At 39.3% G+C, this 72089-nt stretch overlaps 1 protein-coding gene and 1 long non-coding RNA gene across 3 annotated transcripts; both read right to left on the bottom strand.

Annotated features, from left to right (window-relative positions):
* Positions 1-13633: 13633 nt before the first annotated feature.
* Positions 13634-46037, bottom strand: COPS8 (COP9 signalosome subunit 8). 2 transcript variants are annotated; one of them, XM_087716593.1, is made up of 9 exons: positions 45820-46037; positions 44987-45031; positions 43545-43615; positions 33641-33689; positions 30122-30254; positions 26614-26721; positions 25565-25627; positions 17097-17138; positions 13634-14810 (listed from the first exon to the last, which is right to left on the bottom strand). In XM_087716593.1, exons 1-9 carry the CDS (start codon positions 46033-46035, stop codon positions 14731-14733), a joined length of 807 nt encoding a protein of 268 aa, XP_087572719.1. In that variant the 5' UTR covers positions 46036-46037; the 3' UTR covers positions 13634-14730. The 2 variants fall into 2 exon arrangements, with proteins under 2 accessions (XP_087572719.1, XP_087572720.1); XM_087716594.1 differs by lacking the exon at positions 44987-45031.
* On the bottom strand, positions 40479-41954 carry LOC148045561 (uncharacterized). The gene is made up of 2 exons (XR_015696790.1): positions 41365-41954; positions 40479-41255 (listed from the first exon to the last, which is right to left on the bottom strand). It is a non-coding gene; the product is annotated as an uncharacterized LOC148045561 (long non-coding RNA).
* Positions 46038-72089: the final 26052 nt, after the last annotated feature.

The following is a 72089-nucleotide window of genomic DNA, read 5'->3' as shown; positions in this document are numbered from 1 at the left end:
TCTCCATGTATATGATTGTATATTTCTATATATAAACCACTATTAATTGTATAAAGGATTTGTGTGCTGTGTGCTGTATTTTATTCCTGGGTTTTTCTCATAATAATAGTCAAGCTGCCAAAACTATGACAGTGAGCTCCACAATGCCAATGCTCCTGAGTTGATCGGTTTATGATGGCTATCCGCTGCCAGTTCGACAACCGCCTGGTGGACCAAAAAGCCAGCGACTACATCAGAACCGTGAAACAGGACCGCCAGTCAAATACACTGAGGAATTCTGAAATCTCACCTGCAGGGTGGCTGTAGGAACTGTATTGCTACAAGAGAACTCCCAGGGAATCTTTCAACCCTGTGCCTACACCTCCAAAAATCTAACTGATACAGAACAGAGGTGGGCGGTGTGGGAGAAGGAAGGTTATGCAGTTCGATGGGCATTGCTAATATGGCAGCATTTCTCAGAAGGGTCTAAACACCTATTTGAAGTGTGGATAGTTCACAATAATTTGGAAGCCTTAAAAACCCTGTGGAAGCAAGCCTGCTGGGCACAGTATTTTAATTGCTTTAATTTTACCCTGTGCTACATCCTTGTGGGGGGGGGGACTTTCTAGCAGATGCCCTATCCAAACTACCACAATACAGCACTGCCTCACCCAAAATTATCCAACTGGTCATTCCATCAAACCAATTGGCAGCAACAGTGATCACAAGGGGTCAGGGGAAAGCCGAACCAGACATTACCTGGTAAGTGGTAGACAAACTTAAAATTGCCTTAAAAGATTATGAATAGCTAATAGCTGACAAAGAACAGGCCACCCTCAAGGATGGACTGGCCTGGGTAGGGGTAAAATTATATGCCCTTGCCCACCCACGTTGTGGGCTGTGGTTTTACAGACTTGCCATGACTCGGAGACAGTGAGGCATTTTGGCTTTGTAAAAATTCTGTTTAGTCCAACAGCAATTTTGGTGGCAGTCCCTCAAAAAAGAGCTATGTGGCTAGCTGCCCAGTGTATGGTTTGGCAAAAAGATGACCAAGGAAACCTATGGGACTACTACAAAAAGTGGCAAACCCCATACACCTCAGAAAGGGATCTCTATAGAGTTTATAGTAGAACTGCCTGAGAGTGCAGGGAACACCATGATTTAGGTGGCTGAAGACTTATGCTCAAAACAAGTCCATTTCATTCTATGCCCAAAGATTCCATCAGCCCACACACTAGCCAACTGTTTTTGCAACATGTTTATAGGCTTCATTGCATCCCTGATCGCATCATCTCAGACTGGGGAGTACAATTCACTTGCAGTTTTGGCACAAATTTTTGAAATTGATGGGACCCACACAGGGCTTAAGCTCTTCCCATCATCCACAAATGAATGGAGGGTACAAGACAGCTAAGACAGTACTGGAACAATACCTCAGATGATATATTAATTATCAACAATTGGACTGATCTCTTGCCATTTAATAATTCAGTGCATAGCTGCACTAGGTTTACTTCCCTTTAATGTAGCCTTGGATCAGGACTTTGTAGTAATCCCCGAGCTGCCCCCGGAAATCCCCCAAACCCCTCATTAGTAGAGTAGATACAACAAAGCAAAATATGTGGCCAATAGCCCACAAGGGCTACTGGCCCTTTAGAAGAAGTGCAACAAGCGGCAGACTGGAAAAAAATGCACCAAGCCAAAGGAGTTTAAAGTGGGCAACAGAATACAACTAATCCCTGGATTATGAGTGCTCATTTAGCACCATTCGAAGTTACAAGATAAGAGCCCCCTTGTATTCACAAGCAAGTCCCAAAATTACAAATGTTGCAGCACCACAATAGTTGTCCGCCCTTACAAACAACTGCAGGTCTGCAACATTCATCCTATTCCCCCCACCCCTGATCCCCACAACTGCTTCCCCCTCTCATCCTGCCGCTTCAGGCTCACTTACCTTACAAGATCAGTCTCCGCTCTGCCACGGTTTCTTTGCTTTTGAGGCAGAGGAGAGTTGATGGAAGCTCCTGGGTGCTGTAATGTCATCCTCTTTTACAGAGAGTGAGTGCCTGAATTCTCATGAGATCATGGACCCCAGAAACTTTCATTCTCAGTGTAAAAAGTATTTGTGGTGCCTGTCTCCTGCTCCTCCCACCCAATTCCTTTCCACCACTGGGACACTTTTTGCCAAGACAGAGACCTGACAGAGACTGGAATCTTCACAGAGCGATTTACTCTATTTTGAAATGCCCCATAGACGAATGAAACCTTTGAAAATGGAACAAATTCCTCTGTTTCAAAGGCTCCATAGGTGTCTATGGGGCATTTCAAAACAAAGCAAATCCCTCCATTTTCAAAGGGTTCATAGGTGCCTATGGAGCATTTCAAAACCGAGCAAATCCCTCTGTTTTCAAAGGCCCCATCTGCATGCGGATGAAGTGTCCAGTCTCCATCATATCTCCATCTGGCTGAAAAGATGGTGGCGGAAAGGGATTGGGGGAGGGGGAAGAGTAAGAGACAGATGCCACAAACACTTTTCACACCCAGGAGGTTCCATCAACTCTTCTCTCCCTCAAAACGACAGAGACCACGGTAGAGAGGAGACAGATCTTTGCAAGCAGCAAGAAGGCAATTCCGAGGCTGTGTCTGGAGCAGGCTTCGCTGCTGGATGAGACAGGCTGGGAAGTGCAAGAATCGCAGGAGGCCGCAGGCGCACACAGGCCTGGCCCACTCCATCCCAGTATGCATGCATGTGTACAGGCTGGGAAGGTGGCAGTCCAGCATAGCCTCATTCATGGCTTGCCCATTGGCTGCCACAACTACCTTCTACTCTTCCTTGTGGATCAGGGGATGCAATCATTGCTGCTGCTGTTGTCAGCAGCCCACTCCCCCTCTCCAGCTGCATGCACACTGGCCAACTGCTCATGTTGGAGCGCCGGAAACCTGAAAATCAGGTGGCCAGCGCACATGTGCATACTGGCCACATGGTGTTTGGGTTTCTGGTGCACACATGCACACAAAGACCAGCTGGCTGTTGTGCATATGTGCACCAGAAACCAGAAGAGCAGCTGGCCAGTGTGCATAGGGCTGGAGAAGGGGAGCGGGCTGCTGATGACAGTGGCACACAGAAGTGTTCAGTGAGAAATAATGTGACATGCTAATGTAAATGTGAAGCTCCCTAAACCAAAAATGTAGCCCATGATCCCAAAGGAAATGAGTACATCGACAAAAACCTAGCAAGAGGCTTCACCCAGCTACCAAAATCCCGTGCGGCCACTCCCATGCTGTTCAAAGAGGAAAAAGACAGGATGATGAGTCTGTGCATGGACTTTAGGGGGATAAATGGCATTTGTGTAGGAAACATGTACCCTCACCCTCTAATGAAAGACATGCTGGCTTATCTAGCAAAAGGGAAGATCTTCATTAAGCTAGACCTGAGCGAGGCATACAAGATGAGGATCAAAAAGTGGGATGAATGGAAGACTGCTTTTAACTGCCCACTGGGCAGCTTCCAATTCAATGTATTGCCATTCGGGCTCTAATGGCCCCCTGCGGTCTTCATGCAACTCATAAATGAAGTGCTGCATGAGCACCTATTCAAGGGGGTCCTAGTGTACTTAGTGACATTCTTAATCAAAACAATGGAGGAGCACATCAGACTGGTCCACCAGGCACTAAAGAAACTCCTGGTTGCAAATCTATATGCCAAGCTACCCAAATGTGAGTTCCATAAGACCCACTTCAATTACCTAAGCTATCGAGTGTCGAGTGAAGGGGTAGAAATGGACTCAGGAAAAGTAAAAGGCATCCTGAATTGGCAGCTCCCTCACACCCGTAAGCAACGGCAGAGCTTTTGGGGGTTTGTAAACTTCTACTGACAGTTCATCCCCTCTTACACCAAAACAGCCCTGCCCATCACCAAACTGCTAAAAACAGAGAAAGGGGGGAACCACAATCCAGCCATCCACTAGAGTCGACACTGGAGTGGACTGTGGACTGCCGGGGAACATTTGATAAACTCAAATGGCTATTCGTGGAGGAACCAGTCCTAAAGCACCCAAACCCCAAGGAGCCATACATCATTCAGGCAGGATGTAGCCATAGGTGCAGTCCTCCAGAAGAATAAGGAGGTGAGTCTCTAACCATGTGCCTCCACCTCCATAAAACTCACTGACACTGAACAAAGATGGGTGGTGTAGGAGAAAGAGGCTTTTGTGGTCCGTTGGACACTATTAATCTGGTGGCACATCCTAGAAGGGGGCCAAGTGCTGTTTGAAATATGGACTGATCAGAAAAAGATGGAGACCCTTAGGATCCCTTGGAAACCCTCTCCCAAACAAGTTTGATTGGCACAGTATTTTAACCTATTAAACTTCATGCTGAAATACATCCCATAAGGGGAAAATTGCCTAGCAGATGCCTTGTCCTGAATGCCCCAGTACAAGAGTAAGTGTGAAGAGGTGTTCAACACCATAATTCCCATCCCCCAGAAGGCAGCACAAGTCACTACAAGGAAACAGACTCAGAAGCGATTGAGCGAGCAGGGGAAGAACTAATTCAAAAGCTCAGAGCTGAGCTGCAAACCAACCCAATTCCGGGGCAACGAACAACTCCTGATCTTCCAAGATGCATTGGAATGGAAAGATCCCAAATTGTATGTCCCCAGCACCCTCTGGATTTTGGACACCCTCCGGGTCCAAGTTCTGCAAAGAAGCCACGACTCCAAGCAAGCCGGCCATTTTGGATTCCTAAAGACATGGCATCTCGTGTGAAGACAATTTTGGTGGCCAGCAATGAAAAAGAACATTGAAAGCTATGTAAAAAGCTGTGCTACATGCACAGCAATTTTAAAAAGACCTGGAAAATCCTCAGGTTTGTTACAAGTGGCTGAACCATCATGACCCTGGGAGGAAATAGCAATGGACTTTATTGTGGAACTCCCAGAAAGTGGGGGGGGGGGACATTGTATTTTGGACAGTTATCGATCTTTTTTCCAAACAGGCTTGCTTCATCACCTGCTGTGGCCTCCTTTCAGACCATAAACTGCCTAAGCTGCTCCTGAAGCACAATTACTGACTGCATGGAGTCCCAAAGAGGATCATATCTGACCCGGGGTCCACTTCATGGCCAAATTCTGGAGTGAGTTTGTAAAGTCAATTGGGTCTTCCCAGGGGCTTAGTTCAGCTTTTCACCCAAGTACTAATGGGGTGGCGAAACGTACAAACCCAATGATAGAGCAGTACTTGAGATACTATGTAAACTATTAACAAACCAATTGGGCTGATCTGCTACCATTTGCTGAGGTGGCATACAACAGCATTGTACATAGCAGCATGGGCTTCAATCCTTTCAAGGTGACCACAGGAGTGAATTTGTACCAATGCCTGAGTTTCCTTAGAAGCCCCCTTCCTCAGTAAGCCTGACTGAATGGGTAGACTCCCTACAGGAGGCTTGGGGGAATGTGAAACTCGCCAAAGCCACCAAGATAGGAAAAGAGTAGGTAGACAAAAGCCAATCCTCCTAGAAGCCATTTCACATAGGGAAGAAAGTTTATCTCTCCAGCAAATACCTGAAACTAAAGCTGCCATCTAGAAAACTGGGTCCTAATTTTATAGGACCTCTTCCCATCATAAAAATCATTAACGGTGGAGCTGAAGCTCCCATGCCTATTGGGAAAAATACAGCCAGTTTTCCACAGTAGTTTTTTGAAGCTGATAATAGGATCAGAGCAAAGGCCAGTAGCTTGGGAAGCCCCAGGTCCCACCGCAGTGCAGGGGGAGACCTATTACAAAGTAAAAGAATCCTGAATTCTAGACTGCACAATAGCAAAACATTTTAGCATAGAACTTTCATAAGTACTTATGACATATTATCAATATATAACAAATTTACAACAGTATCAGCCACTTTTATGCTCAGAATGTCTATTATTGGATAAAACAGACCAATGAATTCAGTATTGAATAAAATATTAAAGAAAATAAAGGAAATGTTATGAGTTTCATGAGATATCCTAAACATAAGGAAATTATTAGTAAAAGCTAGAGAATGGAAATATTACATTTTAATTTACTTAATTAAAAATATTTATTTGGCTACAATGCTCCTAAGTTTTTCAGGATTGCTGCAAACCCTGAAAATTCCAGGATTTCTTTTTTTAAAGTTTTTTTTATTTAACACACAAAACATTGGACACAGTGTAACCATACTGGCAATGTCTTTGCCATACATACTAAAATATAAAGTTAAATATAACCACCTTGCTTATTTACATTTGGTCTGCTCAGTATTCACAAATATAAAGACATCTTACTTCCATCTTACTTTGATCTTTGATCTTGTCTTATACGTTTTCACTGTTATAGCTACATACATAATTCTAATTTTCCATTCTATAGATCCTAGTCATTTCTTATTTTGGGTCCCTTTTCTATTCCAACCATCAATAAAATTTATCCCAGATCTGTTTCGTTTTTATTCTTCAATTCCCACGTCAGTCTATCTATTTCAGCGTAAGTCAGAATTTTTCTAATCATTTCCTTTTCTTGTAGAATTTCCCTGTTTTTTCCAGTTTTGGGCAAAGACCATTCTTGCTGCCATTATAATACATATTGTTAAGTAGATTACCCCCTTGTTATATTTGTTGTTTATAATTCCCCCCAAAACATAATTCTGGTTTAAATTCTATTTCCTCTTTGGTTAGCTCTATCAGCCACATTTGAATTTTTTGCCAATATTCTTTTGCTTTTTTTACACAACCACCACATATAGCAGTACATGCCTGATTCATGATCACATTTCCAACAATTTGGTGATAAATTTCTAAACATTTTGCTAATCTCACCGGCAGAAGATGCTACCTTTAAACATTTTATATAAATTTTCTTTATACGATATTGCCAATGTTATTTTTCTATTTCTTTCCCATAATTCTTGCTATTTTTCCAGTTGTATATTGTAACCAAAGTTTATCACCCAGGCTATCACTGTTTCCTTAACCTGCTCTTCTTCCATCATATAGTCCAATCAAAATTTATAAACCTTCTTTACCAATTTATCATTTGTCCCCAAAAAGATCTTATCTATTGTCATCAACTCCCTATTAATGATTCACTTTTTTATATCTTTCAAGTAATGTGATTGGATTTGTAAATAGGACCACTATTCCAATTCTACCCCCCGCTTTTTTAATTCTTGCCTCAATTTCAATCTCCCTTCTTTGTTTATTATATCCTTATAGGTAACCTATTTTCCCTGATTGATAAGGTGTGGGTGCACTAACGCTTCTAATGTGGATAACCAAATTGGAACCTTTCTATCGTTGTTGTTTTTTTTGCTTACATTTATTCTATATCTCCAATAACTCCTGTCTGATGAAATGTCTTTGAAAATATGCTACTTGTTTCCCGTACCACGAAAATGCATGCCACCCTAGATGTAAATCGTGGCCCTCTAATTTTAGCAATCTTTTGTTTTTTTTAACTCTATCCATTCTTTTACTCAAGTGAGCGTTGTTGCTTGGTGATATAATTCCCACTCTGGTGCACCAAATCCTCCTCTATCTTTTATATCTTTCAAAAGTTTAAATTTAATCCTTTGTTTCTTCCCTTGCCAAATGTATTCCGATGTCATTTTATTCAGTTTTCCAAAATACTTTTTATCCAATTTTATAGGGATATTTTGAAACAAGAAGAGCAATATTCATCTTGATCACCGCTATTCTTCCCATTAAAGAAAGTCTCAAATATTTCCACCTCTCCAAATCATCCTTTATACAATTTCTTAGCTTAACATAATTGTCCTCTTTGATTGATGTGCATTCCTCCTTCTGTTTATCCATCATATTTTTAATGATCATTTTAGTTTTATCTTTGTTAATTTTCAGTTGGGATGCTTCTCCATAATCTTCTAATACCTCCATAAGTCTCAAACCCAAATTTAGTGGTTTTTCAAGAATAAAAGGTGTTGTCTGCAAATGCTTGCAATTTATATACTTCTTTCCTAATTTCCAGACCTTTAATTTGTGCTTCTTTCCATATTATCCTCATTAACACTTCTAAAGTCAATATGAATAGCAATGGGAATAAGGAACACCCTTGCCTGAATTTTGAACTTTTTTTGTTACCTCTCCATTCACTATTACTTTGGCTTCTTGTTTAGAGTAAATCGCCCAGAACATATTTAAAAATTTGTCACCATGACAAATTAAAATTCAAGGAATTTTAATTGCTGTAGCATGAATTACCATTTAATGTTATCGAAAGCTTTTTGGGTGTGTAAAAATAACAATGCCACCTGTGTTCTACTGTGTATTTCTAAGACAGCTAATATTATTCTTATATTGTTCATTTGTCTTTTTGGCAAAAAACCATTTTGATCAGTGTATATAAACTTGTTTAGGAATCTTTTTTAATATTCAGCTATTATAGATGTGAATATCTTATAGTCTGTATTTAGAAGAGATATAGACCTATAGATCTTAGTGTCCTGTCCAAATTATCTTTTGGTATCAGTTCCAGGTGGCCGTGATCGCTGCGCTGCCGCCCAAAAATGCTGTTACCACAGTCTCTGCCACCTGGAATCACCTGAGAAGAGGCAGGTGAAGCGGGCACTGCAGAGATCATGGTAACAGCGTTTTTGGGTAGCTGTGCAGCAATCTCAGGAACCAAAGGCTTTGAATCAAGCTTGATTGTACCTCATTCCAGGTTTTTAACTTTCCAATATAGCATCCTGAGAAAAACATTCATGGAGAGATTTTTCCCCTTTCTCAAACCCACCCAGCATCATCGGGATCTTGGCTAGTGAAAGAAGCGCGAGATGGAAACTTTGGAATTTGGGAGCACCAGGTCAAAAGTCTCCCTGGAACCTGATTTTGCCCCAAGACTAAGGAAGCGAGGTTGCCAAGAGGGCTGTGAACAAGTCCAGTTGTTCAAGGAGGCAGCCTTGCCAGGTCATTTTCTTTGGGCTTCCCTTTTGACTCTCAGGTGCTGCCGCGAGGAACCGTTAATCCAAATAGAAGGGATCTCTTCCACTCTCGGCTGTTGCAAAGCCCAACCCAACATGCAAACTGGAAGTTGGTTCCTGAACTTCCGGTTTGTGTGTTGGGTTGTTTTTTTGCCCTCTGGACGCTTCAGGGAATCCTCTGGAGGGCAAAAAATGGCCAAAAATGAAAGCCGAAGTCAGCTGGCCAGTGCGTGCATGTGCACTGGAGCTGACAGGACAATGCCTTGCATGCCTGACAAATAGCTCCACATTCCACCTGTGGCACACGTGCCATAGGTTCGCCATCATGGCCCTAGGGCCTATATTATTTTAGACAAGTGGTATCCAGACTCTTCTTCAAAACCTCCAGTGATGAAGCATCCACAACTTCTGAAGGCAAGCTGTTCCACTGGTTAATTGTTCTGCCAGGAAGTTTCTCATTAATTTCAGGTTGCTTCTCTCCTTGATTAGTTTCCATCCATTGTTTGTCTTGCCTTCTGGTGCTTTGCAAAATAAGTTGATCCTCTCCTCTTTGTGGTAGCCCCTCAAATACTAGAACACTGCTATCATGTCACCTCTAGTCCTTCTTTCTCTAGACTAGCCACAACCAATTCCTGCAACCGTTCATGTTTTAGTTCCCAGGCCTTTAATCAACTACTTGGTAGTGATTATAGGATGGTGATCTAGAGAGGGCAGAGCTTATTAACTATTTTACTTCATTTTTTCTTTCCTGGACTTATTACAGATTAACAGTTGGTAGGGACTTTGTAGGTCATCTAGTCCTACCCGCAGGCCCAAGCAGGAGACCATACACCATTTTTGACAAATGGCAGTCCAATCTTTTCTTGAAAGAAAGTAGGCTGTGTTCAGATAGACCTAGGTAGAAGAGTTGACAGCAGCAACTCTAGAGGAAGAAAAGGCTGTTTCTTCTTTTTCTGACACTGTCAACATTATTTCTCATACTCTTTAAGGACCATGTTGGTTTTTCATCCACACCTAAACCAGAAGATTAGAATAAACATACTATTGCAATAATTTCAATTTCTTCCAGTTGGTCCATACAATATAACTACTTCTACATGCACTTTTTTCTTATTTCCCCCCCAGCATTTTTTAAGTTTCCTAAAATTATTCCCAATTTTACTTTTTTTAAAGACAGATTCTTTCTACCACCTCTTCTTTCAATAACTGGGCCATCCTAGTCAATTTCTTTTCTATATTGGCTACATTTAGAAAGGGTGCCATTCTTCCATTCTTTTTCTTTCAACCCTTGTCCTTCCAAAATAAACCATATAGGCATTTAGATTAGACAACTGCTATTTTTCTAGCAGAATCACCTACAGTCACAGAAAATTAAAATTAGAAGGAATCTTAGACATCTACTCAAACTCTTGCTCAGGATCCATTAAGCTATCCTGACTGAACCTCTTTTGTTGTAGTTTCAATCCCCTGGCTATGGGGCAATATATAGTAGAATAAGTTCATTCCTTCTTCTATGTGAGAACACACACACACACACACACACACACACACACACAGAGGCCCCATTTGGCAGTTCTCTGAACTCATTTAATTTTTTCATTGTCTTTTCAAACTATGGAACTCACAGCTGAATACCACACACAAAATGCAGTTGTTTCTTTGTAGTCCAGGTTTGGATCAAGTACAAACTTTTTGATTATCAGAGACACTTCATCAGTGTGTTGAATTCCAGGTAGCCCACAATATTTCTTAGAACTAGTAAGCAATTAGTAATTTTATCAGTGGAGGACTCCATTAGTTTGGCATGATTTGTTTATGAAAAACCGATACTGGCTCCCATTAATTTTAGCCTGCCTGTGTTTGAGGATTTTGCCCATACAAAGAGCAAGCTAGCAGGTTTGTAATTTTCTTGTTCTTCTTCCTTCCCTTTTCTGTAGATGGAAATGACATTGATCTTCCCCAGTATTCTGGGACTTCACCAATTCTCAAAGATTACTGCAATAATCTGGGAATTTTGCAATAATCTGTGAATTAGTTCAGTCCTGAATTAACCTCAGTGCTGCAATAATCTCTGCTAATTACTAAATACTGTAGAATATAATCCATTTGGTCAGAGAAACTTGAATTTAATACAATTTGTTAAGTTTTCTGTTATCACCTTGTCTTCCCTAAACAGTAGCTTCCTCATTCTTATATAACAATGCCCAGCTAAATTGATGGTCCTTCGGAGAAAAGATAGATACAAAATCATTATCTATGGTCACTTCACCACCGCTTTCATCACCGACTTAAACTTTGGCTTTCTTTCTATTTCTAATATATCCTAAGAATCTCTTTTTTTGTTATCTTTCGTATGTCTCACAAACCTTGGTTAATTCTGAACTGCTGCAATTTAATTATATTTTATGTAATTATTCTAATTCCTATAGTATATGTTTGGAATTTGCATCAGTTTTAAAGCAGTTGCCTCTGGATTTATAGGGTTTCTGGTGCGTGCACCGAACCAGCAGTAAAACTAGTGGGAACCCACCCCTGCTCTTTGTACTGTACAATATACAACAAATATGACCATCCTCCCCCCCCCACACACACCTAACCAATAATAGTTTTATAACCATTTCCTGAAATAACCTTGAAGTTATTATGTAAAAATAACAATATAATTTCTGTGTTAAATGTACCATATTTTTCGGAGTATAAGATGCACTGGAGTATAAGACGCACCAAGGTTTTGAAGAGGCAATTTTTTAAAAAAAGTAGGTCGGTAGATAGAGGGAGAGAAAGAGAGAGAAATACAGTAGTTAGGTAGGTAGGTAGATACAGAGAGAAATAGAGAGATAGAGAAATAGAGTTGGTAGGTAGGGGGGAGAGAGAAATAGAGAGTTAAATACAGTAGGTAGGGAGAGAGTAGGTAGGTTGGTAGATAGAGGGGGGGAGAAATACAGTAGGTAGGTAGGTAGGTAGATGTTTCCAGGTGTATTTATCCATGTGCTCGAGAAGGAAATCACTGACAAACTGCAGCACCTAAGACTTTGTTTCTGCTGGCACAGTACTTGATCAATCTAATTCTCATCAATCAGTTCAAGAGCTTTCCAAAAGGGGAACATTTTTTTTGCACTCTGCAAGCCTCCCAAAAACGAGCCCGTTCCCCCCCCCAAAGGCATGAATAGGCTTGGGGGGGCTTGCAGACTGCTCCTGGGGGGTGGGGGCCAAAAACGAGCAAAAAACGGCCCGTTATTCACAAAAATGGGCTCATTTTTTGTCAAAGAAATTGCATGCATAGCCTTATGGAGACTTATAGAGTGCTGCTGGGGGGAGGCAAAAAAGGGCTGTTTTTTGCTCATTTCTGCCTTGCTCTCTGAAAGGCTTCACAAGGGTATGCACTGCCTTTTGGTGAAGGGGGGGGGGCTTTGGGAGGCAAAAAAATGCTGTATTCGATGTATAAGACGCACCCACATTTTCAGCCTCTTTTTTGAGGAAAAAAGGTGCGTCTTACACTCCGAAAAATACTGTAAGTTCTTACTATTTATAGTTTTACCTTTTTTTGGCTTCTCCTATTGTGCTTCACGTGGTTAACACAGCACATTCTATTTAATATTGTTTAACTCAAACCACTTACTGTATTTTTCAGAGTATAAGACACACCTTTTTTCCTCAAAAGAGGCTGAAAATCTGGGTGCATCTTACACATCGAATACAGCATTTTTTGCCTCCCGAAGCCCCACCCCCTTCACAAAAATGGCCATGCATACCCTTACCGAGGCTTTCAGAGAGCTCCTGGGGGCTGGGGAGGACAGAAATGAGCAAAAAAAGGACCATTTTTGCCCCCCAGCCCCAACAGCACTTTATAAGCCTTCATAAGGCTATGCATGCAATTTTTTTGACACACAGGCCCATTTTTGCGAAAAATGGGCCATTTTTTGCTTGTTCCCCCCCCCCCCCCACCCGGACAACTCTGCAAACCCCCTCAAGGCTATTCATGCCTTTTTCTTAAAAAAGGGGGCCTGTTTTCACAAAAAACGGGCCGTTTTGGGGAGGTTTGCAGAGTGCAAAAACTTTTTTTTCCTTTTGGAAAGATCTTTAACTGATCGATGAGAATTACATTGATCAAGTGCTGTGCCAGCAGAAAGAAAGTCTTAAGGTGCTGCAGATTGTCAGCGATTTCCTTCTCCAGCACATGGATACACCAGGAAATATCTACCTACTCTCTTTCTCCCTACCTACCTATTGTATTTCTATCTCTTTCTATTTCTCTCTATCTATCCCTCTACCTACCTACCTACCTACACACATATACTCTCTTTACCTACCTACTGTATTTGTCTCTCTTTCTTTCTCTCCCTCTCTCTCACTCTATCTACCTACTTACTTTTTTTAAAAAAATGCCTCTTCAAAACCTTGGTGTGTCTTATACTCTGAAAAATACGGTAAAATCTTTTTGTTCTCAAGGAACAAATGTTCTCTATCTTTTGTAACTTACTGCATCACTCCATACTTACACTGTAGTTAAACAAGTTTACATTTAACATGGTTAGGATCTTACTGTTAAAATATCACCAAGTATTCTTTAATGAACATAGATTTCACACATGCAAATTTGTATACACAAACTCATAGTTAGTCTGAGTGCTAAAGTAATGCTAAACCTATATATATCTCTTGAAGAAAAATTAACTTTAAAAATAGACCAGAATGATGTAAATATATTTTAATAATACCAAAACTAAGCTTCCCATCTATTCTGAGGTTTTCAAATAAATAGCAAAATCAATAGTTAATCCCTTTAGATACTCTTAAAGTAACTGTGCAGAAACTAGGACTCTTGCACTCAAACACATCCAAAACAGTTAAGAACATACAGTAATAATGCACTAGGAAAGAAGTGTCACTACAAAGAACAGATACCAACAATTTCTGAACAGATCATTAAATGATGTCTAATAACAAGGGAGGAAAAAAACTCACAACTCTAGGAACATGCCATATAAAAATGATAAAGCAAAATGTGTACTTTCTTCCCACATTAGCAAGACTCCAACACAGAAACGTTCTACTGAAGTTCAATAATTATTTTATCTACTGGCTTTAGCAACCAGATGTTGTTTCTTGTGAGCACAAGGAACATCCAGAAGTCAATCTAAATATTCTGGTTTAAACAGAAGCAAGTTATCAGTTTGAGAAATCAGCTGATGCTTTTAAAAATCTCAAACCAGAATGCTAACAGGACTGTTATACAAGAACTATTAGCCATGCATATATTCTACCAAGTACATATTTTGGTATCTCTCAGATTTAATGTGTGCTTATATTCAAGAACAGATCTTTTAAGGTATATTAAAATAATAGCCTTCAAAATCTGCCATTAGGTATTCCAATGTGTGACAAGCCAAAGCAGAAACTCATTGTAAATGTATAGCTATATATAATCAAACAAAGACACTGCAATGTTTTCTGATAATTTTAAGAGCATTGCTTGACTGCATTTTGATCTTCCTTATCCTTTTCAATGTTTGGTTTTCAGCTGAGCCATAGTAGTGGTTAATTTTTCCTCCAATTTATGATAAGATTACAAATGGGGAACAGCTACTTCTTCCACAATGAGTTATTTAAGTCTACATACTCAGCCAATTAAATATGGGAATTAAATTGAAAGACTTGCTCCAATAAAATCAATATGGTAAAATGTAAAATTATGTTACACTGTAGCACATACACTGCAACACTGAACACAAACAAATTGCAAATGAATCTCAAAGTACATAGCATATCATGGATGAGTGATCAGAGTTTTCAATTTTCAAGGAAAGCTACATAGTCAGTTAATCTGGCCAATTGCTGTTCATTAGGAATTGGTGGAACTGGAGCAGGTTCTACAAAGAAAGCAGAAAACATGATGAGAACAGAAACTACATTATTATTTCCATCCTACAAAGATGACAAGCTGTACTTCTGGAGGCTGCAGGTGTATCCTTTGCCTCCTTCTGCTGTTTCTGAATGATCTGGATAGATCAAAATTTCATTCATGGCCACAGTAAATGGGTAATTAACAAATCCTTCAATGCCCTTACCCACATTATCATTAGAAAGTCTACAAATACTAAGAATGTAATGCTTACTCTTAGATATTTTATAACTTTTAATACAAGTTCCTGAACAACATCAAGATACTAATATGCCAATATAGGAACGTGAGCGGTATTGAAAATAAAAACAGCTATTGGCTATGTGCTTTGTAGCACAAGGGAAATAATTATTTAAAACTTCAGAAGCTTCCACTTCTGCATAAAGGAAAAAATGAGTAGGCTTCAAATTCCTACATATAATCTTGTGCCATGTTAATTTATTTAAACAGACAAAAATACAATGCTAGAACATTTTTAGACAAGCAAGGTTATAAAATATTAATAGATTTACTGCAGTGGTGGGATTCAATTTTTTTTACTACTGGTTCTGTGGGTGTGGCTTGGTGAGGAGGGCATGTGACTGAGTGGGCATGGCCAACTCATCATCACTCATGGCAAGGTGGGGCGGCACCTTGCTGTGACATTGAGTTGGCCACGCCCAGCCACATGAGCGATCCTACAGGGACAGGGCGATTTCCTATGTACTTCGCCATCCCCTGCCGCCCTTGAGCTGACAAAATAAAAGCCCATCTAGAGATCACGGCTGCCTGCCAAGCCTGCTTGCCAAATGCTGGCAAAAAGAGGCTGGGGGAAAAAAAGACAAGGGCCAATGGAAACTCCCCTTTTTCTGCCTCCATTGGACTGTCTGTGTCGTGCTGGATTGGGATGGAGGGGGGGGAAGCAAAAAGCCTACTCGGCTACTCATCAACATGATGGCTGCCTTTGCACGGGGCTGGACAGCAGGCAGCATCGAAGTGCCATAAAGGGGCCGGCCACAGGAGCTGTTTTTCGAGCAACTCCACTGCAAAGGGAGGCAGAAAAGTTAGTCCAAGTTGTCTCCTTGAGATGTGTGTGTGTGTTTGCTCTGTGTGTATGCCCGAGAAGGAGATGACTTGTCTGAACGTTTCTGCCTCACTTCGCAGTGGAGGACGGCAGCTCCTGCAGCCTGTCCCTTTATGGTTCCCCCCCCCCCAATTGAAATACCTTAAAGAGACAGACTGCAGGGGCTGCCTTCTGAGCAGCTCTGCCGGGCCTGGATGCGGCAGGTTTCCGGGCAGTTCCAAAATTAAATGGAGAAAGAAGCATACCTCAGGAGGGAGACCTGCTGAGGGACCTGCTGTTTGCCCGAAGGGCCACCTTGGGACAACATGACAAGGTTTGGCTTCCTTTTTGGCCCGGCTCTCAGTTGCCGCCTGCTCACCCTCCCCTTCATCTCGGGTTTCGCATACAGGGTGACTTGCTGCTTCTGAGTGTTGAACAAATGACCCTTGGGTCAAGCGTCGTGCTGGATGCCTAGACCAAGTGCTTTCTTTTGGGCCTCTCTCCTGGAGCTGGGCCTGAAACACGGCTGAGTCTCGATGTGTCATCCCTCCCGCCTGCAGTCCTTTGGCTGAGCACAGCAGGCCTCTCCCCCACCGTTACCCTTATCTTCTCAGGCCAGTTGAAGAGTGGCCACATGGGAGGCAGCTGGGCGAGTGAGCAAAGGAAGGCTCACCAGGCAGGAATCAACAGGGCCACGTGGTCAAGGCAAGCATGGGAACCAGTCCAGAAAGCAGCGGTTATACCGCTGGCATGACTCTAGGCATTGCCCAAGGCAGGCAAGGCACGAAAAGGAGTTAATAGGAGAAGGGGCAGTCAGTGATGCGATTTACCAGTTCTCCGAACTGTGCATAATCATTACTATTGGTTCAAAAGAACCGGTCCAAACCAGCTGAATCTCACCTCTGATTTATTTATAAAATGTATACAGCCACCTATTCTATGCACAAAATAATTCTAGGTGGTTTACAGCAGGCAATAAATAGTATTCACAAACCATTTTTAAATATAGAATAATAATTGCTCTACAATGCCCCAACATCTCATCAACTATATGAGTTGCTGGACTGATTTGATTCTTAGCCTTATGCTTGGGGAAAAAGCCAGGTCTCGATGACCTACTGTAAGTTTAAGATGACACAGGCCCTCTAGACTTCCAAATAGCTGTTCCAAAGGACTGGGGCAGCTACAGAGACAAACCTGATATATGCATACCTGATAGTGGATGAAACCTATTAAATGTAGGCTCCTGAGGACCTGAAATACATAACAGCAAAACCCATCTATCAAATAAACACATTGTTAGAGATTTTTGAAATGTAGAATATAAAACTCCCCCACCCACCCACCCAAGGCTCTTCTAGTTTAGAAGAGAACATAAAAAGTAACACAATCTCATACATAATAAAGAAAATAGAAAAAGAAATAGCAAATATAAGCATGTTTACAAAATTACCTCTTACCCTATGATTATAAAAACACTTTTTTCTATTATCCAGTATTTTTCTAAACATCAAAAGTCATGTAGTTTTTTTTTCTGTCTCATGCAAATCTATAAGGAATTTCCACTCATAAATACATTTTCTGTCAATTAATCCCAAATGTTTTCAATTATACATTAGTCTTTAAAATCTACATTAGTGTATTAATTTGTATCCAATTTTTATTGCTTGTTTCCATGTCCATCATTCATAAAAGAAAGTTTCTTCATGCTGTTCAGAATTCCAGCAAAAATTCTAAATACTCCTATATATTCTAAACAATTTACTGCATTTTTCGAAGTATAAGGTGCATTTTCCTCCCTCTAAAAGTCAGTGAAAATTTTGGTGCATCTTATACATCGAATGTTGCATTAGCTGGGGGTTTGACATACCTGGGGAGGAGGGGAAGGGAGTTGGTGTAGCAGCAACAAGCAGCTGATTGGTGGTATTCTGGGAGGCCAATCCAACTGCCAATTGGCTGCAAAGGCTCCAATGTTCCCTGGCTGAGGCAGCAATGCAGAGGTGGGATTCAGCCAATTCAGCCAAACCACTTGTGTGTGCAGTTCAGAGAATCAGCTGATTCCCCCACTAGCTGGCCTAGGCATGCTCTTGCCTACCCGCCCTGCTCGTTGAACAGTTTGCTGAGGACGTCCTGCCTTTCAGTGCTGGAGAGGGTGGGCAAGGGAAGCAGCCGGGTTGCAGCCTTAATTGGGATGAGCGTCAATTTTCCCCAAGCTGGACATGGCATGGCTTTCTGCCCCACACTTACCACAATCATCAATGCAATTTGGGAGTGGCAGACTATGTTTTACTAACACAGGCAGGCATGCTAAAGCCTGCCTGTTTAACTTTGTAAAGATAACATCATTAGAATTTTTTTTTCAGGAGCAAAAGAACCACCAATGTCCTAAAATTCTCAGCTTGCTATTGTTAGTTTAGGGCAGGGGAGGAAGAGTACCCAACTCCCGGACTGACTGACTTCTTCTCAGCACCTCTTTCTCTGCTTTGGTGTCGGCCATCAAAGACAAGGCTATTGTGGGCAGAAGAGCTGTGGTGCAGTAGAGAAGTGGCAAAGGAGCAGCCAGCTTGAGGGAAGGAGGCTGCTTCCTCTTTTCCCTACTCCTTGTCACTGAACCCCAGTGAAAGTAGCTGAGGCACCTCCTCCCAAAATGTCGGGGACTGTCAAATATTACTGGTGCAGTAATGCTTAGCTCTGGACCTGGCCTCCTGCCATGGCCACATAAGCCAGCCAATAAAGGGAAACTCGCCAAGTAGGTTGTGGAGGTTCCACTCCTTCCCAAAGAAGTAAAGGGAACTCCAGCCAGAGAGGCTTCTCCAGTCCCCACAGGAGAGAGCAGCAGAGGCGATGACCCAATGGTAAGTACAGCCATCCACCCCTTTACTATCAAAACCAGAACAGTAGTGCCAGAAACTAAGGGGAAGTAGAAGCCGTGATAGACATGGGCTACTCCTGATGCTTCGAGCAGATTGATGGGATACTAATTGGCAGGGCCCCTGCCATCTTAGTCACTGAGCTCGTGAGACTGGAGATGGACCATCATCGAGAATTCATCCATTTTATCATAGCTCCAAAAATGACTGAATCAATTATAATAGGCCTCTAATGGCTAGACAAATGGGGCCCAACCATCACATAGGAGGACAGCTATAGAAAAATAAACATTGGCATTGGGCCACTGCCAGCCATAAAGCCAGACCGCTACCAGAAGGCCACGAACCCCAATAGCGCCAGTGAACCCAAAGCTCCAGTCCCCGCTACCAACAGACCACCTGGTAGCCCGAAAATGCTAAAAGAATACCGAGACCTGTCGGGGTATTTTAACGAAGAAGAATGCAACTTCCTCCCCCATCACTGCACAACAGATTGAGTGATTGAATTCATGCCAGGAGCTAAACTGCCCAAATCAAAAATGTATTCCATGACTCCTAAAGAAATGGAGCAGTTGAGAGAATACATTGATGCCAACTTAACACAGGACTTTATCCAGCCCACAAAGTCCAAAGTGGCTGCCCCAGTAGTCTTTAAAATAAAATGATAAAAGACTGGGGGAATGAGGTTTTGCGTGGATTTTTGTGGAATTAATGCCTTGGAGAACACCTACCACCTCTGCCTCATGACATGCTAAGCCACTTAGCCGAGGTGAATGGAAAACAGCATTTAACACCCCTCTTGGATGGTATCAATTCAAAGTGCTACCATTTGGGCTACAGGGGGCCCCTGCAATATTTATGCAATTAATAAATGAAGTGTTGCGGGAGCATCTATATAAGGGCTGCATAGTCTATATTGATGACATTTTATTATATTCTGAGACCAGGGCAGAACATGTAAAACTAGTCCAGGCAGTTCTGAACAAACTTCGCTCTGCAAAACTTTATGCTAAACTCTCCAAATGTGAATTCCACCAAGAAAAAATTGATTACTTAGGATACTGCATTTTACACCAGGGCATAGAAATGGATCCTTCGAAAGTGCAATCGGTACTTGACTGGGAACCACCTAGAACACGTAAACAGTTGCAAAGCTTCCTGGGATTCGCCAACTTTTACCGGCAGTTTATCCCTGCTTTCGCCCAAATTGCTCTCCCCCTCACCAAGCTCTTAAAAATGAAGGGGGAGGGAAACCCAAAACTGAAACAGCCATTGAATTGGACAATGGAATGCCAAGCGGCATTTGAAAAACTTAAAAGGCTGTTTTCGGCAGAACTGATCCTAAAGCACCAGACACAGAGAAACCATTCGTCATACAAGCAGATGCTAGCGATGTGGTGATAGGAGCAGTCTTACTTCAGAAAAATGAGCAAGACAAATTACAACTATGCACTTACATATCCAAAAAATTGAATGAATCTGAGCAAAGGTCGGCCATTTGGGAGAAAGTTCGATTAGCTCTTATAACCTGAAGACATTTCCTAGAGGGGAGTAAGATCCCTTCTGAAGTCTGGACGGATCATAAAAATTTAGAAGCCCTAAAGACCCCAAGGAAACTCTCTCCAAAACAAGTACGATGGGCTCAGTACTTTAAAAGGTTTGAATTTATGCTCAGATACCTCCCGGGGGGGGAAATTTCCTGGCAGATGCACTATCCAGGAAACCGCAATACAATAGTATGAAGCCAAACATAATTAAACCTATGATACAAGACAATCAACTAGCCGCTAGAGTAACCACCAGATCCCAGGGAAAACGAGACACTCTGGAGGACAAAGACATCACCCAAACTTTTAAACAAACTTTAACCACCGATGAATGCTTTTTGAGCCACAAAGACAGCTGTCTGATGAAAGATAACCTAGCTTGGATGGGAGGGAAGTTTAGGATTTAGGATTTATTTCATTTATATGCCGCCCTTTTCCCCGAAGGGGACTCAGGGCGGCTCACAATTCGGTCAGGGAAGGGGGTACAGACAGGGGATAAAAAGACGAAACATAACAATACACAATTTAAAAACACACAACAACCATACCATTCGAGGAGGGGGCAAAAGCTCTTTAGCCCCAGGTCTGTCGGAACAGCCAGGTTTTAAGGGCTTTGCAGAAGGCCTGGAGGGTGGTGAGGGTTTGAATCTCCATGGGGAGCTCGTTCCAGAGGGTCGGAGCAGCCACAAAGAAGGCTCTCCTCCGGGTAGTCGCCAGTCGGCATTGGCCGGCGGATGGAATTCGGAGGAGGCCTAATCTGTGGGATCTGATCGGTTTATTGGAGGCAATTGGCAGCAGGCGGTCTCTCAAGTACCCAGGTCCAATACCATGAAGGGCTTTATAAGTGACGACTAGCGCCTTGAAGCGTATCCGAAGACCAATAGGCAGCCAGTGCAGCTCGCGGAGGATAGGTGTTACGTGGGTGAACCGAGGTACACCCACGATTGTTCGCGCGGCTGCATTCTGGACAAGCTGAAGTCTCCGAATGCCCTTCAAGGGCTGCCCCATGTAGAGCACGTTGCAGTAGTCCAGTCTAGAGGTCAAGTTGTATGTTCCAGCCAGAGGTCAAGTTGTATGTTCCAGCCAGCCAAATACTGTACTTAATGGAAGGGTGCCACAACTCCAAACCAGCAGGACACTTTGGTTTTGTAAAAACTTTACATCTAATTAAAAGGCAATTTTGGTGGCCATAACTAAAAAAGGACATAGAGAGCTATGTAGCCAGCTGTCCAATATGTGCGGCAGCCAAAAGACACCAAGGCAAGATGCCAGGACTGTTACAGAAGGTAGCCGAGCCCTCAGCACCCTGGAAGGAGATAGCGATGGATTTTATTGTTGAACTACCAGAAAGCGCAGGGAATACTGTCATTTGGGTCGTAACAGACTTGTTTTCAAAACAGACATATTTTATACCATGCCAAACGATCCCAACTGCCAAAAGTCTAATCAAGTTATTCCTGATACACATTTATTGCCTTCATGGAGCCCCGCAGAGAATCATCTCTGACAGAGGGGTCCAATTCACCTCAAAATTTTGCAGGGCATTCTTAAACTTACTGGGCACCACCCAAGGACTGAGCTCCAGTCACCATCTGTGCACCAATGGTCAAACTGAAAATCGGAACATGGTTCTAGAACAATCCCTTAGATGTTTTATTAATTTTCAACAGGACAACTGGGTTGATCTTTTACCTTTTGCAGAAGTGGCCTTCAATAACGCTGTGCACTCAAGCACTGGGTTCACCCCTTTTAGAGTAGCAACAGGCCAGGATTTCAACCCCATGCCTGAACTACCCACAGAAGAACCCACTATCTCCTCACTAAAAAAAAGGATAGACAACCTACGAAACACATGGATAGTTGTTAGATTAGCGTTACAGGAAGCTAGAGAGGCTTTCAAAACTCAAGCTGACAAAAAAAGAGTAGATCCCAAACCCTTCCATGTTGGAGACAGAGTATACCTGTCGACAAAATTCCTGAAGTCGTTGCAACCATCAAAGAAATTAGGGCTACATTTTATCGGACCTTTCCCGATCACCAAAGTTATCAACCCAGTAACATTAGAATTACTCCTTCCAAAGACACTCAGACAAGTCCATCCAGTGTTTCACATTAGTTTACTCAAATGAGAAGTAATCTCACAACTCAGACCACATGCACCTGCACCTCCTGTTCCTATCATGATAGAAAGCGAACATTTTGAAATTAAGGAAATCCTGGACTCTAGGACCCACTGGGGGAAACCCCAATACTTAGTTGCTTGGAAGCATTTACCTTCAGCCCAAAATGAACGGGTAGAGAAACACCACGTTAGGGCCCCTGCTCTACTGAAAAAATTTCACTCCCAATATCCTGACAAACCTTTTAAAAATACTATGATGCAATTTCTTTTCCTATTTTTTCACAGGTGGATCTCTCTTTTTTCTAAAGAACGGCAGCATGTCAGATCCCTAAAAGTGAACTGCCATTCAATTGGGAGGAGGGGAGCCTCGGAGTTAAAACATTAGCTACATCTGTAACAACTGAGTTTTACAACTCATTACAACTTGATTCTCTGAGAATCAAGGACACCTTGCCCTGCACCTGGAGTGGTGTGACTGGGAGGCTTCTCCAGTTGGGACGGTGCCTGATTGGACCATGTGATGGACATGTGGGTGCTGGGCAGGGACATGAATTTTCATTTGGGTGGGGAAAACCTGGAAGCTTTCAGATTCAGGTTTTCCCAGATGTGCCAACATGACATCTCTAATAAAATGGAACTTTGAGGAAACTCAAGCCTCAGAGTCTTAGGGGTGTTACTTGAAACCCTGACAGTTTGTTTTTCATTATAGTTCCAAATATTCCAGAGTATCTAACACTGTCATTTAGCTATTTTTTAAATAAAAAGCCCAACAATAGAACATAGAATTATAGGCTGAAAGATAACTTGCAGATCTTTTAGTCCAATCCCTGGTCAAGACATAAGACCATATTCCCTCCTGGGCAATGATTGTCCAGTCTATTCTTGAAAAACCCCAATGATGGAACACCCACAACTCCAGGAGGCAAACTATTCCATTGAATCATTTGATCCTCATAACTGATTCACTTGATCCTCATGGGGGGGAAATTCTGATTTTTTTTCCAGTTTTTCAATTAAAACCATTGTAAACAATTATTAATCATTATCAAATAATGATATTGGTCTTTAGTTTCTTGCAAAGTCAAATCTTGTCTTTCTTTCAATATTAATATTATAGCAAGAGTCTTCCCAAGTATGTGACATCTTTCCTCCTTGTAAAATAGAATTCATTATACTTTGAAGCATTATAAGTGTTCAATCCTCAAAACAGACTAATAGAGACTCAATAACCCAACTAGACCTTTCCTAGTTTACTTTTTTTAGTAGCTTCTGAAATTTCTCTTATTGTTATAATCCCATTAATAATTCATTTTTCTGTAATGCTTAGTCATTTTGCTTTCTGAAATATATCTTTATTTTCTCCACTGAAATGTCATGTTCTCTATACAAATTATAATATTGGCAAAATATTTGTGTATAGCCACGCTATCCATGTATACAGTATTTCCTCCTTGTAATTTTAGCATCATTTTCTTTCTCTTAATATTTTATAAGCCATTCACTTCCCTTGGTTTATTCCCAAATTCAAAATTTCTTTCATATAGCTCCATTTTATTTCCATTTTGAAGAGCAGGGGTATTGCAGTGGTTAGAATGCAGTACTGCAGGCTACTTCTGCTGACTGACTGCAATTTGGCAGTTCAATTCTCAGCAGGCTCAAAGTTGACTCAGCCTTCCATCCTTCCAAGGTTGGTAAAATGAATACCCAGATTGTTGGGGCGATATGGTGTCTCTATACACCACTTAGTGAGGGCTGTAAAGCATTGTGAAGCGGTATATAAGTCTAAATGCTATTGCTATTTCTCTTATTGCTAACATGGATACTTGTTGCTATAAGATCTTAATTTGTTCAGAAATACTTATATAGCTTGTGGATTTTTAAAAATCTTTTCTTTTTATCTTATCCAAAATATTTTTTGTATTTTCTCTGAAAAAGTATTTGGTAAGATCTAATATCTCTACCATAGAAATTTTAGTAGCCAAATATCTTGAAAACCAAATCATGTCTATTCTTGAAAGGGATCTGTGTCATTCTGAAAAACAAGTGTACTACCTTGAATTGACGTTCTTCCATCTTCATATATCAACCAACCCTAAATTGTCCATCAAACTAAATAAGACTCGTGGTAATTCACCTTGAGTAATTGTAATATTTTTCTCAAAAGGCCTATCCAATTGGGGGTGAGACTATTCCACTCCAATCCTCCATCAAACACCAAATTTCATAAGCAAAGTCTCTCATTAACCTGTTTGTAAAAAGTCACTTAACTCCTCTCCAAAGCTCTTAAGCAAACCCTACAACCATAAGATAAAAGAAAAGTGAATATTGGGCTGTTAACTAAGTACAGAAATAATAAACTAGAAATAATACACTTATAAATTATGAAAATGTGCAAGTTGGATCTACTGTATGTTCCAGTCTATCCTGGTAGCAGTTCTTTTAAATCTATTTATAAACTTTCTGGATGTGCAAAGAAAGTAGTGAAGGTAATACAATAAAAATACTAGGATTTTACTCCTAATAAAATAAAATAAAGGTTTTGCTAGAAGCAAATGCAATTCAAGATAAGAAATTGCAGAATGATTGTTGTAGCAGACATAGCCCAGAGTCATCTCAGATAGTTTGAAGAACAATTTTCAGCAAAGAAGTAAACCACATTACAAGCCTTTATTATCAATATAGAATATAAATTTAAACTAGAAAAATGACTTAAATTTGACAACTTAAATGGTACTCAAAATTGTAACCACATTTAACTGTAACTACATTTCACTCAATACAGGCATGTCAGTTAAGGCCACTGAAAAATATGCTCAACTGAGTCTTTATTGCCAAGAACCAGACAGAGAAAGCAAGCTGAGGCACTTCCTGTTTATTTCTATTTAAGCTTTACATTCTAGAATATCCATTTAATTAAAACATCCTGCACCCATTCAAATAGATCATTTATTTGACATGACATCTTAGGAGTATCGCACTATTTTAAACATTTCAAAGAGATGTTGGCATGTAAATACTAATTACATTTTCAGTTGTGTGCAGCAAAGGCAGGCAAGCAATGTTAAGTTATCCTGAAGTGTCACCTCCCTTCCATTTCCCTCCCCCTTCCACAAATCCTCATGGAACTAGAGCTCCACCTACCTGGCTTTTTAGGCATAATCATTCGAGTTGACAAATCTGCTTGCCATCCCTGATCAAGAACTCCTAAAATTAAAATATAGTTCATTAGGTATAATTCGATTCATACACATGCTTCAATATGGAAAACATTGGATGGGATTAATTTCCTGATTTCTTTTATTTCTTGTTTTTTATTCCTTGCTATATTTCCATTTCCTATAAAGTGAACTATTGTTAGTTTTCCTTTTATTCAGTCAGTTATCCTTTAACTGTAATATAATAAGTGAACTAAGCGCAAATTTTAGAAAACATACTTTTGTTTTTAAAATTATTTCATACTGGGCCCAGAAACCAGTTTTATAGTCTTTATCAAAGGAATGAAACAATCTAATGAAATATTTCTACATTGCAACATAAATTGATAATCTTCAAAAAATATCAGTGAAGTAAAATTGTAAGCAATTCTAAAAATGTGCATAGGTTTAGAAAAGCTGTGATTCATTTTTGTTTACAAAATATAGTTGTAAGAACTGAAAGTCCTGTAACACAATTCTAATAAAATCCTTGTTTAGTGACTGCCTCAGATACTGTTCACTTTTGCAACAGTGATAAAAAAGTAACTCTGACCAATCTTCCCATATATATGACCTTCACAGATCTGTAAAGCAAAGGAAATCTGAAAATCATAAGCAGTTTCACTTAGTGACTGTTTCACTTAACAACCTTAACTTAGCTGGTCTCAACTGTGATTGCTAAACAAGACTGTACTGATCAAAAACTTAATACTCAATTTCAAAGTTACATAACAGATGATGCATACTAATATTAAGGTAAAGGCATGACTATTATTTGACAATGGATTTTTCAACCTAGGCTGCAAGATGATTAAAGATGTCATAAACTGTGGAGGAAAGTTATGATAACATAAAATCAGCTTCCACCACCACCAAATCATATAGAGCAGCGTTTAGAAAACTGGGCGTCTGAGCTACCAGATGTCTAAATATATTCATACAAGCTCAAAGTTGAGTATCTGCAACATTTATTTGCAACTCAGGTATTTTCAGTACCTTTTACGGCTTCTTCTACAGGAAGTCCAACAAAGGCTGCAAAGTCGTCTGCACTTATAGCAGGATATGCCCGAGAGACTAGTCCAAATGCTCGTCGCCTCGTTGCATCTATTAGAGAGGTAATTAATGCAAAGCTAGTTTACCAAGAATAGGAAAACACTTTGTATTCTTAAATAGGTTTCTCTTAAGACAAATCGGAAATGTGCACATTTATATGGGAGATGACTGGTTAGATGTAACATCTGATTCCTTTAAATACGAAGTATCCTATCAAAATACATTAAAATGTATTTTACTTCAACATTTGCTTTTGATGAACTATAATCAAAAACTTAAAACATTAAATTCTGAATTCCAATTTATAAAGAATGTCAATCTTAATCAAATCTCACATTATTTGTTATGTCAAGTATTATCTCAAATTAAGCAGCAGTGGCAGCAATCACAGCTGAAAATGACATTTCTCCTGCGAACTGATATCAGGGTTTTGGAAATGGAAGAGCCTGTCAAGATATAATTATCAATGAAGGTGAAAATCTGTTAAGCATGGCTCCAAAATGAATAGACTAATGATATCATGGTATTCATGGCAGACAAGTTTCTGTTGGCTTGTTGAAAACTGATAAAGTATAGCTCAAATTTAAATTCTCTAACAAATATTCAATCTAATGCTGCATACATTTCCTTTGGCAAAGTACAAGTTGAAATTTCTGCACAAACCTCAGGTTGCATTAACTAAGATATTGTTATATCTGAGCAGAAATTCTCCTTAAAGGTAGTTGTTCTTGGCAGAGTAGAAGGCATGAATAAAAAGTAATTCATAAACAATACTTGTTCTTGATACAACTTTTTTCCATATTTCATATCCTTAATCTGATAATAACCATCTTCCCAGGAAACCTTCCAACTCAAAGCTACCAATGTAATAACTTTGGAGGAAAACCTATTATTACTATTTTTAAAATTAAACTTATATGCTGCCCATCTCATCAAAGGCAACACTATTACAATATACCGTATTTTTCAGAGTATAAGATGCACCTTTTTTCCCTCAAAAAAGAGGCTGAAAATCTGGGTGCATCTTATACACTAAATACAGCATTTTTTGCCTCCTGAAACCCCGCTCCCTTTGCAAAAATGGCTGCGCATAGCTTGTAGGAGGCTTTCAGAGAGTTCCTGGGGGCTGGGGAGGGCAGAAATGAGCAAAAAGCTGGTTGCTTTTTGCTCAATTTTGCCCCCCCCCTCCAGCAGCACTCTATAGCTGTGATGGCGAACCTATGGCACACATGCCACAAGTGGCACACGGAGCCATTTCTTAGGGCACGCAAAGTGTTGCCCTGTCAGCTCCAGTGCGCATGCACGCGCTGGCCAACTAATTTTGGCCTTTATTTTTGTCCATTTTTTGCCTCAGGAGGCTTTCCTGAAGCCTTCGGAGGGCGAAAAACAACCCAACACACAAACCGGAAGTTTGGGAATGGACTTCCGGTTTGCACATTGGGTCGTTTTTCTCCGGAGGCTTCAGGACGGAATCTAGAACTTGAAAGGACAATAAATATAAATCCAACGAGAGGAGAGAGGTGTAAAAGATTTTGCTGAAATGCCTTCCACCCTCTCTCCCCCCCGCCTCCCCCCCCCATCAATACAGGGCTCTGTGCTCCTTCTTCACAGCCCATAGTTGCAGGTGTCTGCAAAGCCAGGCAAGAAAGGAGAAGAAAAGAGTGGTGGAACTCTCCAAGGATGAGCAAAGCTGAAACATCTACAGCTGCTGTGGCTGTAAAACAGAACTTCTCCGTCTCTTTGCTCCCTGGCACGCTTGGCTGAGGTTCCCCAATCCGTCTCTCTCTCTCTGCGCCCCCCCCCCCAATTGTTCAGCATGAACTGGGAGGAAACTCGCAGAGGAAAAGGGGGAGGAAGGAAAGGGGGAAGAAACAGGGGAGAAAGAGAGGGAGAAAGAGAAACAGAGAGAAAAAGAGAAACGCAACAGAGAAGATACTGGGCCCCAATGGGCTTGCTTTTAAGAAAAGAGTTTGGGGAGTTGGACGTGGTAGTTCAATAGTTCCAAGGGTTAAATAAAATAGCAAAGAGAGTTGGGGAGGGGGAGGTAGAGAACATCAATTCCCTCGGAAAATGAGAAGCTGATTTCAAGAAAATGTTTCATCCTACTGCAGGGCTGTGGGCCACAGTGTTTGCACGTGGAAGGCAAGAAAGCGTCCCGCTTCACTGAGTGATCTGCTACTTTTACTTCTTTATGTTTTTCCTTATGTTTTTCCTACAGCGTATGTCCCCCACCCCCAATCGCCCACCCAACAAAGAGAAGTTCCAAAAGTTCCAGCAAAAGGGGCGAGGAGAGTAAAGGAAGATCCTAAGTTAGAAGATCCCAAACAAAGTTTGAAAGGCTGGGTCTCAAACCGAACTGGCTTAACTGGGATGGGGGGAATAGGGGGTAGAGCTTCATCAAGGACCCTCCTCTCCTTTCCCCTCCTGGTATCGCCCCCTTTACCCCCCAAAAGCAGAGGGAGTCAGTATTTAGAGGGAGCATCTCCCAACTTCCCCCCTTTGTGTGTCACTCTTTCTCTCTCTTTCCCTCTCTCTCTTTCTCCCCCCTTCCCTTCCTCCTTCTTTTCCTCTGCACGGTTCTCCCCAGTTGTTCACGCTGAGCCATTGGGGGAGGGCAGAGGGAGAGAGAGAGGCAGATTGAGGGCAGCAAAGAGACGGAGGCATCCCATTTTGAGAAGCCTCACTTTGCAAAGGATCCCTGAGAGGAGGAAAAGCCTCTCTTCACAAAATATCACTGTTTTGAGAAGCCTATCTTCGCAAAAGATCGCTGAGAGGAGGAAAAGGGAGGTTTCCCCACCCCACTCAGTGCTATTTTCGATGGGAGGCTTCCCCCCCCCTCTCAGAGCTGTTTTGGGATGTCAAAAGGGGGGAATGTTGTGTGTATCCACAGGGCGAGCATGTGGGGGGAGTCATGTGCACATGTGCAGGGGGCGCATGGGAGGAGCATTACATTATGGGTGTGGGCACATAAGTGCGTGCAAGAGCGCGCATCCGTGCGATTTCGGCACCCGAGGAAAAAAAGGTTAGCCATCACTGCTCTATAGGCTTCCTAGTGCCTTGTTTTGACAAAAAAAAGGGTTGTTTTTTCTTGTCCCCCCCCCCCCGAACACTCCACAAGCCTCCTAAAGGCTATTCATATACTCTGAAAAATACAGTACATCTACCCTGAAGCATATACTGAAACCATAACCAACAGTAGCTATTCACAGATTACCCCTTCTTAAACTGTACATGCAACTCTTCTTTCTTCATTCCACCCCACACCTTTCCTCTCCTTTCTATAACCCATTTCCTACATCAACTAGCCTCTTTTTATTAGCTGGTATGTCCAATTCCTGAAGGCAAAGCCCTTAAAAGGTAATAGGGAAGGAAGCATGGGACCACCCAAGCCAGTGTTTTTATTTCCTTTCATGGTTAATAACATGCACAATTTTAACTAAGAAATGTTTACCTTTCAGTGCTTCCATAATTGGCTGAATAGATTCAGACCACTGATATGCATCAATTGTTGTATATATTCCAGGGAAATCTCTTTGCCAGATTCGCTGCCCTACTGCCCAAATGGCACCAAGTTCAAGATTTGCCTGCAAAGAAAGAATTGAGAATAAAGCTGTGGCTGTTTGACAAGACAAAACAAATATGCTTTTAGCTATACAGAATATTTTGGCACCTCTTCTCTAGGCCTGCTGCCATATCTATGAAGCACCCAGTACTTCAGCAGGCAGGATGTTCTACAACCATAATTTGAGAAAGGTGTTTAAGGTATATTAATTTAGAGAAAAGATAAGAAACCTGATATATTTCAGTGTTCTGAACTACAATTCCCATCAGTATTGGCATGCCCAACATATACATAATAAATATTATATTGCATTATTTTTCACATATCTAATATAGTCCTTAGCATCTTATAATAATGTAATAAAAGTTGAGAAAGCAATGTTTAATAACATGGAAGTTCAGGATTCACAATTGAGGCATCATAGATTAAGTTCTACTAACCACAACCGGCACCACCTGTTGAATGGAGATATCAACAAATCTTGTTTTTCAAATTAAGAATCACCTCCATTATGTCATTCATAACATCCATTGCCACATTCTGCAGGTATTCCCTCTTTGTCCACATCAAGATAATTGCAGGATAACCTAAGATTATACTGCAGCTGACTAAATCTAAAAAAAATGGTAACTAAAAATAAATAAATAATTAAGTAAAGAAAAAAAAGTAAAATATATTAAAAACTAACATGAGCTGCTGAAGAGGGCTAAACCTGCTGCTGGCTTTGCTGCCACCTTTTTTTTAAAAAGCCCTTTACTTTTATTTCTCATCAGCTGCTGTTTGGGCTACAGAGAATTTTATTTTGCAATCGGGCTAGTGAAATATCAGGGAAAAGCACATAATGTTGTGCCACTGCAATTATTATTCATTGGTCTGACCCATGACAAGAATAGATCCTGACATACATGCTAGTATGTGAAGGGCTTTGTTTTAACTGTCCTTTGTTTTAAAGTACTTTGATCTGATTTTTCATGGCAACTTTGATCTTATTACAGTGCAAAAAAACCCCACCCTTAATGTGCACATTATGCAACATTCTGATTGCTGTTGTCTACTAAATCATTTCTAAACCTCATTATTATTAAAATTAATGTTAAACATATAAGCTGCCTGACTCTGGACAATAAGTTTTGACAGTTACAAATAAAATGTTAAGAACAAGAAAAAAATACAATAAGACAAAAATGAAGAATAAGGAAAATGAGAATGATTAAAAAACAGGGGCTTCACTCACCCCCACAAAAGACCTGTGCGAAGAACTAGGTTTTCAAATCCCTTCCAAACATCAGCCAAGTCAGAGCTATACAGATCTCAGGAGGAATCTCATTTCAGAGGGCAGGCAACGCTACAGAGAAGGCACATTTTTGGTGTCCTGATAGATGGCATTATTTAATTGAAGGAACCCAAATGATCAAATTGGCCAGCAGATACTGTGTGATCCTATAGTCCCTCAAGTAACCAGGCACCATGCCACATCAGGCTTTATAGGTAATGACCAAAACTTCAAATTGCATCTGAAAGCAAACTAAGAACCAGTCAATTTGCAAAGAGAGGTACAGGGTTATATGTTACCAAAGTATGTCCATCACTGCCTGTGCTACTACATTCTGGACCAACTGAAACTTCTGGGTGGTCTTCAAGGACAACTTCACAAAGCATGTGGCATAGCAATAGCAATAGCAGTTAGACCTATATACCGCTTCATAGGGCTTTCAGCCCTCTCTAAGCGGTTTTACAGAGTCAGCATATTGCCCCCAACAATCCGGGTCCTCATTTTACCCACCTTGGAAGGATGGAAGGCTGAGTCAACCTTGAGCCGGTGAGATTTGAACAGCCGAACTGCAGAACTGCAGTCAGCTGAAGTAGCCTACAGTGCTGCACTCTAACCACTGCACCACCTCGGCTCTTTTAGTAGTTAAGCCATGAGATGACCAGAGCATGAGTGACTATCTAAAGACCTCCCATCTAGGAAACAGCACAACTGGTGTGCCTGTGCAAAGCCTTCTTGGCCATAGCTGACACTTCCTGGACTGTGAGTCTAGGAAGATTCAGGTTGCACAAACCCTTCAGTCAGTAAATGCAAATCCATCAAAGGTCAGAGATGGAATATTCCCAGATCTTAGCATGCCAAACATCCAGTCACTTGGGGTCAGGATTCCAAGTAACACCACCAAGGAAATTAGACTCTGAGCCTTGAAGTTCCTCAAAGTTCCATTTTATTAGAGATGTCATTTTGGCACATCTGGGAAAACCCAACTCTGAGAGTTCTAGGTTTTCCCCAGCCAAAAGAAAGTCAGATCCATCTTCTGCACCCACAAGTCCAACACATGATCCAATCAATTCACTGTCCCAACTAGAGACAACCCCCCAGTCACTCCCATCCAGGTGCAGGCCAAATGCCCTTGACTCCAGAGAAAGAAACATTGTTATGGCTAATCCTCCACTGACTCCTGATAAACCCCCTCCTGTTTTCCCAGGCACTAAATGTGACAGCCCAGAAGCTCCAAAGAAAAAAGATGGCTTCCAGAGTTGACACTTGGTCTTTGTAGTATTGAGTTAGAGACAGTTGCTTCCCATTCAAACTCACATAGTCTCCAGGCCCTTGGCCCATCCATTATCATATATATATCATCCATATGCTGAACCCTAAATCAGCAGATGATCTCACCCAGTGGCTTCATGTAGATGTTGAAAAGGAAGGGAGAGAATAGAATCCTGCAGCACCCCATAAAGGAGGCTTTGGGGAATAACTTTCCCCCAGCAATATCGATTAGAACAGCCCTGAGGAAAAGAAGGCAACCATTGTAAAACTGTGCTCTGATCCACAGAATTGGCTTAAGACAATACCTTGATTGACAGTATCAAAAGACAGAGATTAAGAAACACAAATGGATGCACCACCTCCATCCCAATTCTATCACGTGCAACCAAAACTGTCTCAGCACTAGCCTAAAAACAGACTGGAATATATCTAGAATAGTGTTTCTCAACCTTGGCAATTCTAAGATTTCAACTTCCAGAACTGAATGCTCACTGGGAAAATTCTGGGAGTTGGAAGTTATCGCAGCTTAAATTTGTCAAGATTGAAAAACACTAGTCCAGATAAGTCGCTTCTTCCATGATTCTTCTCAGCTGCAGACCCACCACCTTCTCAACAACCTTCCCCTCCATTTTTTATAAAGTGTAGCTCAGTAGTCAGACTACTAACACAGCTGAACTTAGCCCTATAATTCAAAAACACATTATAAACATTTGAATAAAATGCAAAAACAATAATGTTCCCAAATACTAAGATCAGCAGGAACAAAACTTTGTATTCAGCACACATTTTTAAATAATAAAAATGTAGTGGGGAAACATGGTTCTGATAATACTGTTTTTTGTTCTGTAGCACTGAAAAATACTTACAGACTTAATAGCAGTAGGAATTCTCTTCCAGAGATAACGGGCATTATTCCTAATAAAAATAAACCAGTGAAAAATGAAATCTATTTAATAATGTTTATTTACCATAAGTTTCCAGCTACATCCTTCTGAGAACACATTAATATGCACTGTACATACAAAGGCAAAAGAATACAGCTTTCATACTGTACCTATCATATAGAACATGGGAAGGGATTTTGGAAGTCTTTTAATTCAACCCTCTGCCAAATGCTAGAATCTTCAGACCATCCCAGACAAAACACCCTTCAATCTAGGAAATCTCCAGCAATGAAGCACCCTTTAACAGGCAAGATGTTCTACAACCATAATTTATAACTTGTTTTTCTACAGTATAAACCCTAAAGTTTCAGCTACAAATTTCCATAATATAACACAAAAGTTTAGGCATTTATCTCATGCATTACATCCTTATCATGAATTGGTTTTATGTGCATGTTCAAAATATATTGTATTCTATCTTATAGGTGGCACTGTAATACTGTTATCTAAAAACTCCAAAACAGCAAAAAAAAAAAAAAAAAAAAAAAAAAAGCTTCCCCAATAGTTGCTAAGAATGACTAATTTGAGTTAATCAATTATTTACTTTTAAATTTGTGGTAATATGTTGTTCAAGTAAAGGGAAAGATACTCTGATACTCACCTTACAGAAATACATTCCAATCTATGAAGTAATTTGCTTATTTTAATTGTGATGCTTCTGACATGAATAAACAAAACAAATAATTTGCTTTTCAACAAAGTAGACCACAACCTACTTCTTAGTAAGCTAGAAAAAAGTGGGGTAGTGTCATTACCAGATAGATTCGTAACTGGTTGACAAACCGTACCCAACCAGTAGTCTTTTTTTTCTTAATAAATTTTATTTTGTTCGTACAAACTTCACATCTTTGCAACACATTACATTTTTTTACCTATCTGTTGTGTCTGTTTTATCTATACCAATAAATCTTTTATAACTATGACTTCATATTTGTGCATTTACATTATTTCATACATTTTTTCCATTCTATATGTAATATTCTATATATACTATGTGTAACAGTTTTTACTACATTTACATCATTTTGTGTAATATTTATTTGCTATAGTTATCTCATATTTCAATCTTTTAATCCTTTTCTGGTTTTGTAGTTGTCTATTGTTTTGTTGATCTTTCTTCCTATCTTTTTTGCTTTCCTTCTTTTCCCCTTTTTTCCTCTAGCCAATTGTACAATTAATCCCATACGAAGTAATATTCAGATTCGTCCTTCTCTTTTAGTTCTTTCGTGAGCCTATTCATCTCTGCACATTCCAATATTTTTTTAAATTACATTTTCTTCTGTTGGTATATAATTATTTTTCCAGTTTTGTGCAAATATAATTCTCGCTGCCGTAACGATGTGTAAAATTAAGTATCTAATATTTTTTTCATAATTTCCTTTTATAATCCCTAGTGCAATTGATGTGTAATAATGTCCTCTAGTCAATCTTTTATTTTTTTCCAATACTTTTTCACAGCTGTGCACGTTCATCACATATGGTAGTATGTTCCATGTTGTTTGTTGCATTTCCAGCAGATAGGTGAACACTCCGGGAACATTTTTGCAATTCTTGCTGGTGGAAGGTGCCATCTGTAGAACATCTTGTACATGTTCTCTCTATAAGCCATTGCCATTGTTAATTTGTAGTTTATTTCCCAATTTTTTTTCCCATTCCGCCAATTCTATACTATACCCAAAATTTATCGCCCATGTTATCATCGTTTCTTTCACAGTTTCTTCCTTTTTAAATTTTAATAAGTAGTGATATATTTTTTAATCAATTTTTCTTCGGTTCCCTGTAAAATTTTATCCAACTCTTGTGGCTCCTTATAGAATCTTTGCCTTTTTTATACCTTGCCTGTATTTGTAAATAGGGCCACCAGCCAATATCTATTCCCTCGTCTTTCAGTTCTTGCTTTGTTTTTAGCCTTTCTTGATTGTCTAAGATGTCTTTATATCTTATTATCTTGTTTAAGTCCAATACTTTCGGGTATATCAGAGCTTCCATGGTGGATAGCCAGGTTGGGATTTTATTATAATGTTTTGTTTTGATTTTTAACCATGTTTGTAGTAGAGCTTTTCTAATTAAATGTTTTTGGAAATAGCTATGAATCTTGTCTTTCCCATTCCAGATAAAGGCGTGCCAACCCAATTCCAAATTATAACCTTCTACTGTTAAAAATCTTCTGTTTTTTAAATTGATCCAGTCCTTTATCCAGGTGAGAGCTGCTGCTTGGTAATAAAGCTCCCAATCGGTAAGTCCGAGTCCTCCTCTTTCTCTACTGTCTTGTAACAATTTTAATTTAATTTGTGGTTTTTTCCCTGACCAAATAAACTGTGTAATTAATTTATTTAAATCTATGGGAAAATTTTTGGTAGTATATTCATTTTAATGACGGCAATTCTTCCCACTAAGGATATTTGTAGTTTCTCCAATTTTCCAGATCTTTCTTAATTATCTGAATCGTTTTAACATAATTATCTTCTTTAATTGTTGAGCATTTCCCTGTCAGCCAAATTCCTAGATACTTTACTTTTGTTGCTATTTGCATTCCCATGTTTTCCTCTAATTCTTGCTCTTGTTTTTTAGTAAAATTCTTCGTAATGATCTTTGTTTTGTTCTTATTAATTTTAAGTCCTGCTACCTTACCAAATTCCTCTATTTTTTTGATTAATTTAATTCCTGATTTTAATGGATCGTCTAATATGAATACCATATCGTCCAAAAATGCCTGTTTTATATTCCTCTTTTTAAATTGTTAATTCCTTTATTTCTTGATTGCTTCTAATTTCTGTTAGTAGAACTTCCAGTGATAGTATAAATAATAAAGGTGATAATGGACAATCCTGTCTCATTCCTTTCCATATCTTAACTTCTTTTGTAGTGTCACTATTTATTATTATTTTGCTGTCTGGGCCGATATCTCATCATTTTTAACTGTGTGATTATGAAATGTCAATTCAAGTTATCAAAGGCCTTCTGGGCATCTAAGAAGATCAGTGCAACTTGTTTTCCCGGATTCTTTTCATAATATTCTAGTGTATTTATAATTATCCTCATATTGTTTTCTAATTGACATTTTGGTAAGAAGCCATTTTGATCTGTGTGGATAATTTCATTTAATTTTTTTTTTAATTCGCTCTGCCATTATTGATGTAAAGATTTTATAATCTGTGTTTAGTAAAGAAATTGATCTGTAATTTTTTATTTGTTGGTGGTCCGAATCGTCTTTGGGTATCAATGTTATATATGCTTCCCTCCATGATTTTGATAACTTTGCTTCTATAAGTGCTTCATTAAATAAGTCTAAAATCACTGTTTCTGTCTGCTCTTGCATGGCTTTATAAAATTCTACAGGTATACCATCTGGGCCCGGTGTTTTATTATTATTTTGTCTCTTCAATGCTTCCTTTAATTTTATCACTGTGGGTTTTTTGTTTAGCATTTCTCTTCTCTCTTCTTCAATTTCATGTAGATTCCTTGTATTTAAGTATTGTTCGATACTATGTTGTAATATATTTTCTTGCTGTACAAATTCTCAAAAAAATTCTGTACTATTTTTTTTCCTCTTTCCGGTATTGTATGTTTCCCCTTTCATCTTGTAAGTGATGTATTATTCTTTTTTTCTTTTTTCAATTTGTGTGCTAACCATCTTCCCGGTTTATTCGCATTTTCAAAATAGTTTTATTTTGCAAATTTGATTTTTTGGGGCCATCTCTTCTTGTGTCAAGAAGTTTAATTTGTGTTTTATTAGTTCTTTTTTCTCCTTTATTTTTGATTCTTGTGGAGTTTTTTGCAGGTACATTTACAATTCTTTAAGTTCTTTCTCTAATGATTCTTGTTTTTGTCTCTTTTCCTTATTTTTCCTTGCCAAATATGCTATTGTCAGCCCTCTTGTAAAAGCTTTTGTAGCATCCCATAGATTTTGTAACAATGTTTCTTCTCTCTTATTTACTTCCTAGAAAAGTTTCAATTCTATTTCTATCATTTTTATATATTCTTTACTTTCACTATCCTTTGATTTATTGACCTTTTTTTTTTCTTTTTGGTCCTTTCCATATTATTTTTATTGGGTTGTGATCCGCCCAGCTTTTTGTCATTATTTCAATCTGTTCTGTATCTCTTCTCAATTCTTGGGTTGATCAAATCATATTTAACCTTGAGCATGATTTGTGGGGATTTGAATAATATGTAAATTGTTTGTTTCCTATATTCCTTTCTCTGCATACATCTTTCAGGCTCAATTCCTAAACCATTTTGAAAAACATAGATGGTAGCATTCTTTTTTCCCCTTATTTATTTTGTTACTCTTGTAGTCATCGTTGATATCTGTTATAGCATTGAAGTCGCCAATTAGACATATATCCTCATATTCTATTTCTGTTATTTTTTGGTGGATCTTCTTGTAAAAATTTTTGGTTTTTATTTGTGACGTATATTGCTGTGAGAAGAATTTTTCTTTGTTCTGTTTCTATTTCTATCATTAAAATCCTCCCTTCTTCATCTGCATATATTTTTTTTGCATTTATCCATTCTTTGATGTATATTGCAATTCCTCTTTTTTTGTGCTAGTGTTGTAAATAGTTTTCCTAACTTTGGATATTCTAGAGGTTTGTTATATTGGTTTTAATATGTACCTCCTTGAAGGCATACCATGTCCATATTCATTTTTTGTAATCTAGTCAAAGTTTTCCTTCTCTTTTCCGGTGAGTTTAATCCATTTATATTTAGTGAGAGTAACTTAATTTCTTGTTCCATTGCGTTATTTGTATGCCGCCCTTAGTTTTCTTGCATTTCTTGTCTCTATTCCTATTTTACCACCTTCTTGTTCTATTTGTTCTCTTTCCTGTCTTCTTCTTTGTTCTCTTTCTTCCTCCCTGTTTTCAACTGACTGTTTTTCTTGACTTCGACTCTCTGGTTCCTCTTTACTTTCTTGTTCTTCCTCAGCGTTGAAATGATGTTCAAAGAACTCATGTGCTTTCTCAACTGTGTCTATTTTATATCTTTTATCCTGCCAGGTAATCATCACTCCCTCTGGTGTGAGCCATCTGAACATTACATTGTACCTTATTAGTTGTTGTGTAAGGAACTGATATTGCCTTCTCTGGTCTCTCACTATTTTCAGGATTTGTCTCAGGATTTGTATCACTCTTCCTTTATATGTCATTTATTCTTCTCTCACTTTCTTATATATTTCATCTCTTACCGGTTTTCTAGCAAAGCATATTTGGATTTCTTTGGGAGCCTGTGTGTCAGCCTCTGTTTTGCTGCTTGCTTTTCTGCTGCCAATGAAATGGGGAAGGGGGGGCATGGTATTTGGGTGTGGGAAATATTCTGTGCAGGAGGACTGTAATAAAGGAGTTGTTCTCACCATCTACTGTGCATGTGGCAGAGAGGGAGTTTCCCGCCGATGCCAACTGTCTGGCATACCAACCCGATGATTTTTGAAGATGTCTCCCACATGACACCTGTGAAGTAATTGGATTGGACTATGGGCTGGGGTTACCAAGGGGAGGGGAATGGGTCAAATATTGATATCTATGATTGCGCACGCTTTTGTCTCAGATCCTGCTTTGCTTAACTACTATTTACTTGTAACCAGTAAAAGTACTCTTAATTCTGCAAAATGGAGTTGAGTGGTTTCTTTCTTGGTTATTAAGTGAAGCAGCCCTGACACTGTGTCTCCTGGCATAATTTGTGTGGATTCGATATACCTCGTCTGTGTCCCTTCTCGTTTCTTGTTTGTTCTTTTGTAATATGTTTGCAACACTCTCTGTGATTGTTTCCCCTAAATCCACCTCCTTTTCTTCTACTATATTTTGAAAGCACAGAAAGAAGCTAGCTTTTTCAAGTTCCAGAAACACTATTTTCCCCCTAATTGTCTGTTTAGTGTAGTCAGCTTATCTACCGTCTCTATTCGGTTCTCCGTTTTTTCTACCTTTGTTTCTACTTTTTGAATTTTTAGTTCATTTTTTGTTATTTCGCTTTGTATTTTCCCTATTCTATCATCTATTCTTCTAATTTCACTCTTCATTTCCCCATTTCAAGTTTAATTTCATTATTTCTCCTAGTTTCTTCATGATTTTTTGTAATTGTTCCTTGTGTTTTCAGCATTGTTTCTTGTATCATTGCTAATGGATCTTGCATACACTGAAAGTTCGTTGTTGAGCTTGTTTTCTCTATACCCATTGTGCTCTCAATTGTGCACTGATTTGAGGGTGAAGATGTTGCTGATGTTGGATTGGATACTGCCTTTCTATTCATTTTAGTAATTGTTGTACTTGTCATTTTTGATTTTAATTTCCTTACAATTTTTCCCACAAATAACAACTCTCTGCCCACTGCTTGTTTCCACTCTTATACCAGCCCCTTTAATCTTTGAACTTTCCCTCTTCCATGCACATTTCAATTCAATTCAATATCATCAATCCTACAATCTAACAACTTAATTTCTATATATTCAGGTTAGTATGCAAGTCAATCCACACAATATTCATGCAATATTGAATATATTTAACCTAACATGTTCTTAATTTGATTCAGTATGCAACCTTTTATCGTCTCTTTAATAATTTCAAACTAACATCCCCCACTTCAACACTATATTACTAATTTTTTTACTACAATATGTTTAGGCTAATAAATCCTTAATTTTAATTCTTATATAATATTATGTCATCTATTTATAACATTGATAATTTCAAAGTATCACCAATAGTTCATAACAATATTTTATCTCACCACAGTTCAGTTTATATTTATATTTCTTCTTTCAATGTTCTCCTTCTATTTTTTAAATCCGATTTCAGAGATCACAAAAAACAAAATATTTTTCCAGATTGCATCAACAATATTATATACTGTTATTTAATTCTTATTTCTTTCTCCACTAGATGGCGCTGTTACTCTTCTTTCGTATAGGGTTTTTCTTTTTCCTCCAAAAAGTCCAATTTGCTTTTCTATATTTCACTTTCTCTCGAGTATTCCAAAATAGTTCTCTCCTCTTCTTCACAATTGTCATTGTTTTGTCTGTCTCCAATTTCTGTTTATTGTCCAAATCTCTCCTTATTTAGTTCTGTTCTCAAGTCACTCCAACCTTCTATTGCTATAGGAAATTGCTTGATTTCCCTCTTCTTGTAGCTGCCGATATTAAGCTGTATCTAGCTCATTTCAAAGCTTTGAAATTCTAGCTCAATGAGTCTTTAATAGAATTTATACCTTTTTAGTTGTTTTAAATATTCTCACCAATGCTGTTGTGTTGCTATTTTCTCTCCCTCATGTGCGGTAGTCACCACCCAAAATCGGCCATGGACGCTGATTTCTTCTCCGGTGATTTCAAGGGCTTTTCCTCGTCTGATAGGGAAGTTGCTTGCTTCCTCCTTCAGCACCCGGGCTTCCCCTCTCTCCTGTTGATCCCTCCAGGTTCAACTCGTCCTTTTTCAGGATCTTCACAACAGAAACTCGAGCAAAGCTAGTAGACCTACCATTTCTTCGCCCTCATGGAAGTGACATCACCACAAGGAAGCCCAATGAGTAGTCCTTAATGGGTCTACGTCTATAAGGAGGGAAATAAGCAGTGGGGTACCATAAGGTTCCGTTTTAGACGGGGTACTCTTTAATATCTTCACAAACAACTTAGATGAGGGAATAGAAGGGGAACTTACGAAATCTGCAGATGATACTAAGTTGGCAAGAATAGCTAACACCCTAGAACGGGTGTCGGCAATCCGCAGCTACAGAGCAGCATGTGGCTCTTTCAGCCTTCTGATGCAGCTCCCAATACTGCTGCTGTTGCCTTGCACAGCACAGTGAAATTTAGTGCACTTCACAATGGGGGAGAAGGGTTCCCTCTTCCTCCTTCTGGAGTCCATTATGACGTGGGGGCCACAATACGACTCTGCCCCACTCACCCCTGGCAACAGCAGCATTGTCGTTGGCTTGCTCTTCCCTCTCGGATATCAGCTGCTTTTCCTGCAGAGCCTGCAGCCCACAGGTGTTGTGATGCCCCGCCTTCCTGCTGGCAAGATGGTCTTCGGCTCTCCGCCGACCAGAAGATCGTTGGCGCACTGCTCGTAGGCTGGTCAGCCTGCGGACGTCAGATTCCCATCACCCAGCACCAGTTCAGGTGTTCCTTCTGCCCCCCCCCCTTCCAGGTTTGGCAAAGCCATGCAGGGTTTGACAGCATTGTGGGTCAGGCCAGTGTCAGGGTGGAGAGCAGGTTGCGCATGTCTAGCACCAACAAAGGCCAGAAGTAGACACCACCATTTCCAGCTGGAGAGAGAGAGAGAGAGAGAGAGAGAAAGGGAGGGAGACAGAGAGAGAGGAGAGACAGACAGAGAGAGAGAGAGGAGAGAGAGAGGAGAGAGAGAGAGAGATAGAAGGGACAAAGGAGAGAGAGGGGAGAGAGGAGAGAGAAGGATAAAAAGAGAGAGGACAGAAAGAGAGAGAAGGAAAGAGACAGAGGAGAGGAAGAGAGAGAGGAAGGGAGAAAAAGAGGAGTGAACAACACACCTGAAGCCAGGTATGGGAAGAGATGGCTGGGAGAGGGATGAAGTGTGGCCGGGCGGGGCAAATAATTTAATCACTGGTTCTCTACCTTAATGATTGGCTGGGTAAGCGTGGCTGGGGGGAGGGGGGGGGTCATGTGACTGGGTGGGAGTGAGTGACACTGAGTTGGCTACGCCCACCCAGTCACACCAGTTGTTAAATTATTGGCTTCCAGTATTTTCTTTTCTATGGGAAACAGGTCCAAATGGCTCTTTGAGTGTTTAAGGTTGCAGAGCCCTACACTAGAAGATAGACTTGAACACTGGGCCCTATCTAACAAAATGAAATTCAATGTAGAGAAAAGTAAAGTTTTACACTTAAGCAACCCCCATCCCCAAAGTACAGACATAGATTGGGTGAAACCAGACTTAATAGCAGTGAGAGGGATCTTGGAGTCTTAGGGGACAACCAGCTAAATATGAGCCAGCAGTGTGCAGCGGCAGCCAAAAAAGCCAATGCAATCCTAAACTGCATTAACAGAGGGATGCAATCAAGATCAAGTGAGGTACTAATACCAATCTATAAAGCCTTAGTAAGACCACACCTAGAATACTGCATCCAGTTTTGGTCACCACACTATAAAAAAATGTTGAGACTCTAAAAAAAGTGCAGAGAAGAACAACCAGGATGATTAGGGGACTGGAGACTAAAACATGGAGAACGGTTACAGGAACTGGGCATGGCTAGTCTAGTGAAGGACCAGGGGAGACATGATAGCAGTGTTCCAATATTTGAGGGGCTGCCACAGAGAGGAAGAGGTCAAGCTATTTTCTAAGGCACCTGAAGGCCAGACAAGGAATAATGGATGGAAACTGACCAAGGAGAGATTCAACCTAGAAATAAGGAGAAATTTTCTGACAATGAGATCAACCAATGGAACAGCTTGCCTTTGGAAGTTGTGGGAGCTTCATCACTGGAGGCTTTCAAGAAGAGATTGGACTGCCATCTGTCAGAAATGGTGCAGGGTCTCCTGCTTGGGTGGGGAGTTGGACTAGATGACCTATAAGGTCCCATCCAATTCTGTTAATCTAATCTAAACCTAAAAGCAATATGAGCAAATTCAAAATCCTACTTGTATTAACTAGCAAAGGTTGGTTTAGTAAAAATCAATTAAAGTACAGCATACTTCAGCTATAGCTACATCATATGCTTTTGCTTTTACAACTTGATTTGGAATGCTAAGTATCTTTTTTGCCAATTAATGTAAATTTATCTAATTCTAAAAATATTATCTGAATTGTGTCAATATGCTTATACATGTCTAATAGGTACAGACCTATTTAAATGTATTACTTACATATCATTATGCAGAAGATACAAAGCCAGGAGTTGAGCATAAACAGGTGATGTTGTTATTCCTCCAGGGGCCTTAAAAAATCAACATAAAATTAGATTGTGTCCTATACAAAGCAGTACATAGCTGAGATCAAAGAACACTGGTAAAAGCCAATTCCTTCCCTCTAAAAAGAAGATTTGGGCAGTCAGATGCTTTCCAGATGCACAATACAGCCCATTCTCACCTCTGTGCAGTGAGAAAATACATTTCAATATCTTAAATCTCTGGTCAAAATACTTCACTAAATATGTTTTTATTTCATTCAGATATAACATTACTTCATCCTACCCTCAAACTCAGTTTGGAGGACAACCAATTTGCTTTAGGACCTATCCATGCCTTTTACAAGCATTGTCTAATTATTCTAATTAACAAAGCTTGATAAAGAAAATTAAAAGAACAATAATGAGGGACTGTTGAAATACACAGACTTCAATCTGGCAAAGAAGAATAAGGCATGTACATTTATGAGAAAGTGGTTATTCGTAACATTATTTGCCTCAACTAATGAAAGGCAAAGATTTCAAGGAGCTAGTAAAATACAGGAAGTCCTTGAGTTACAACCACAATTGAGCCCAAAATTTATGTTGCTAAGTGAAACATTTGTTACGTGAGTTTGCCACATTTTATGACTTTTCTTGCCACAGTTAAGTGAATCATTGCAAATATAATTAACATGATTGTTACTAATGATCTCAGTACACAGCAGCCATCATATATATGAACCAGTTGCCCAGCATCTGAATTTTGATGTGACAATAAAGATGCTGCAACAGTCAAGTGTAAAAAATGTCATAAATCACTTTTTATAGCCATTGTAACTTTGAAGGATCACTAAATGAACTGTTGTCAGTCGAGGACTACCTGTACTCTTAAAATTACTGAGGCAATAAGAGATAGATTACAATTATCACCAGTGGAAAATTACAATACAAATAGTACTGTTTAGAATCCCTATTTCATACAAAATTCCAACAGAATTAAGCTGACCTGTTTTGACCAGGCCTAGTATTTAAACCAAAATGTGTAGAGCTATTTTGGTTGTAGTAACTATGTAGTTACTGTTTGTATTATTTTTAATACAATTTAAATTTATCCTTTTTAATGCAGTTCATACAGGTAGACCACATTTTACAATGACAATTGGGAACAGGATTACCAGGTGTAATATATGACATCATGTAACCACATCACTTAGTGAAGGCAATTCTGGTTGCTATTATAATTCCAGGGCTGTGTGGTTTATTAAGCAGGAAGAGGCAGAAGGGGGGAGGGGGCACGTGTGCACATGCAGGTTTGGGAACAGGAGTTGGTGGTGGGAAATGTGAACCATCCAGCCAGATGAAAGTGCAGGTAGACCAGGAGTCCTGAACAAGCAGGGGAGTGGTATGGATGGCACATACCATGGAGAATGAGGTTCCTGGGACCCATACTCTGTAGGAGGTCTCCTTGGGAGAAAAAGTGGCAGAAGTGATTTACAGGACTGACTTGTAACTTTCCCTGGAGGTTTCCCCAATGGCTTTACTTATGGGAAAGTGGCAAAGAAATTCGCAAATGGCAATATGATTGCAGGGATGCTGTGACAGCCACAACTTTGGAGCCTAAGTCCCTTGTTTAATTTTAAACAAATGGTTATAACTCGAGGATTACCTGCACATATGTATTATAAAGTCCACTGTGTTTAATGACGGAGGGAAGAAACAGGCTGCATTTAACTGGCATGTCTAATTTATGTAACTAATGTTAATGTAGATATTATGTAAGATGTATACCACCTGATTTTCAACAACTGTGGGCAGCTCACAACAACAGAGAAAGAAATTGGAACAATATCAATAGAACATAAAGATAATATGAAAAGGATTGTATGGTATCCTGAGTCTGCAATGCTTCTGAAAAATATATTGCTCTCCTTAAATTTAGCAGATTTCCAAGACTCTCTAAGTGTGAAATCACCACTACACAATTATAGAACTTTTCTCATTGACATTTTCAATGTCCCAGAGCGTTTTCCGTTTGCTATATTGCAGCCAAGACATCAGACCAGACTTGCTTGCCTACTCTCCAGCCAGCATTCGCTACGTCCAAGAGTGGTTGGAGTGGTTTATTCAGGAGGGCTGGCGGGAAGAGCACGTGCCTGGTACCACGCGTGCCAGCCCACCTCGCGCGGCCCAGAGTTCCTGCTCCCCCTCCCTCGCGCCGCGTTTCCATGGTCGCTCCACCCCCACCCCATTACCTCCAGCTCCTGAGTCTCACACTGCTCCAGTAGCTTTCGGTAACTGAAAGCGCCGCTCGTCGCCGTCATCACCGCCACTGGCATCTTGGCGCCTCGCGCCCTCTTCGAAACAACTCTTGCCAGACACTGCCCAAACAAGCGGGGAAATGGAAACTTCCTGGAGGCGGGCAAGCACTCGCCCATCCTATTTCCACTTCCGGCCCCGAAAATAAACATCAGGGGCGTCTTCGCCGGATTGTGCGCTTGGTGGGCGTGTCGAACCTGCGTTTGTGAAAACAAATAGATATATGCAGAGATGGAAGTTAGAGTGATACATTGACTAAACTTCCGGTTTCAATGGATTCTTCCCCACCCCTTTTGATTAGGAAAATGGGAAAGCGTCTTGAAGCATTTCATCAAATTTCCACGCACAACTATCATCACGGTGATTATGCATTTGTTTCTCTTGAAAAATATTAACATAAAAAGCTATTCTAGATATATACACGAGAAAGTCCGTGTTCTTTTATTCAAGTTTTCAAAACGGAAATATTTCCAAATTGCCTCGGGAAGCATGTGGCTAACCGAAGTTGCAGTCCTGATATTGGCTGTTGTTAATAATGATGAAGACAAAATACAATTGCAATATAAAAATAGGGCAGAATGGTGTCGCAAAAAATAAAGCCGCTATCAGTATTTTAAAATATTATATTACTCAGTTATATGATTAATAGAACATGTGCCTTCCTAGGCGATGAGTTAATACACAATTCTGCCCCAAGGATCGAAAGACCTGTTGATAATACTCCTTAGTTGCTCAGGTTATAGCCCTAATCATTTAGTACTTCAGGCTAAAGTAAAATTGAAAACTGTCTATTTAATCACTGGCTTATGGCCTACATTTGACTCAGAACTTCCTAATTAATAGCTTATTCATTTCATGAGCCAGATATTCCAGATATATTTCAATATTAAAAAAAAACTTCGAAATCTTATTTTTTCTTCAACTCAAGAGGTAGCCCAACTCATCTCACAGGGTTGTTGTGGGAAAACAGGAGTATTAGGTATGCTAACTGCTTTGAGTTCTACATTAAAAAGATGGGATAAAATAATTTGATATATAGTATCAAGATCTAAAAATTGAAATGGACAAATTGTGGCATAAACTGACCATGCTGGTCCCAGTGCTTATTGGCACACTGGGTACCATACCCTCTTGTGAGTTGAGCCTGTTGAACTTAACTATGTGGACAAGGTCCTCTCAGCTGCTAATTTGACCACTTGTGTATTAGCTTATTAAAATTGCACAGGAGGGAGATGCAGGACTGAGTCTGGGTAATATTTAACTCCTTGAAAAGAGGAGTGATCCCATCAGCTCTTAAAGAGGCAGTGATGTACCTCCTCCTCGAAAGACCAATGTTTAACCCAACCAAGCTGGACAGTTTTCACCCAGTTTCCAATCTTCTGTTCTTAGGAAAGATTGTGAAGAGAGTGGCTGCATGGCAGCTGCAGAGGACTTTGGATGGATTATCTAGACTATTCAATTGAGGTTCAGGCCTTGATTTGAGACTGAAATGGCATTGTTCTCACTCATGGATAACCTCTAGTGAGAGCAGGATAGAGGTAGTGCATCCATCCTAGCTCTTCTTGATCTTTCTGTGGCATTCTATATCATTGCTCATGGTATTCTTCTGGGCCAGCTCTGGGAGTTGGGGGTGAGTGGCACTGTATTGTGCTGGTTCTCCTCCTATTGGGCCCAGTTGCAGTCAGTGTTGATAGAAGAAAAGAGATCTAACCTATGGCCCCTACTTTGTGGGATGCCTCAGAGTTCAATTTTCTCTCCTCTCCTATTTAAGATCTACATGATGCCACTGGGTGAGGGGTTTCTTTGGTTTGGGGTGAGATATCATCAGTATGCCGATGATACCCAGCTTTATATCTCTGAACCAAGCCCCTTGAGAGATGCTGTGAACATCTTATTCCAGTATCTGGAGGGTGTTCAGGTTTGGATGGGGCAAAACCGGCTATGACCCAATCTGGCAAAACAGAGTGCCTATGGATATTTGGACCTTCTGGAGACAAATTTCTTCCACCTTTAGTTCTGGATAGGGTGGCATTACCCCAGACAGACCAGACCGGCTGCACAATCTTGGGGTCTTCCTAGATTCAAAGCTCGTGTTTGAAAAGCAAGTAGCAACCATGGTTAGGAGAGCCTATTCACATCTTCAGGCACCCATTCCTGGACCAGGAGACCCTGCTCACTGTCACCCATGCCCTTGTTATCTTCTTCTTAGATTACTATAACATGGTCTACATAAGGCTGAACTTGAAAAGTATTCATGGTGTAAAATGCGGCTGGCATGGATAATAAATAAATAATAATAAATTAACACTACTACTGTGTGAGCTGCACAAGTTGTTGGTGTGTTTCTGAGTGAAATTCAAGTTCTGGTTGTCACCTTTAAAGTCTTGCATGGCTTGGGATCAAATTATCTGAAGGGCCATCTTTTTCCAAGAGTTTCTATCCATCCAATCTAATCCAACAGGTTGGGCATGCTGCAGTGCTAAACAATATTGATAGGCAGGAATAAGAAAATGCCCTTTTTCAGTTATAGCCCTGCTTTGTTTTATATTTTTTCCTTGGAGATTAGAATGGCTCCAACCCTGATAGGTTTTTGCAAAGCTTTAAAAACTTGGCTATGTCTCCAGACATGGAACTCAGAATGTTTGCATGGCCCTGTTACTTGGCTTTACTATTAGTTGATTAATCATCATGGTTACTGTTTATACTTACTTATTTTATGGGTGTTTTATTAGTTTAATGTTTTTAAAATTGTTTTATAATTTTAGAATTGTAAGTCATCCAGAGTCACTTGGCTGAGTTGGGTGGCTATAGAAATTCAATGAATTAATGAATAAATGAATGGCCAACAAATTTTGGACAGCACTTGGTAGAAAATCTGTAATGGACAAAATTTCCATCTGTCAATTGCAAAAGACCATTCTGCACCTATATTACACTGATACATTACAACATCCCAGGTTCTTGGAAAGAACCTGAGGAGTATAAAGGCCAGCACCAACTAAATAACTGGCAGTTGTGATTTCACATTTGTTTGTATAAAATAATAGACCAGAAAAAAATGACAAAGAATTCTGTCTTTCATCTATGCAGCGAAGTTGATGGACTACTTACCAAGGAAAATAGGTGCGAATGGAAAATTGCAAATACACCAGACAGTTGAAGAAGAAAAAAGGGCATTGGAAGAATTTCAGAAGGACAGTAAAGAAGATGCACTGAAGTTAGTATATCAGGAAGGCTTACAAAGAACTGGAGAGACCAAATCAGCCTACAAGAAAAACCAAATGAAGAATAAAAAACAGACATAGCAAGGCAAGGTATTAAGTATATTTTTAAAAATTAGCGGGGAGAGTAGATAACAATAATAGCAACAGCACTTAGACTTATATCCCGTTTCACAGTGCTTTTACAGCCATCTCTAAGCAGTTTCCATAGCTAACATATTGCCCCCAACAATCTGGGTCCTCATTTTACCAACTTTGGAAGGATGGAAGACTAAACCTTGAGCCCATCAGGATTGAACTGCTGGCAATGGGCAGAGCTAGCCTGCAATATTGCATTCTAACCATTGCGCCACCACGTCTCTTTCCAAGACTTGGCAATGGTTAAATGCAAGAAAATTGTAGAAAAAGACAAAGGATCTAATTCTGGCTGCACAAGACCAAGCCTTAAGAACAAATGCATACAATGTAAGAATTGAGAAGATAGCAATAGGCAGCAAATGCCATCTAGACAAAGAAGGTGAAGAAATAGCTGCTTGTAAGAAGATGGCATACACTGATTACAAACAATGGCAAGACAAAGTAGCAACAATGGTGCATTGAAAGATCTATAATAACTACCATTTGCCTGCAAGCAAGAACTAGGGGGATTACCAAATAGACCTATATGATAGAAGCAGCTTTGTGCAAGATCAGTGGTACAATAGAAGACACAGTTGTTGGCTAATAGACTGGGGAGGCTAATATCAAAGAAAGGAAGATTCACTATCACCACTACTGTTTGTCAATGTATTGACTCTTCTATGAACAATCCTGAACAAGGCAGGCCATGACTTGCAAGCATTAGAAACATCTGCCAGGTTCTACTGCCTCCTTTACATGGATAATTTGTAACTGTATTGAAAAGCACCATCTGAAACAGAATTGCTGCTCAACACTGTCCGTATATACTACCAAGATACTGCAATAGAGTTGGACTTCACAAATGTGTCACCCTTACCATCCTTACCGTCAACAGGAGAAAAATAGTGAAAACTGAAGGAATCAAAATTAAGAAAATTACTGCAGATACTTGGGTATCCTTCAGACTGGCAACATTAAGCACACTGAAGTTAAGAGAAATGAATACATTAGGAGAATGAAGAAGATCTTAAAGTCCAAACTAGTGATGGAAATATCATTAAGGCAAATAACAACTGGTCTCTTCCAATCATTAGATACACAGCTGGAATAGTTGACTAGTCTTAAGTAAAAGAAAATAAAGACACTAATGTGCTCTGGGACTTCAGAATTTAAGCAAACAAGTACTGTATTTTTCGGAATATACCCTCAAAAAGAGGGTGAAAATCTGGGTGTGTCTTATACACTGAATACAGCATTTTTTGGTCTACCGAAACCCTGTCCCCTTTGCAAAAATGGCCGTGCAGAGGGTTTGGGAAGCTTGCAAAGTGATCCTGAGAGCAGGGATGGGCAAAAAAGAGCAAAAAACTGGGCTGTTTTTGGCCCCCCAGCCCCCAGGAGCACTCTACAAGCCTCCCAAACCCTCTACATGCCCTCCCTTTTTGTGCAAAAAAACCAGGCCATTTTTTGCTTGTTTTTGCCCCCTCCCCAGCCCTCGGGAGCACTCCAAGTGCTTCCCAAAGCTCTGCATGCCCTCCCCCTTTTTTTTGCAAAAAAACCCAAGTTGTGCAGAGTTCAAAAACTTTTTTAAAAAATTTACCTCTTCAAAATCATGGTGCGTCTTATACTCTGCTGTATCTTATAGTCCGAAAAATACAGTACTTGCCATCTCACACCCCAGACGTAACAATTGTTGAGAAGAAAGACAAAGAATCTGCATAGGAAATGTTCCAATACCTGGGGACAACAGAAGAGAAGAGAAAGAACTGGAGAAAATTTTATGTTTTAATATATCAACTGTCAAGATTAGACAACAAGATTTTGGCAATCTCAAATAAAAATATTAAAATTCAACACATTTTTGTGAATTAATAACTCATTTTTAACAACTTGCAGTTAGAATTTACAATCGCTAATTGCAATAACCTGATGAATTTGCATTAAAGATTTTATATGTCTAACTGAAACAGAAAGGAATTGTGAAGTCCTAGAAGTTATGCCTATTTGGTAGAGGATAAACTACTAGATGTGAACTAATTCTTCACATTGATTTCTCTGCCTTTCTTCTTTTCTCCAGTTGATGGTGGTACTGTACTGATAATTATAATCAACTAAATATGCCAGCTATAATATCTCACTAAAGAATCAGCTTTGTCTTTTAGCCTTCAGAGAAATATCTGTGCTATATTGATTTATTTGTTGGCTGATTAGTGATGCAACTTTAAAATATACTGTATTTTACTCTATTATTTCCTCTTTATTGATCAGAGCATTCTGTTAGTTTTAAATAAATAACATTTTTGTCTTGTCGTCCTCCCCTCCCTACACACACACAATAACCATATTTTTTGGAGTATAAAACAATCCGGAGTATAAGACGCACCAAGGTTTTGAAGAGGCAAATTTAAAAAAAAAGTTTTTGCACTCTGCTGACCTCCCCAAAATAACCCATTTTTCACGAAAACCTTTTTAAAAAATGTCAGAATAGCCTTTAGGAGACTTGTAGAGTGCTCCTGGGGGCTGGGGAGGGGGCAAAACTGAACAAAAAATGGTCCGTTTTTTGCTCATTTCTGGCCTTCCCAGCCCCCAGGAGCACTCTGCAAGGCTCCTAAAGGCTATGCATGGTCATTTTGGTGAAGGGGGCGGGGATTTGGGAGGTAAAAAATGCTGTATTTAGTGTATAAGATGCACCCAGATTTTCAGCCTCTTTTGAGGGAAAAAGGTGCGTTTTACACTCCTAAAAATACGGTAAGAATAACATAATATTCTAAATCACATGAAATCCCTTTACGACTATTTTGGAGGAAGCCTACTAATTACAAAAAGGTAAAAAGGTTAGGTTGAATTGGGGGGAAATATATACAGTAAAAAATGGTCAGATTTTTGCAAATAAACTATATTCCATTTCTGTCATTTGTATTTTGAAATGCCTTTTCATTCTTACTGTGCAAGAAGATGACAGAGAAAACAAGACAAATACTTTTGGGGAAAACACATTATTGTTAAATCCCAAGTCAGTAAAAATATACTAAAACAGATAAGTATTTTGAAATTACATTACAGATTGGCTAGGAGGTTTTTGGTATTTGAATACATATTTACTTTTAAAGATATGTACAATATTATAAATTTTAAAAAAAACCATAAAATTAGGAAGTTCTACAGGATCCATAATGTTAATCACCCTCATTGAAACTATGTAATATGACCTTCTTAGCGATGAATTCTCTTCTCTTGGAGACAGGATGATAAAACTGCCTTTCTTCTCTCATCAGTGTGAGAGGTGTTTTTAAAAATGGATGTTATAATGTTCTCATGATGTAAATAAATATCTATTTTATTCAGCCTGTGAAAACAGATGTTACAATAATACTTGAAGATAGCTCCTAGTCTCCCACAGCCTTGTCTTCTTGAGGCTAAAAATGCTCTTTTGTTTCTTTCAGAAGTTTTTTTTCTTGGTTGCTCTCTTCTTATAAGTTCTAGTTTGTCAGTGTCTTTGTTAAACTATGGTGCCAAGAACTCAGTTCTGACCAATACAGAATAGAGATGAGTTTCTCTTGAATTTGACACTGTAATTTTGTTGATATAGCATGCAGTAGAATTGTTTTTGTTCTTTCTTCTTAGCTGCATCCATTTTGAAACTCATCTTGTTGAAATTCATTACTCTACCCCTGGGATTGTGAACCTATGGCAAGCTTGCCACAGGTGGCACGCGGAGCCATTTGTCAGGGCATGCGAGGCGTTGCCCTGTCAGCTGGCCAGCGTGTATGCACGTGCTGGCCAGATGAGTTCAGCCTTTTTAAAAGCCATTTTTCACCCTCCCCAGGCTCCAGAGGCTTTATAGGACTTCTCCTCCCCCCCCCCCCCCGAGGCCCTCCAGAGGCTTCAGGAGCTTCCCTGAAGCCTCCGGAGCGCAAAAAAAATGGCCCTATGGGCAAACCGGAAGTTCAGGAACGGATTTCCAGTTTGCTCGTAGGGTCGGTTTAAGCCCTCCAGAGGTTTCAGGGACCATCAGGAGGCTTCCCTGATGTTGTGGGCGCTCCACCAGCCAGAGCACAGTTGGAGCCACACGGGCTGCTCTGGGAGCCCCGAAACCTCAGCTTGAAGGCATATGCCCAGGCTGGAGGAGCACCCACAACAGACTGACCATCTCCAGGGAGATCCAGGGATACTGCTGGCAGGTGGGGCGCGTTTAGCTGGGTGGGGCAGTTGCGTGACTTCAGCCCGTAGCAGGCCACCATAGCCACCCCACCAAGAGGAGCACTTGCCTCCAAAGGCTGTGGGGAGTGGCAGGCGCTCCTAAAAAGCATCACCACCACTGGATCCCCACCAGCCTCTGACCATGCGCCATGGTGTGCTTTAGCTACTGGATGGTGCTGGGCAACTTCTGCAAGGCAGACGCCCCTCCCCCCAATGTCCTAGAGTTGCCAATCCTTCTGCCGGCCCAAAAGGAAGCTTCTGCTACCAGCTTTACAGGCGCTGCAGAGGTGCACAACTTTCCATCGGCTTTCCCTCGATGGCGTGGATCTGGAGCCCTTACGATGCTGCCATGGCTGGATTCTCTCTCCAGCTGCAAAGCACTGCAACCAACCAGGCAACAGCCCGAGGAAGGCGAGGGCACATGGGACGAAGAGCTCTTTCTCCTACTCTTCTCTGGTGATCTTGCAAAAAAACAGGGACTCCCTCTCAGATGCTCCTGGTCTATAAAGGCGGCGGCAGAAGCTTCTTCTTGGGCCGGCAGAAGGATTGGCAACTCTAGGCAGACAAGCTTCTCATGGGATCTCTTGTGGGGTATAGTAGTTCCATATAGTTGTGTCTGGGGTCCTAGCAATCTTGGAAAAGGAGGTGCATGATTGCAGAGGACGAAGGCGCTCCCCTTCACTCTTGGAGGTAGGGGCTGCTGCTTTATTGCGCACCTCCTTTGTTTCTCCAGCCCCTCACTTGTCCTGGTGGCACAGCCCCCTGCCCCGCCACCAAGGGTGAAGGGAAGCGCCTTCGCCCTCGGCTATCACTCACCTCCTTTCTCTGCCTGCCCCAATGAGCGAAGGAGGCTCTGGTCACTAAACTGCCCACCCACATTCAAACCAGGCCACCTCCTCTCTCGCCACATGGGCTCTCTGAAGGGGGAAGGAAGGTCTCTCCCAAGACCCGCTTCCCTTACCTTGTGGCGCAGTTCCAGTACAGCGGGATATTCTTTCTTTCGCTGTTATGGGGGCGTGACCAGACCACTACCGGTTCAGTCTGGTCTGCCAGATTTTCATTACCTCTTCTGATGTACCGTACTGTACCGGGAGGAACCCACCTCTGGGTGAATTTTATTTGACATGCTAGCAAAACAACCTGGGTTCAGATTTAGATATCTTAGAAAGCTTTATAAAATCTTAGTTTAAAATATTGGCAGTGCTTCTGAAGGAAAACTGCAGGAGGAAATGAAACTAAAGTACTGTATTTTTCGGAGTATAAGATGCATCTTTTCATTACCTCTTCTGATGTACCGTACTGCACCTCCCGGTACAGTACGGTACATCAGAAAAGGTAATGAAAATCTGGCAGACCACACTGAACTTTTTTTCCCCCCTCAAAAAAAAGGCTGAAAATCTGGGTGCGTCTTATACACTGAATACAGCATTTTTGGCCTCCTGAAACGCCACCCCCTTCACCAAAATGGCTGTGCATAGCTTGTAGGAAGCTTTTAGAGAGCTCCTGGGGGCTGGGGAGGGCAGAAATGAGCAAAAAAAATTTATCCCCCCCCCCAGCCCCCAGGAGCACTCTATAAGCAATGTTCCCTCTAATTTTTTTTCAGTGTGAGGGGAAAAGTATAGTGTTTGAGCAGCACATTTTCATACCTGAGCACCTGGATTTTTTTCACAGATGTCACCCAAGACAACGAAATTAGTGTTATTTGAAACTCAATTCTACCATGTAAATATCCATTAAGTAAAGAAATCTCCCTATACAGGTAGTCCTCAATCTACGACCATAATTGAGCCCAAAGTTTTTATTGCTAAATGAGACATTTGTTAAGTGAGTTTTGCCCCATTTTACAACCTTTCTTGCTACAGTTAAGTGAATCACTGCGGTTAAATCAGTAACCTGGTTGTTAAGTCAGTCTGACTTTCCTACTGACTTTCCTTGGCAGATGGTTGCAAAAGGTGACCCCAGGACACTGCAACCGTCATAAATATGAGGCAGTTGCCAAAGATCCAAATTTTGATCCTATGACCATGGGGATGCTGCAATGATCATGTGTGAAGAACAGCTGTAATTCACTTTTTTCAGTGCTGATGTAGCTTTAGTCATTAAGTGAACTGTTGTAAGTTGAGGACTATACTTTCTCCCTTACTATCCAATAGTCTGCAGTGATTTAGCAAGTTATGAATAAATTACCAACTGATGTAGATTAGCAATTGGAGCACTTAAAGAAGCAAACAAAGAGGGGAGAGGAAGGAAGGGAGGAAGGAAAGAAGGGAGAGGGAGAGAGAATCAGAGACAGAGGGAGAGACAAAAAAGGAAAGAGGAGAAAGAGAAAAAGAAAGGGGAGAGGAGGGTGGGAGGATAAGAAAAAGAGGCAGAAAAAAGAAAGAGAGAGAAAGAGGAAAGGAAGAAAGAAGGAAGGAAGGAAGGAAAGAAAAAAGGAAGAAAAAAGGAAGAAAGAAAAGAGGAGAGTAGAGAAGGAATAGAGGCCAAAAAAGCAAACAAGGAAAAGTAGGGAAAAAACTTTCACTGGAAAACACTATTTTTCCATCAGTGCAAAACTTTCCTAAACAAGGTTAATTTTCTGGATTTTGACTTTCCGGTCCAGGTGGACCAAGAAGCCTTTATTTTCTTTTTCTAAAATCAAATAAAATCTGCAGAGCACCAGCACGCCATATGAAAAAGAATTTGTATTTGCAAGTAGGTTGATCACCAATCCATGACAAATAAGCTGAAATGCAATATTTAAAACATTCTTACTAAACAGCAGTCTGCCTTCGCTGGATGGCTTGGATCTCTCGCTGACTCTCCATGAAAGCACCGAGATAGAAACAGCCCTCCTGTGCGACATTGACAGTAGGGAGATGGGGGAGGGGTGCCTCGCCCTCTCCTGGGGAGCCCTGTCTGGGGAAGAACCCCCCTCCTCCGGCCTCGGGACCGTCGGTTTCTCCGACGGGTCTCCCCCCCCTCCTCTGCCCCCGACCGACTTCCTTTTCTGGGCTTTTTGCAAATGAGCCGGACGCAGCCGAATCTCTCTCTCTCTCTCTGTGTGTGTGTGTGTGTGTGCGCGCGCGGGTTGCCCAATCCAGTTCCTCCCTCCGTAGTTTTGAACCTGGGAGGAACTGGTTTGGGCAACCCGAGAGCTCCGCCTGACGCCCGAAGGGCTTTGCACGAAGAAACGCGGCTTGAGGCGCAAGGACGGTCCTGGCTGTGGGGCGCAGGCCCCTAAAAGCCTCTCTTTGGTTCCCTCCTCCTCCCCCTCCTTCCACAGCCTGCGTGACGCCCTAGGCTGAGAGCTGCTGCTGCTGCACAGCTGAGGGAGGGAGAGCGAAAGCAGAGGCGGGGCGCCAAGCTTTGGTTAAGGCAGGCAAGGGAAACCGCGAGCCGAAAGGAAGTCTTGCTGGGAAGACGCGGCAGCAGGGCTTTAAAGGGCTCCCCCCTCCCCAGCCAGCCAACCCACCCAGCCCATTCTTCCCCCGCCACAACTGTATCCAACAGGCCAAGTTGCTGGGAGGAGAAAGTTTGGGCTGCAGGACATGAGATTCCTCTGGGGAGGTCCTTTGCGGGCGGCCAGTTCCAGCCGCCTGCAAAGGACTTCCCACGTTTGCTTTGAAAGAAATCTCTGCGCGGCAGTTAGAAACTTCTGCGCGGGGATTTCTTTCCATGTGCGCGGCCGCGCACGCGCGCACCTTAGAGGGAACAGTGTCTATAAGCTTCCTAAAGGCTATCCATGCCCTTTTTTAAAAGAAACAAAAAACAGGCCCGTTTTTTGCTCATCCCCCCCCCCCCGAGCACTCTGCAAGCCCCCTAAAGGCTATTCATGCCTTTTGGGGGGGATGGGCCATTTTTGGGAGGTTTGCAGAATGCAAAAACTTTTTTTTTAAATTTGCATCTTCAAAACCTTGGTGCGTCTTATACTCCAGTATGTCTTATAGTCCAAAAAATATGGTATGTTTTTAAAAAAAACAATAAAAATAATTTGATTTTAGAATATGATTTTTGAAATCTTCAAGGATTTAGAAAATCTCTGAAAAGAACTAACATTCATTTATTAAAATATCATTGTTAATACACATCTTATAATTAAATAATTAAATTAAACTCATGGCAACTTGATGAATGAGTGCTGGATAGATGTAAATGAGAATTATATTACAAAGAAACCATGGCTTATCACTCTCCACATAGGATGGTATGGAGGTCCATGAGGAAGTTGTGTTATTGAAATCAAACAATTCTGAAAGCAGAATTGGTTTGCTCTGGTCCTGGGGGGAAGAGGGGATCACATGCCTTGAAGATCTTGAAGAAAAAGGAAAGGGATGCTGAGAGAGCCTGAGTTTTATACCGTCTCTTGGATCCTGCCTTGGAGCTTCCTGTTCCTGTGTAAGAAATGTATTCTGATTGATGGTCCAACACCCAGGGGGCAGAGGTCTTAGCTAACTTTGTAGGCTGTCTGTCTTTTGAGTTCCAAGCTTCGTTGAGAGGTTGCTGGGTGATGATGTAATGAAAGGGCTTAGGATTCCTATTATGGTTCTCCCTGAAGGAGGTAGATCTTTGTTATGTAGAATAGACTGGCTCAGGCTTTAATGGCCCATTGACAAAGGTACGGGGTATGGGGCTGAGTTTCTGCCTCTCTTTTAGGGAGAATAGCTGGATACCCAGGCTCCGCTATGAAACTATGTGATCGGACTTGATAAATCAACACTTACAGTTTGAAAATTAAAGAGTAATTACGACCAGCCTCTCTTCTCCCTTCTCTCCCTCAGTCTAACTCCTTAACATTAGAGTGTTTTTCAGGTGGGAGGAGGAGTAGAATGTCTAAACCCCCAGCCCACAGGCTGGATGAGTCACGCGCTGGTCACGCCCATGCCAGGCAATTAAAACAGAATTATTTTCAGGTGGGGAGGGGGAGTAGACCGTCTAACGCCTTAGCATCAGAGCAGGTTAATAATAATAATATAAGAAATACTAATGATCTGATGGTCATTTCGAAAAATCCTTTCATAGATTTTCACCGGTATAGGTATGCAGGTCTTGGCGTATTTGCTCCGATCACGCTTTGCTCGCACAAGCACAAAGCCAAAGGCATCAGCTTGAAGATGATGAGTGTGACCTTGTTGAAACGTCGCCAAGATACTGTCAATCTTATACGGAAAAAGACCCAAATACACCAAAGAAAATTGGGAATGCAGCAAGCAGTATGCATTTTGTTCAAATAATCCAAGACTAGCTTTAAACCACTTGCCTTATTCTCTCAGATACCCTCATTCATATATATTTACAGTCTTTTCAAATCTGTAAACTACAAAGCATTATTGAAAAGAGAAGTGCAATACTTCAGAAAGCAAAGCTGGGGTACTTTGGCATTAGCAATGTCATATTTCAAAATCCACAAATTTCTCTCCAAGATGTTTTAGTCTTTTCAAGTCAATGCAAAAGCAGACTATACATGCATTGCCCAATTATTCTTGTTGCATCTCAGTGTACTCTAGCCTCAAGTCTCTCTTTCCTTGGACTGAACAGATGCAATTTAGTCAGTATCAAGAACAATACATTCACGACTTCTTGACACACTCAACTTATTGAGGTCATGCTCAAAAACAAAACTTCTCAAAACAATTACTGTATAAAGTAATGCATTTTCCACATTTTATATTTTTCCTATGGATACTGGGCTCCATGACTAACATGTCCACTCAAATTCTATACATTTTTACTCAAAGGTCAATAATGTTTGCTAAATTTCAAGTGCAGTCAAGTATATCTCAGCCTACAAAATTCCCAATGACCACCAGATGGTATCAAAGATATAATGTATAAAGCTCAAACTCCTTGCCACCTAAGGATTGTTTAGATTACTGCAGCCCAGATATAGCAGTCCTATGTTGTCCTCAGAGATTACCCTTCCCACTTTTCCAACAACTGCACCACCCAAAACAAAGAGCTCAAGCACATACTTACCATAGCTTTGATCCCATGATGAAAAACTATAGGACAACTTATTAATATCTAGGAGCTTGAACTTTTGATCATTATAGGAATAGGAAGTTAGCCCCCATCGCTCTCCTAGGAATATGAGATATTTTAGGAAATATTAAAAGGACAGAATAGTGTCTTAATAGTTTCTTATATTTAAAAAACAAAGAAAGAGAGAATACATTATTTCTTTCAGATTCTGTGCTACTCTATCCATGTTCAATCATATTAATTATCTATTATATCTAAGAAATTCAAAAACAATCAACTAATGCTTTGTTAGAGCGCTCAATTTGTGACAGCTTTATTAAAATGCCAAAGGCTTGCCTGCAAAGAACTGGAACAATTCAGTTGGTTTATATAAAATAATATCTTTCAGGAAGGAAGTCATTTATATGCTTTTCTTGAAAGCAGACATAATCATTTTTAGAGCACGATTCTCAAGAGATGTAGAAGGGTGTGGAGAAACTTTACTTTGGCTTTATATCAATATTCTGCTTACCCTGTGGGTTAAATTAAACTTCCTATTATTATAGCTGATGTTCGGTTAGAAGGTTTTTTTCCCCCCTTCTATAAGTAAGTTTTCTAAGAAGTGAAAAATGCCTCTGAATAGAGACTTAAGTCTTACAACATAAATTCCCATTTATTACAGCAATAGTTCTATCCACATGACATACAAAAGGAAAGAGATGACTATTTTAGTTTTGCTTACTTTTGTTGTATACAAAAACATGCTGGGCAGAGGGAAAAGATCACATCCTGCAGTCTTAGCATGACAGTTCTGTGATTTATTCCAATGGTCACCAACTATTTTGGCACTTTGAAAAATGATCACCATGATATCTAACAGAAAGCAAAACCGTCTACCAATCACACCAGCTATCCAGGATTCTCTGTTTCTCCTCAGCATACTTCTGCTTTATAATCTTTGAAAAATAAACTCATGTTTGACATGCAATCTGTTTGGTGCCAAGATGCTGGATGCATCAGCATTTGAGGATGCCATGTTGAAGACTGAGACACTCAAATGACATCTTTCTTTTTCTAGTATTCACCAACAGAACACTGTGATGTGATGTTCTTAGTTCTTTCACAACTCTTTCGACTATTACCTAGTTTTCCTAGCATACATTTTTATCAAATACTGTGTATAAACTAATTCATAAGACCAGGAAAGGCAACCTTGCATAAAATGCATTCACAAAATCTGACCTTCCATATTGATGTTGCACATATCTCAAAGCAATACTCTGTTGGAAGGAAGCATGCAGTGGGATGCCACAAGGCTCTGTTCAGTACTCTTCAACATCTTCATAAAAAAATTAAATGAGGGAATAGAATAGACACTTGTCAAATTTGCAGATAACACCAATCTGGGGGAGAGAAGGGAATAGCTAACACTTTAGAAGATAGGCTCAGATCCAGAAAGATCTTGACAGATTTGAGCATTGGGCCATATTCAACAAAATTCAGTTCTGTGGTAAGAAAAGTAAGGTTTCGCACCAAGGCAAGAAAAACCAAAACATATAAGTATAGAATACATAGTATCTGGCTTAACAGCAGTAACTGTGAGAGAGATCTAGGAGTCCTAGTGAACAACCACTTAAATGTGAGCCAGCAGTGTGCCACTGCTGCCAAAAAAGCCAACGCAGTCCTAGGCTGCATCAATAGAGGGATAGAATCCAGATCATGTAAAGTTTTGATCACCACAAAAAAAAAGATATTGAGACTTCAGAAAGAATGCAGAAAAGAGCAACACAAATGATTAGGGCAGTAATCCCCAGCCTCTGTACCTTGATAGCCTAGCTGGAAGGAAGAGGGGAACTGGGCCGCGTTGTGCAAAATGAGCTGCGCATGCACTGACCCACCACTCGCTCCCCTCTACCCCCCACCTGGGTCACCAAGCTGCAGAGATTGGGGACCACTGGCCCAATCATTTTTGTTGCTCTTCTCTGCATTCTTTCTTGAGTCTCAACATTGGTTTTGTATTGTGGTGATCCATGTGTGGTCTTACAATGGTAGCATAAAGTGGTATTAACACTTCACATGATCTTGATTCTATCTCATGCTCTGGCCCACCACTTGTTCAGCCCAATTCTGAATAGGCCACGGCCCAGGGAGTGGGGACCCCTGGAAACTAAGCCACACAATGAACGGTTGTGGGAACTGGGAGTGTCTAGTCTAATAAAGAGAAGGATCAGGGTGATATAATAAGTCTTACAATATTTGAGGGGCTGACATAAAAAGGAGGGGGTAAACCTATTCTTCAAAGCACCTGAAGACAAGAAGTAACAGATGGAAGCTTATGAAAGAGAGAAGCAACCTAGAATTAAGGAGAAATTTCCTGTCAGTGAGGACAATTAACCAGTGGAATGGCTTGCCTCCAGAAGTTGTGAGTGCTCCATCATTGAAGGTTTTTAAGAAGAGAATTGACAGCCATTTGTCCAGAATGGCTAGAGTCTGGAGAACAGAAGGATTGGGGTGACATGATAGCAGTGTTCTAATATTTGAGGAGCTGAAACAAAGAAGAGGGGGGTCAACTGATTTACCAAAGTAAAAGAAGACAAGATAAGAAACAATGGATGGAGACTAATCAAGGAGATAAGCAACCTGGAATGAAGGAGAAACTTCCTAACTATGATTTTATATATATAAAAAAGTTTTTTTATTTTTTAAACAAACAAAAACAAACATACATATAACATAAAAATATCAATTACATATGTGTTTAGCATGTCGTTTGGTCACAAACATTTGTGCATCACCACTTTCAATTGTATATAAAATCAGCAATTATCAACCCAATATACATGAGTACATTGTTATCATTGTAAATCATATATTCAGTTTACTCTTATAATTCCTTCATTTTAGACATGTATTCTAAGAATCAAATTCATATGTATGCCAACTATCTTGTTACATCATTATAAATCTATTTAATAATAACATATATTTATAGTATCACCTGTCTTATTCTGGTATTTCTTGCAGTATATAAAAAAGGTTCACCATTTTATATTTGTGTATCATTACTTTCAATTGTATGTAAAATCATATCAAATGTATATAACTACATCTTTATCATTGTGTCTCATATATTCAACTACAATTATTATTTTTTCATTTTAAACAAGATGTTCTAAATATTCAATTCATATGTATGTATGTATGTATGTATGTATGTATGTATGTATGTATGTATGCATGCATGCATGTATGTATGTATATATGTATAAAGTCACAACCCCTGGTATGCCCAAATATGGGAGGAAGATCACTACTTCCATTCTCTGTCCTTCGGCTCGTCACAAGAGACCATCCAGACAGAAACCCAATATTTTTTACTGTTTTACTATTTTACTATTTTACTATTTTTATTTATATGTATATATATCAATATTCCATTACATTGTTATAAATCTATATAATCTATATGATAGTAATATGTCTTTATGGTATCTCCTATCACATTCTATTATTACAATTCAAGATTGTGATAATTGTATCCATTGATAGAACAAGTCCCAGATCTTATAAAATTGTTCATCTTCTTGTTCTCTAATTTCAAATGTCAATTTACTCATTTCAGCACATTCCATTGTTTTTTGAATAAGGTCCTCCTGCGTTGGTATTTTCTCATTTTTCCAATTTTTTGCAAATGCAATTCTAGCTGCCGTTAAAATATTTACAATCAAATATTTCAAGTCTTTATTGTATGTACTGTATCTGGTATAATACCCGATAAAAAGTATCTGGTTTAAAGTCTGTGTGTTTCTGTGTCATTTTCTTCAACCACATGTGGATTTTAGTCCAATACCTTTTAGCTTCTATGCAAGTCCACCACATGTTGTAATATGATCCCGGTGTCTGATGACATTTCCAACACTTTTCCGATTTATTCTTGGACATTCTTGCTATTCTCGTTGGGGGTAGGTGCCACCTGTAAAACAGCTTATACAAATTTTCCTTTAAGCTGTTGACATTGTCATTTTATAATTTTGAGACCACAATTTCTCCCATTTCTCTAGTTCAATCCCATGTCCAAATTTTTTCCCCCAAGTTATCATAGGTTCTTTAACTTGTTGTTCTTTTAGCTTAACCTCTAGTAAATGTCCATATAGTTTTTTAATTACTTTTTCATCAGTACTTGTCAAGATTTTATCTAACTCAGTCTTTTTATCATAGAAACCTTCCATTTTGCAGTCTTTGTCATATCTAGGTTGTATTTGCACATATGAAAACCAATTCATTTCTATTCCTTCCTGTTTCAGCTCTTGCATAGATTTGAGTTTACCCTCTGCATTCAATATTTCACCATATATAACTGTTCCTTTTTGTATATTATTGGATATGAAAAGGCTTCAATAGTTGATAGCCAGTTTTTAGGTAATATTGCTTTTTAATCTTCTCCCAATTCAATAACAAAGCCTCCCGTAAGTAGTGTCTTCTAAAATAACCATGTGTTTTGATTCCTTTATACCATAAAAAAGCATGCATCCCAACAATATGTCATGCCTTTCTAAAGTCAGTAGTCTGGAATTCCTTAGTGTTATCCACTCCTTAACCCACATCAAACTTGTTGCCTGGTGATATAGTTCCCAATTGGGTAGGCCCATGCCTCCCCTTATTCTAGCATCTTGTAACGACTTTAATTTTATTCTTGCTTTTTTCCCCTGCCAAATGAACTTCAATACTATTTTATTTAATTTGTCAAAGTAATTTTTCCCTAGTCTAATTGGAATTGTCTGGAACAGATATAGAATTATAGGTAAAATGTTCATTTTGATTGTAGAAATTCTCCCTGTCATTGATAATTGTTCTCTTTAAGCGTGCTACATCTTGCAGTTAAATATATCCCCAAATATTTAACCTTGTTTGTAACTTGGCTCTCCAGTGCTTCTGCCAATTCTTCCTTTAGTCTTGATGATATATTCTTTGTCAAAATTTTCATTTTATCTTTATTTATTTTCAAGCCAGCTACTTTCCCATATTCCTCTAATTTTTTGTGCTAATTCCTCCTTTTCCAATAGATCCATTTTGTGCTTATTTATATCCATTTTTTATTTTATTTTTATTTTAATATCCTTTTTTTGTGGAGACTTCTGTAACACTTTTTCAAGGGCCTTGTAATCATTCTCTAAGCCTTTAAGAAGTTGTCTTTTCTTTATGTTTCCATTTCTTGTATAGTCTATTATCAAACCTCTAGCCTTCATTTTCTTTAAAGAAAAAAGCCAGTTATTTTTCCATTTTCTGTACAAAATCCTTCTCTTTTAATATTGTATTATTTAATTTCCATCTGGATCTCTTTCATTGTCCTTTCCATTTAATTATGATTGAATTGTGATCTGCCCAAGTACTTGTTTCAATTTCAAGTTCCTGTACATTACAACTCAGTTCCATTGTAGCCCACATCATGTCAATTCTAGAGTATGATAAGTGTCTATTTGAATAGAAAGTGTATTGTTTTTTCGTAGGATTTCTTTCTCTCCAAACATCTTTAAGATTTATTTCATCTGGCATTTTAAAAACGGCTTTAGGTAGTGGTTTTCTATTTATCTTTGTAATTTTTTCTGTTTTATAGTCCAAATTTTGATCTACAATTCCATTAAAATCTCCCATCATGCAAATATCAGCATAGTCCAATTCAATTATTTTCCTATGTATTTTTCTGTAAAATTCATCTTGTTTATCATTAGGGGCATATATTGCAATTAAAAGTATTTTGTTCGAGTTGACCATAATTTTCACCATCAATATTCTTTCCTCATCGTCTGTATAAATTTGTTTTGATGGAATCGTATCTTTAACATAAAAGATAACTCCTCTTTTCTTACAGATTGCCAATGCTGTAAATATTTTCCCCAATTTTGGTTGCACCAATAAATGTTCATGCTGTTTTTAAATATGTACTTCTTGTAAGCAGATTATATCCAATTTTATTCTTTCTAATTTATGAAATATTCTTCTTTTAATTGCTGAGTTAAGTCCATTTATGTTAATTGAGATCGTTTTCTCTCTCTTCCATATCTATATTTTATAATTAGGATTTATAGCTCTAGTTGATCTCAGTTCTCGTTGTTCTCTAATGTCGACACCACCTGTAGCTCCCTATTCTCTAAGTATCGCTCTAAGTCCTGCTGCGGTCGCCAGAATTGATGCAAAAAATGATAGGCTTTAGACTTCTCAGGATACAGGAAAAGTTTATTTGGCAGCCAGGTTCAGAAAGCTAGCCCATGGCTAGTATTGCAAGTTCTGAACATCCTTCATTATCGAAGCACACATTCTTATACATTCTCAAAGGCAGCGTAACACGGAAACACTTAACTCATTTCTTGGTGGTTACCTTGAGGAGAAAGCCTTATAAGGAGATGGGGTCTTACTTCTCCTTCTGTTATGGAGTACGTATCATTAACAAACTTTAATTGAACCTTGGACTTTTGACATAGGTTTTGACATAGGTTTTAACATAGGGACATCTTGTGGTTAGGCACTTGCTTCCTGTTCTTTTGCAAGCTGCAACTCTGCCTGTGTGGCTTTAATATAGAAGTAAAGGGGCTGTGAGAGGCTGACTCATATTTAATTGTCTAGTAGGACTCCAAGAGCCCTGTCACAATTACTGCTATTAAGCTTGGTTTCACCCAGTCTATATGTATATTTTTGGTTTTTCTTGCTTAAGTGTAAGAATGTACTTTTCTCTACATTGAATGTCATTTTGTTAGATAGAGCCCAGTGGTTAAGTCTGTCGAGATCCATCTGGATCTTGAGCCTGTCATCTAGGCTGTTGGCTATTCCTGTCAGCTTGGTATAATCTGCAAATTTGATGAGTTCCCCATCTATTCCCTTATCTAAGTCATTTATAAGATATTGAAGAGTACTGGGCTTAAGACAGAACCTTGTGGTACCTCACTACTCGCTATGTAGACTTAGACCTATTAAGGACTACTCATTGAGTATGGTTTGTTAGCCAGTTGTGAATCCATCTGGTGGTGATGCTATCTATCCCACTTTTTTCTAGCTTACTAAGAATTAGGTTGGAGTCTACTTTGTTGAAGCCTTGCTGAAGTCTACCTACACTATGTCCCCAGCATTTTGCTGGTCTACTAATTTAGTCACTTTGTCAAAGAATGAAATAAAATTGATTTGGTATGATCTGTTTTTAACAAAGATTAAAGATGATTAAACAAAAATTTGCTTTTAAAGTATACTTAATTCTCCAAATAATGTATTTTGAAGGGTAGGCATCAGATTCTTCTCTCTTGGAGATGTAAAAGATTTAAGGAATCATTGACCAATATGATTGATATAGTCACATGAAATTTGGGTACCATTTTGGAATAGTATTTTAATAAGGATAAATATATTTTTGGGCAAATCTCTCAATGGTAAAGTTGATCTTGAATTATATATTACAATTCTGCAATCTGACCATTTTTGAGGAATAGCATTGTGTGTATGTGTGTGTGTGTGTGTGTGTGATGGTAAAAAGAATTGTATTAAGGTACTGAAAAAATGATATTATTTCAACATATAGTTAGGCTTTGGAAACACACGTCTTATCAATTCTGGCAAAGGCAATATTTATTACTAATGAAATGAAACAAGATTTCCTTTTTTGGAATATGTTACAGTATTATTAGAATTATTTTTCTTTTTTATCTGATTATAATTACAAAGTATTTTTTGGTAAATCATTCATTATCTATTTGTTCAACATGTATAAGTGGTAATAAGCCTCTGTCTTGCACCTTTTATATTCTGGATATTATGCATTTATTTCTCTTTCTCCAACACAGTCATGACATGGGGAAAAATCCTAAAAACATATATGTACCTTGGAAAAAAGGAACTGCTTGGATTCTGGGAAAGAACTATTTCCTTCTGCATTATTTCTCTGGGCCTCAGTTCTCCAACCCCCACCTTTATGCCACTTACAAATTTATTGTTTTCAGTCAGTCCATGAGTTTATAGTCCTTCATCAACTCTGATTTCAGTCAGTACAAAACATATACCCAAATGTTGCCCAAAGGAATCTCTGTTTTAATTTGTGCTGCAGAAAATTGCTTGCAATTTAAGTACATTCCTGCAAATGCCCCCCAGTGAATTGCAATTACAAAATGAATTTCTGGCTAATGATGAAGGAGGGTTTTTTTGTTTCAAAATAATTTCAAATCCAGATTAGTGAAATAAACACCCCAGGTCATCTTAGTTTGAATCAGACTGTTTGCAAAAAGGACATCAAAGCTTTATCAAGTGCTGTTTTTGATCTAAACAGTTGTAAAAATGTATAAAGTAGTGTGACTGTCCAGATTGCTTGTTTTGGGAAATTCATTTTTATTTGTCTGATATAGACTCTCCATTTTAATTTCATTTGTGAAAGATACCTTAGCCTGCCAAGAAAAATAGTCCTCACTTTTCAGAGATGGTCCTTTATCCCTTTCGTTCTATAAATTTTTTTCTAGTACTGTATATCTTCTAGTTTAACAAAATCCTCCAATTTATGAATGACTTCCAGTGATAACGATCTATTTAAGGGACTCCATCCTGATTGGTAAATATAATTGTCATGTCTTCTGTCACAAAAGTGACAGAACTCTCTTCCATCTCTGATGCTGCATTGTGAAATACTAGATGTCACTGTTGAGAGACTGCTCACTCTATGAGGCAATCTCAACATATGCAAATATATTTGGAAAAATGTCACATCAAAATCCAGTGGGTTTAGTCCAATTTACCTCTTGCCAGGACTGCAATTAGATCATTCATAATTTCACTTCAGAAGTCATTGCTTAACATATTTCATCATCTTCTCTATGCCAAATGGTGACATCTAGTCCATGTTCCTTAGCTCAATTTTCTTCACACAAAAAGTATGACATTGTCTTAAAAACTCTCTCACACATAAAGACTATCACTTAGAAATCTGAAAGTGGTGTTTTATCATCAGCATGCAGTGGCTAATCAAGTTTGTGGAGCTCTATCTGCTATTCTTCTACTGAATTTCCTAGGGGATATTCTACTATGTACATGATTAAGCAGCGTTACACATTCAAACAGTAACATCCAAATGATTTAAAATGACACTTCCATAGCAGATGCAGCATGTAGATTCATGGATGTCTAATGACAATTGGCAATTTGGGATTTGAGAAATAATGGCTTTAGGGGTAGAGGAATCTGTCAACCTCATTTTCTCCCACATTCTGCTTTGGGCAAATTTAATTTTTTTTCTAGTGCACTGTATGTGCATTCTGTTTCAGATTATTTCTTCTGATTATTTAGAGGATTATTTAGAAGGTCTATATGCCACCTTATTCCAAAATGTCCATGTGGTTTACAGAGTTGCATATTGTATGCAAACAGTTTTCTCTAATATAATACTGTACACAGTTCTCCTGCATTCTGCTTTTCCAACATTTGTATTTAAATAAACTGATGAACTGCATTGAAACATTTGAGGAAATATACATTTCAAAAGATAATAAAAGATTTGGTTCATGTATCACTTCAAAAATGTGGAATTAGAGGCATTCAGTGTCAAATGTAAATTGAATTAATTTCTTTCTGTTCTCCAACTAGCAACATTGTTTATCATTTAGAAATAGAAATGGAATCATAGGACTGGAAGGGCTCTAAGAGGTCTTCTGGTCCAATTCCCTGCCCAAGGCAGGAGTTCTTATTCCATCCTGGACCAATGGTTGTCCAGTCTTCTTAAAAATGTCCAACAATGGGCAGCCACACTTCCAGGGGGCAAGCTGCATCATTGACTAATCATTTTCATTGGTTAATAGATTTCTCCTTAGTTTCAGATTGGATCTCCCTCTGAGAAACTCCCTTTCTTTGCTTCTGCTTTGCTGAGTCCCTCTGGGAATAGGGCGGCATATAAATACAATAAACCTTAAACCTTCTTATCCTGCCATCAGAGGCTTTGGAAAATAAATTGACCACCTCTTCCCCATGATAACCCTTTAAGTATTGGAAGACCAATCCTTCCAATTCCCCCCAGCTTATTGTCATCTGCAAATGTGATTTCTTTCAGGGTAATAATAATTTAATAGCTGACCAGCTGCTGCAATGTTATAAGACTCTAAGGCTGTAATACTGAAATGATGATACAATGAGAATGAGTCAGCAGGGTTATTTGACTGCTAGCACTTTAAGAGACTGTAATATGAAAGAGACCCTGTGAGGGCTTATCTGTGTGTGTGTGTGTGTGTGTGTGTGTGTGTGTGTGTGTGTGTGTGTGTGTGTGTGTGCTTCCATGCTGTAGTTGATTATTATTATTTTTAAATATTTTTTAAATTTTTTGTTCTCTACAATTATAGGTATACATTCACATAGTTATTATTCTTTTTTTACATTCATGGTTCTTATACATTTGTCATTCCATTTATAGAATTATAATATTCCATTTGGGTTGCTTTGTTTACCATCCCTCGCCTGTTTTGACACCACCTTCTTCCTTTCTTTTTTCCCTCCCTCCCTTCTCTACTTCCTTCCTTCCTCCTTTCCCTTCCTTTTTTAAATATTTTTTTAGACAAACACAAACACACAATATATATAACATAAAAGCCTCTTCAACTACACACAGTGTGTCGATTGGTTACAAAGTCTTTCTGTGTCCTTTCCGTAGTCATCACTTGAATTTTATCAAGATTCAAATATTGACAATCAAGATACCTTTGTATACATTGTTATTATGTTTCCTCCTATTCTAACTCATTCTATCATTTTAGCATTGATAACATTCTCTAATAATTTCCAATTCTCCCATTATTTTTCCCCCATTGTTAGTATCATCAATCTAATATACATGTATACAAATTGCTATAATTAGTAAACATCCATTAATCCTAGCTATTATTACATCCTTTCAACATAATGCATATTAAATTTGAAGTAAATTTATATTATGACATTTTATTACATCATCCTGAAATCATTCAATAATATTACATCTATATATTCTATTCTATATAGAATTGTTTATCTTTTATAAAAAGGTTTTTCAACATCATCTCCATGATCCTCACTTACAGTTTGTATAAGATTTCATATTATCAATCTAGTATATATAAATGCTTTGTTATCATTATTAATCATTTATTTGACTATAGCTATTATTACGTTGTACATGACACTCAAAATTTAACTATATTTAACTAAATTTATTGTGACATCATTCTATTATTTTAGCATTGATAACATTCTCTAATAATTTTCAATTCCATGTTTTTTCCCCATTATTAGTATCATCAATCTAATATAGCCTAGCTATTATTACATCCTTTCAACATAAGGCATATTTATTATGACATTTTATAAATTTATATTATGACATTTTATTACATCATCCTGAAATCATCCAATGATATTACATCTTTCTATTCTATTCTATATAAAATTGTTTAGCTTTTAGAAAAATGCTTTTCAACGTCATCTCCATAATCCTCACTTACAGTATTGTATAAAATTTAATCATTTATTTGAATATAGCTATTATTATGTTGTACATAGCACTCAAAACTTAACTACATTTAACTAAAATTTATTGTAACATTTCATTTTATCATCCTGTATCCTTCCAGAGATAGTGTAGTCCAATATCTCTTGCCATTTATAAAGTCTGTATTCTAAGTGTTTTCTTGATAAGTCTTATGTGGACTTCTCTTAAGAACTTCTTCATTGCATGTCTTATAAGAATTCTAAATCCTCTATCTGCTCTTTTTTTCAGCTTAATTTTTGTTATCATTAGTGCTTTTGCCGAGATCACGCTCATTATTTCTGCCAAATTTTCTCTCCTTTCTTCATCTATTTTCTGACCTCCGAAATGAAGATCCTGTTCATCAATTTCTCCATTCCATATTTCACACTTGTCATTTCCCTCCACTCTCAGTTTGCTGTCAGTGTCAACAATTTTCTTATCACTTTCATATGTCTGTTATTTTTTCAGCTCTGTCCTCAAACTTCATCGCTGTCCCCGTACTTTCCGTATTTTGATCTATAATTTCAAGTCCATTTTCAATTCTCTCTATAATTATTAAAACTTTTTGAATTTCTAAGAAAATTATTTGCAAAGTTAGTGCCTTTTCTTCTTCACGTTGTGCCATTTTCCAGGTTATAAACACTGCCAAAACATCTGAGACTTTTTAGGTCAAACAAATTCAGTGGAGTTTTTCAAATCAAAGTTTTCTCTTTCCTTCAAAGGAACACCTGTATCAACAAAATGTTTTCCACTGAGCCTTTCAGTAAACAAAGTTTATAGCTTTATCAGATATTGCCAAGCCTAGAGCCACTAGATAGCAGTGTCACCTCTTTTCCATTTGTCTTTGTCTCTCTCTGTAACCACCAAGTTTCGAGAGAAAGGGGAAAAAGTAAAAATTATGCTCTGTCCAAGCCTTACGAAAGAAAAAGTTTTTAATTCACGAATATAAAAAATGGAGAAAGTATAGAGGAAGAAGGAAAAAAAGAGACCAGTCCAGTTTAAAAGTAAGAGGCATTTGTAAAGAGTCCATCCATAGAAAACAAACCAAGTTAAGGTAGAAAAGATAACACGTTAGTCTTAAATCAAAGTTAATTCACCGCTTATTTCTTCAGTCTTCAATTTTATTTTAAATTCCAATTCTTTTGGGTTTTCCTTTCTCTAATAATATTTTTTTTCTCACCAATTCGACACCATTCCTGTACTACTTCTGTTT

The sequence above is a fragment of the Thamnophis sirtalis genome, unplaced genomic scaffold (genome assembly GCF_051295495.1).
Source record: "Thamnophis sirtalis isolate CommonGarterSnake01/CBP01778 unplaced genomic scaffold, rThaSir2_p1.2 scaffold_5, whole genome shotgun sequence".
NCBI classification, from domain to species: domain Eukaryota; kingdom Metazoa; phylum Chordata; class Lepidosauria; order Squamata; family Natricidae; genus Thamnophis; species Thamnophis sirtalis.
This window is presented reverse-complemented; position numbering and strand designations above follow the sequence as displayed.

Bases quoted from the DNA above. Each gene is read 5' to 3' on its own strand.
- COPS8 (XM_087716593.1), bottom strand. From the start codon at position 46,035: ATGTTTATTTTCGGGGCCGGAAGTGGAAATAGGATGGGCGAGTGCTTG. The intron at 26,722-30,121 runs GTAAACATTTCT...CCTCTCTAATAG, and splicing joins AATTATGGAAGCACTGAAAG to ATGCAACGAGGCGACGAGCA. The intron at 17,139-25,564 runs GTAGGTGGAGCT...TATGTATTTCAG, and splicing joins GATTATGCCTAAAAAGCCAG to GTCCTCAGGAGCCTACATTT.